At 36.3% G+C, this 72,089-nt stretch overlaps 3 protein-coding genes across 3 annotated transcripts; all 3 read right to left on the bottom strand.

Annotated features, from left to right (window-relative positions):
- Positions 1-27,577: 27,577 nt before the first annotated feature.
- Positions 27,578-34,729, bottom strand: PMP2 (peripheral myelin protein 2). Its single transcript, XM_050802132.1, has 4 exons — positions 34,525-34,729; positions 32,045-32,217; positions 31,732-31,833; positions 27,578-30,685 (listed from the first exon to the last, which is right to left on the bottom strand). The coding sequence occupies exons 1-4, from the start codon at positions 34,595-34,597 to the stop codon at positions 30,635-30,637; spliced, it is 399 nt and encodes a 132-aa protein (XP_050658089.1). The 5' UTR covers positions 34,598-34,729; the 3' UTR covers positions 27,578-30,634.
- Positions 34,730-45,441: 10,712 nt separating this feature from the next.
- FABP9 (fatty acid binding protein 9) lies at positions 45,442-48,758 on the bottom strand. The gene is made up of 4 exons (XM_050802130.1): positions 48,636-48,758; positions 46,350-46,522; positions 45,778-45,879; positions 45,442-45,622 (listed from the first exon to the last, which is right to left on the bottom strand). Exons 1-4 carry the CDS (start codon positions 48,709-48,711, stop codon positions 45,572-45,574), a joined length of 402 nt encoding a protein of 133 aa, XP_050658087.1. The 5' UTR covers positions 48,712-48,758; the 3' UTR covers positions 45,442-45,571.
- Positions 48,759-65,889: 17,131 nt separating this feature from the next.
- On the bottom strand, positions 65,890-70,425 carry FABP4 (fatty acid binding protein 4). The gene is made up of 4 exons (XM_050802131.1): positions 70,264-70,425; positions 67,621-67,793; positions 66,612-66,713; positions 65,890-66,113 (listed from the first exon to the last, which is right to left on the bottom strand). The coding sequence occupies exons 1-4, from the start codon at positions 70,334-70,336 to the stop codon at positions 66,063-66,065; spliced, it is 399 nt and encodes a 132-aa protein (XP_050658088.1). The 5' UTR covers positions 70,337-70,425; the 3' UTR covers positions 65,890-66,062.
- Positions 70,426-72,089: the final 1,664 nt, after the last annotated feature.

Raw genomic sequence — 72,089 nt, 5'->3', positions numbered from 1 at the left:
ACCAATCAAAAACAATAACTACAGTAGCTTTTCAAGACATAATACAATGAGATACAAATAGGAACAACAAAAGGTTAAAAAGTGGGCAGATGAAGTTAAGGTTTGGAGTTATTAGTTTTCTTCTTGCTTGCTTGTTTGCTTATGCAAATAGTACCAAAAAAAGTAGGAGTAGCTATAGTTATTTCAGAAAAAATAGACTTTAAGACAAAAAACTATAAGAAGGGATAGACTTTAAGACAAAAACTATAAGAAGGGGGTCAATTTAGTAAGAGGATATAACAATTGTAAATATATACGTACCCAACACTGAAACACCCAGATATTCAAAGAAAATAATGTTAGAGCTAGAGAGAGAGAGACCGGGGGTGGGGGCGCCCACTATGATAAGAGCTGGGGACTTCAACACCTCACTTTCAGCATTGGACAGATCTTTCAAACAGAAAATCAACAAAGAAACAGACTTAATCTGCACTATAAACCAAATGGAACTAATGAATATTTACAGAACATTTCATCCAATGGGTGCAGAATACACATTCTTCCTCAGCTCATGGATCATTCTCAAGGATAGACCGTATGTTAGGTTACAGAATAAGTCTCAGAACATTCAAAAAATTGAAATAATATCAAGCATCTTCTCTGACCACAATGGAATAAAGCTAGAAATGAATATTGAGGAATTTTGAAAACTACATAAATACATGGAAATTAAACAATATGCTCCGGAATGACCAATGAGTCAATAAAGAAATTAAGAAGAAAATTGAAAAATTTATTGAAACAAATGATAATGGAAACACAATATACCAAATCCTATGGGATATAGGAAAAGCAGTACTAAGAGAAGAGGCTATAAGTGTCTACATCAAAAAAGAAGAAAAACTTCAAATAAACCTAACAATGCATCTTAAAGAACTAGAAATGCAAGAGCAAATCAAAATCATAATTAGTAGAAGAAAAGAAATAATAAAGATCAGAGCAGAAATAAATGAATTTAAAATGACTAAAACAATACAAAATATCAATGAAACAAAAATTTGGTTTTTTGAAAAGTTAAACAAAATTGGCAAACCTTTAGTCAGGCTAACTAAGAAAAAATGACAGAAGACCCAAATAAATAAAATCAGGGATGAAAAAAAGACATTACAACTAATTCTGCAGAAATTCAAAGGATTATTAATGGCTACTATAAGCAACTATATGCCAATAAATTGGAAAACCTAGAAGAAATGGAGAACTTCTTAGATACGTACAACCTGCTAAGACTGAACCATAAAGAAATTCGAAACCTGAACAGACCAATAATAAGTAATGAGATAGGAGCCATAATAAAAAGTCTTCCAGCCAGCAAAAAAAGTGTGGGACTCAGTGACTTCACTGCTGAATTCTATCAAACATTAAAAAAAAAAAAAAAGTAACACTAATCCTACTTAAACCATTCTGAAAATTGGAGGAGGAGGAAATACTTCCAAATTAATTCTACAAGTCCAATATTACCCTGATACCAAAGCCAGACAAATGCACATCCAAAAAGACAAATAAAAAAACCATAGGCCAATATCTCTAATGAACATTGATGCAAAAATCCTCAACAAAATACTAGCAAACAAAATTCAACAACACTTAAAATGATCATTCATCAACACTTAAAAAGATCATTCACCATGACAAGTGGGATTTATCCCTGAGATGCAAGAATGGTTCAACATAGCCATAACAACCAATATGACACATCATATCAACAGAGTGAAAGACAAAAACCATATGATCATTTTAATTGATGCTGAAAAACATTTGATAACATTCAACATCCCTTCGTAATAAAAACCCTGAAAAAACTGGGTATAGAAGGAACATACCTCAACATAATAAAAACCATATACCACAGATGCACAACTATTATCATACTGAATGGGGAAAACCTGAAAACCTTTCCTCTAAGACCTGGAACATGGAAAGGATGTCCATTGACACCACTGCTATTCAAACATAGTACTGGAGGATCCATCTAGAACAATCAGACAAGGGAAAGAAATAAAGGACATCCAAATTGGAAAGGAAGAAGCCAAATTTTCCTTGTTTGCAGACAATATAATCTTATATTTGGAAAAACCTGAAGTCCTTACCAGAAAACTATTAGAACTGAATAAACAAACTCAGTAAAGTTTCAGGATACAAAATCAACATACAAAAATTAGTGGCATTTCTATATGCCAACTGTGAACAATCCAGAAAAGAAATCAAGAAAGTAATTTCATTTACAATAGCTACAAATAAAATATCTAGAAATTAACAAAAAAGTGAAAGACCTCTACAATGAAAACTATAAAACATTGATGCAAGAAATTGAAAAGAACATAAAAAATGGAAAGATATTCTATGCTCATGGATTGGAAGAATCAATATTGTTAAAATGCTCATACTACCCAAAGCAATCTACAGGTTTAATGCAATCTCTATCAAAATACCAATGATATTCTTCACAAAATACCAATGATATTCTTCACAGAAATAGAAAAAATAATCCTCAAATTTATATGGAATGAAAAAGAACTGGAATAGCCAAAGCTATCCTAAGCAAAAAGAACAAAACTGGAGGAATCACATTACTTGACTTTAAATTATACTATAGAGCTATAGTTACAAAACAGTATGGTACCGGTATAAAAACAGACATATAGATTAATGGACCAGAATAGAGAACCCAGAAATAAATCCATACATCTAGAGTGAACTCATCTTTGACAAACATTCCAAGAACATACACTGGGGAAAGGACAGTCTCTTTAATAAATTGTGCTAAGAAAACTGGATATACATATGCAGAAGAATGAAACTAGACCCCTATCCCTCACTGTATACAAAAATCCAATAAAAATATATTAAAGACTTAAATCTAAAACCTCAAACTAGGAAACTAGTAAAAAAAAAAAAAAAAAAACTTTGGGGAAGCTCTTTAGGACATTGGAGTAGGCAAAGACTTCTTGAGCAATACCCACAGGCACAGGCAACCAAAGCAAAAGTCAACAAATGAAATCACATCAAGTTAAAAAGCTTCTACACAGCAAAGGACACAATCAAGAAAATGAAGATACAACCCACAGAATGGGAGAAAATATTTGCAAACTACCAATCTGACAAGGGATTAATAACTAGAAGAGAGTTCTGGGCCAAGATGGTCAACTAGAAGCAGCTATGGTGAGTGGCTCTCATGGAGAGGAATGAAAGGGGTGGGTAAATACAGCACTTTCAACTGAAACATCCAGGTACTCACATTCAGACTGATCAGAGAAACAGCTTGACCCATGGAGAATGGGAAAAGTAGGGCAGGGCAATGGCCCACCTGGAAGTGAAATGGAGCCAAGGGATCCTCCCCCTGCCCAGGGAAGTCGTGAGTGAATATGCGACCCTGGGAAACCATGCTTCTCCTGTGGATCTTTGCAACCCTCAGTCCAGGAGATCCCCTCATAAGCCCACTCCACTAAGGCCTTCCATCTGACACACAAAGGTGCTTGCAGTCTTGGCAGAGCAGTTGCTCAGGTATGCACAGGGACCCAGGAGCTTTACATACTCTGGCTCTGAACTCCCCAGCAAAGGTGACTGCAACTCAGCAAGGTGGGAAATTGGACTTCTGTACATACCCCTAGGAAGGGGGCTGAATCCAGGGGGCCAAGCAGTGATGGCCTCTGGGCCCCGCTTCTATGGCACTTCACAGGATAAGACCCACTGGCTTGTAATTTCAGTCAACCACCAGCAACAGTGTTGCACCTACCTGGAATTAGATAGATTTCCTGGAGTGAGGAGTGGGCCAGCATCTTTGGGGTTTGGGTGACTCAGCTTTTCCAGCCTGTGGGCTTTGGAGGGTCCAAACTGACTGGGGGCAGAAGGGATCCCCCAGTACAGCGTAGCTGCTTTACCAAAACATGGCCAGATTGCTTCCTTAAGAGGGTCCCTGATCCATTCCTCTTCACTGGGTAAGACCTCCCAACTAGAGCCGACAGCCAGTCCTGCTGATGTTTTCTGGCCAATAAAGATTTGAAACCTTCCTGGGACAAAGCTCCTAGAAGGAGGGGTAGGCTACCATCTTTGCTATTTGAGCAACTTAGCCATCCCAACCTCCAGACTTTGGAAAGCCCAAGCCAACCAGGGGTGGAAGTGGTACCCCAGCACAGCACAGTTGCTCTACAAAAGCTTGTCTAGACTACTTCTTTAAGTGAGTCCCCAATCCCATTTCTGCTGACTGGGTGACACCTCACATCTAGGGTTTCCAGCCACCTCCTACATTTGGGCCAGCAACCACTTTGTACCCCACTGGGATAGAACTCCCAGAGGAAGAGGTGTGCTGCCATCTTTGCTGTTTCCCAGCCTTGACTAGTGATACCTCCAGGTACGGGAAAATCCAAGATGACTAGGGACTGGAGTAGACCCTCAGCAAACCACAGCAGTCCTATGGAAAAGAGGTCAGACTGTTAAAAAAAAAATCCAAAGTTCAACAGCCTCAAATATTGAAGGTGGATCATCTCACAAAGATGAAAAATAGTAAGTGCAAGAATGCTGAAAACTCAAAGAGCCAGAGTGCCCTCCTTCCTCCAAATGAGCATCACCTCTCCAGCAAGGGTTAAAACTGGGCTGAGGCTGACAGGGCTGAAATAACAGAAGTAGAATTCAGAATGTGGGTAAAAACGAACTTCACTGAGCTCAAGGAGCACATTGTACTGCAATGCAAGAAACTAAAAATCATGATAAAACATTGCAGGTCCTGACAGACAAAAAAGGCAGTATAGATAAGAATGTAACCAATCTGATAGAGCTGAAGAACACACTACAGGAATTTCATAATGCAGTTGCAGGTATTAATAGCAGAAAAGACCAAGTGGAGGAAATAATCTGAGCACTTGAAGACTGTCTTTCTGATATGAGACAAGCAGACAAGAATAGAGAAAAAAGAATGACAAAGAATAAACAAAACCTCCAAGAAATATGAAATTATGTAAAAAGACTGAATTTATGACTGATTAATGTGTCTGAAAGAGATGGGGAGAATAAGACCAATTTGAAAAACATATTTTAGGATATCATCCATGAGGAGTCCCCAGCCTAGCTAGACAGGTCAACAAGAAATTAAAAATACCTAGTAAGATATTCCATGAGAAGATCATCCCCAAGACACATAATCATCAGATTCCCCAAAGTTGAAATGAAAGAAAAAAATGCTAAGGGCAGCCAGAGAGAAAGGGCAGGTTACCTACAATGGGAAGCCCATCATACTAACAGCAAACCTCTCAGTGGAAACCATATAAGTCAAAGAGATTGAAAGCCAATATTCAACATTCTTAAAGAAAAGAAATTCCAACCCCGAATTTCACATCTGGCTAAACTAAGCTTCATAAGCAAAAGAGAAATAAGACTCTTTCCAGACAAGCAAATGCTGAGGCAATACATTACCACCAGACCTGTCTTACAAGAGCTCCTGAAGGAAGCACTAAGTATGGAAAGGAAAAACAATTACCAGCCACTACAAAAACACACTGAACTACACACACCAGTGACACTGTAAAGCAACCACATAAACAAGTCTGCAAAATAACCAGCTAGTATCATGATGACAGGATCAAATCCACACATAACAATACTAAACTTAAGTGTAAATTGGCTAAATGCCCCAATTGAAAGACACAGCATGGCAAGCTGGATAAAAAATCAAGACCCATTGGTAGGCTGTCTTCAAGAGACCCATCTCACATGCAGTGACACAGATAGGCTCAAAATAAAGGAATGGCAGGAAATTTACTGAGCAAATATTAATCAGAAAAAGAAAGCAGGGGTTGCAATCCTAGTTTCTGAAAAAACAGACTTTAAACCAACAAACAGCAAAAAAGACAAAGAAGGGCATTACATAATGGTAAAGGGTTCAATTCAACAAGAAGAGCTAACTATCTTAAATATACATGCACCCAACACAGGAGCACCCAGATTCATAAAACAAGTTCTTGGAGACCTACAAAGAGACCGAGATTCCCACAAAATAATGGTGGGAGACTTTAACATTCCGCTAACAATATTAGACAGATTATCAAGGCAGAAAATTGACAAAGATATTCAGGACCTAAACTCAGCATTGGACCAAGTGGATGTGATAGACTTTACAGAATTCTCCACCCAAAAACAATAGAACATACAGTCTTCTCATTGCCACATGGCACATACTCTAAAATTAACCACATAATTGGACATAAAACAATCCTCAACAAATGTAAAAAAACAAAATTATACCAAACACACTCTCAGACCACAGTGCAATAAAAATAGAAGTAAGCATATTAAAAATCATTCAAAACCATACAATTACATGGAAATTAAATAGCATGCTTCTGTACGACTTTTGGGTAAATAATGAAATTAATGAAGACATCAAGAAGTTCTTTGAAAATAATGAGAACAAAGATAAAATATACCAGAATCTCTGGGACACAGCTAAGGAAATGTTATGAGGAAAACTCATAGCACTAAATGCCCACCTCAAAAACTTAGGAATATCTCAAATTAACAACCTAACTTCACAACTGAAAGAATTCAAGAAACAAGAACAAATCAACCCCAAAGCTATCAGAAGACAAGAAACAACAAAAATCAGAGCTGAACTGAGGGAAATTGAGACACACACACACACACACAAACATTCAAAACATCAGTGAATCCAGGAATTAGTTTTTTGAAAAAAATAATAAGATAGACCACTAGCTATACTAATTAAGAAGGAAAGAGAAAAACATAAAAAACACAATTATAAATGGCGAAGGGAATGTTACAACTGACCCCACAGAAATAAAAACAACCATTAGAAACTACTACAAACACCTGTATGCACACAAACTAGAAAACCTAGAAGAGATGGGTAAATTCCTGGACACACACACCCTCCCAAGACTCAGCCAATAACAAACTCCAAAATTGAATCAGTAATAAATAGCCTACCAATCAACCAACCAAACAAAAACAAAACAAAACAAAAACAAAAACCCAGGACCTGATGGATTCATAGGCAAATTCTACCAGATGTACAAAGAAGAGCTGGTACCATTCCTACAGAAATTATTCCAGAAAACTGAAGAGGAGAGCCTTCTCGCCAACTCCTTCTATGAGGCCAGCATCATCTTGATACCAAAACCTGGCAGAGACTTCACGCCGTTATCCTTGATGAACATCAGTGCAAAAATCCTCAACAAAATGCTTGCAAACTGAATCTAGCAGCACAACAAAAAGCTAATCCACCATGATCGAGTAGGTTTCATCCCTGGGATGCAAGGTTGATTCAACATATGCAAATCAATAAATGTGATTCATCATAAACAGAACTAAAGACAAAAACCACATGATTATCTCAATAAATGCAGAAAAAGCTTTTGATAAAATTCAACATCCCCCTATGTTAAAAACTCTCAATAAACTTAGTAGTAAAGGAGCATACCTCAAAATATAAAAGCCATCTATTACAAACCCATAGCCAATATTATACTGAATGGGCAAAAGCTGGAAGCATTCCCCTTGAAAGCTGGCACAAGACAAGAATGCCCTCTCTCACCACTTCTATTCAACATAGTATTGGAAGTCCTAGTCAGAGCAATCAGGCAAGAGAAAGAAGGAAAGGGCATCCAAACAGGAAGGAAGGAAGTCAAACTATCTCTGTTCACAGATCACATAATTCTATATCTAGAAAACCCCACAGTCTCACCCCAAAAGCTCTTTCAGCTGATAAACAACTTCAGCAAATTTGCGGGATACAAAATTAATGTACAAAAATCACTAGCATTCCTAAACACCAACAACCAGAGAGCCAAATCAGAAAGGCAACCCCATTCACAACTGCCATTAAAAAAATAGCTAGGAATACAGCTAACAAGGGAGGTGAAAGAGCTGTACAATGAGAATTACAAAACACTGTTCAAAGAAATCAGAGGTGACACAAACAAGTGGAAAAAACATTCCATGCTCATGGATAGGAAGAATCAATATAGTTAAAATGGCCATACTGCCCAAAGCAACTTATAGAGTCCATGCTATTCCCATTAAGTTACCATTGACATTCCTCACAGAATTAGAGAAAACTATTTTAAAATTCATATGGAACCAAAAATGAGCCTGAATAGCCAAGGCAATTCTAAGCCAAAAAACACAAAGCTATAGGCATCGCACTACCCAATTTCAAATTATACTATAGGGTTACAGTAACCAAACAGCATGGTACTGATACAGCAACAGACACATAGACTAATGGAACAGAATAGAGAACCCAGAAATAAGACCACACACCTACAACTATTTGATCGTTGACAAAGCTGAGAAAAACAAGCAATAGGAAAAGGATTTTCTATTCAATAAATGGTGCTGGGATAACTGGCTAGCCATATGCAGAAAATTGAAACTGGAACCCCTCCTTACTCCATATACAAAAGTTAAGTCAAGATGGATTAAACACTCAAATGTAAGACCCAAAACTACAGAAAGCCTGGAAGACAACCTAGGCAATATCATTCAGGACAGGTATGGACAACGGTTTCATGATGAAGATACCAAAAACAATTGTAACAAAAAGAAAAATTGACAAAGAGGATCTAATTAAACTTAAGAGCTTCTGTACAGCAAAAAACTATCAACAGAGGAAACAGACAACCTACAGAATGAGAGAAAATATTTGCAAATTATGTACTTGACAAAGGTCTCATATCCAGAATCTATGAGGAACTTAAATTTACAAGAAACAAATAACCCTATTAAAAAGTGGGCAAAGGATATGAACAGACACTTCTGAAGAAAAGACATACACGTGACTAAGAATCATATGAAAAAAACCTCAGCATCACTGATTATTAGAGAAATGCAAATCAAAACCACAGTGAGATACCATTTCACACCAGTCAGGATGGCTATCACTAAAAAGTCAAAAAATAGCAAATGCTAGCAAGGTTGAGAAGAAAAGGGAATGCTTATACACTCTTGGTGGGAGTGTAAATTAGCTCAACCATTGTGGAAGATCATGTGGCAATTTCTCAGAGACCTAAAGACAGAAATACCATTTGACCCAGGAAGCCCATTACTGGGTATATACCCAGAGGAATATAAATTGTTCTATTATAAAGACACTTGCATGCATATGTTCGTTGCAGCACTACTCACAATAGCAAAGAAAGGGAATCAACTTAAATGCCCATCAATGATAGACTGGATAAAGCAAATGTGGTACCTATACACCAAAAAATACTATGCAGCCATGAAAAAGAATGAGATCCTGTCCTCTGCAAGGACATGGGTGGACTGGAAGCCATTATCCTTAACAAACTAATGCAGGAACAGAAAACCAAATATGGCATATTCTCACTTATAAATGGAAATTAAATGATGAGAACACATGAACACATAGAGGGGAACAACACACACTGGGGCCTATTGGAGGGTGGAAGGTGGAAGGAGAGAGAGGATCAGGAAAAATAACTAATGGATACTAGGCTTACTACCTAAGTGATGAAATAATCTGTACAACAAAACCCCATGACATACATTTACTTATGTGACAAACCTACACATCCTGCACAGGTACCCCTGAACTTAAAATAGAAGGTTAAAAATTAAATAAATATAAAACAACTAGATTATATACAAGGAGCTCAAACAATTCTATAGGAAAAAAATCTAATAATTCAATTAAAATATGGGCAAAACCTCTCAATGGACATTTCTCAGAAGAAGACATACAATTGGCAAACAGGTATATGAAAAGATGCTCAACGTTATTGATTTTTAGAGAAATGCAAATCAAAACTACATTGAGATATCATCTCACCTCAGTTAGAATTGCTTTTATCTGAAAGTTAAGCAATAACAAATACTGGCTAAGATGTGGAGAAAAGGGAACCCTTGTACACTGTTGATGAGAATGTAAATTAGTACAACCACTATGGAGAACAGTTTGCAGGCTCCTCAAAAAACTAAAAATAGAGGTACCTTATAATCCAGCAATGCCATTCCTAGGTATACACCCAAAAGAAAGGAAATCACTATGTCAAAGAGATACCTGCACTGCCATGTTTATGGCAGCACTATTCACAATAGCCAAAATGGGGGACAACTTAAGTGCCGATCAATAGACGAATGGATAAAGAAAATGTGGTACATATACAGAAAGGAGTACCATTCATTCAGCCATGAAAAAGAATGAGATTCTGTCATTTGAAATGACATGGAGGGAACTAGAGGTCTTTATGTTAAATGAAATAAGCCAGGCACAGTGTATTAGTCCGTTCTCATGCTGCTATAAGGACATACCCGAGACTGGGTAATTTATAAAGGAAAGAGGTTTAACTGACTCACAGTTCTGCAGGGCTGGGGAAGCCTCAGGAAATTACAGTCATGGTGGATGGGGAAACAAACATATCCTTCTTAACATGGCAGCAGCAAGAAGAAGTGCAGAGCAAAGGTGGGTAAAAACCCTTATAAAACCATCAGATCTCATGAGAACATACTGACCATCACAAGAACAGCATGGAGGTAACCACCCCCATGATTCAATTACCTCCTGCTGGGTTCCTCCCACATGTGGGGATTATGGGAACTATAGTTCAAGATGAGATTTGGGTGGGGACACAGCCAAACCATATCACACAAAAAGACAAACATCACATGTTCTCACTTATCTGTGGGTGCTCAAAGTTAAAACAATTGAACTCATGGAGATAGAGAGTAGAAAGGTGGTTACCTGAGGCTGGGAAGGGTAGTGGGGGTAGGAGGTTAGGAAGGATGATTAATGAGTCCAAAATTAGTTAGAATAAATAAGACCTAGTATTTGCTAGCACAACAGGGTGACTATAGTAAAAAATAATTTAAATGTGCATTTAAAAATAATTAAAAGGGTATAATTGGATTGTTTGAAACACAAAGGATAAATGCTTGAGGTGATGGATACCCCATTTACTCTGATGTAATTATTACACATCTCATGCCTGTATCAAAATATCTCATGAAACTCATACTATATGTCTACTATGTACCCACAAAAACAATGCAAATGCAATTAATAAAAAATAAAGAAGCTGATTAAAAATGCAGTTTAATAATCGTATTTGATAGGCAAATGAAAAAAACTTGGTATTTGATTGTAGCTGTAAGTAGTTGTAAGCATCAGCTTTCAGGAAGCTTATCAAATTCAAATTCAAGACTCACTATTTACTAGTTGTGTGACCTTGAACAAGTTTTTAACCACTCTGTGCCTCAGTTTCCCTATCTGTAAAATACAAATAAAAAATCGACTTTCTAGGTTATTTTAGTAATTAAATAAGTAATACAAATAAAACACTAAGAATGGTGTCTAGCTTATAGTAAAAGCTCAGTAAATATTGTTTAACTTTTTTATATATAGGAAAGTGACATAGTAGAGAGTAATTGTCAACTGAAATGGAACTTCATGTAACTTAGAAGTAATATAAATTTTCACAACTTTCCCCCAAAGAACTATTAAAAAACATTTCAATCCATTAAAATTTTTTTTTCTCTCTCTTTCATGACATATATGCTGATATAGAATCACTTTGTCGGGCAATAGAGGACCAAATCATCTGAGTTAAACAGCTGCCCGAGCTGCTGCTTCCCAGGGTGCTATGAATTCTGTCAAGTTACTTGCACTTAATTGCTTTAAACTCTAAGGCACTAACAGAAATCTTTATTTTGCTTTATCCAATGCTTGACAATAGGATATAAAAGAAAATAATATAGTCATACATCGCTTAATGATGTCCCTTAGCATTACTTACCTACACGATGTTTTGAGACATGTCTTGTTCGGTGATTTTGTCGTTGTGTGAACATCAGAGAGTGTACTTATGCAAATCCAGATGGTATGGCTTACTACACACCTAGGCTATTTGGTATAGCCTATTACTCCAAGGCCTCAAATCTGTACAGCATGTTACTGTACTGAATACTGTAGGCGACTGAAACATAACGGTAAGTATTTGTGCATCTAAACATAGAAAAGGTATGGTAAAAATGTCATATAAAAGATGGTACATCTGTACAGGGCAACTCTCTTATAATCTTTTGGAACCACTGTCATATATGGGGGCTGATGCTGACCAAAATGTTTTGCAGGGCATGGCTGTATTTTTAAAACATTGAAAAACACCAACTAAAACAACTTATTTTATATTGTTCTGTAAAACAACTTTAGTTCATTTCCAGAACTTACCCTATGAATAAGGTATGGTGTTACCAAGGGATGTAGTTAATGTAGGTGTAGGTTTAAATTAAATTCTTTGGAAATTTTTAAAATATATTTTGCGATTTGGTTCAGCCTTCTTCAGACTCTCTCAATTCATGTCTTCCACTAGTCATGTGGACTATTACAAAAGAAGAAGCAGAATTTGACCTTTGTGTTTACATGGCTTTCCAGACAAAAGTAATTTGCTAGAAACAGCTAAGACCCGTACTGAATGTCATGAGAGCTTTTAGTTCACCACAAAATGGGAACTGCCAGATGTCCTCTTTTAACACATGAAGATTTTCTCATGTACCTTGTATAGCCTTTACCTTGCTGGACTTGTTTGATTATGATTGGCTACAACTGCCAACATAGTAAGTAAGAGATAATTGTGAGCATTAAGTCCCTGGTGCATGCTAGGCTGTGGCTGTGAGCACGGGGCAGGAAATTTGCACTGCTTATCAGACCTGCCTGGGCTACACCACACTTGCAGTCATAAGGGAAAGTTGATTTAAGGGGTATTATGGATGCTCAGGCTGTGGAAACGCCAATGATATAACTTATAGGAAGTCTTCCTTTGCCCTTTAGGTTAAATTCTTAGTGACAGACAGTGGATAATATAGCATAGAACCACTGCATATCCATGCCTGAGATCATATCCAGTGCCTTCCTTAAATCCACCGTCAAAGAACAGCACCAAATTCATCATATATATATATATACATATATATACATATGTTGTTGTTGTTGTTCACAGCATGTTTCTGTTCTCCACCTCTGATCTGGTCCCCCCACTTCATGGCAGGACCTCTTTTCACTCATCTATCTTTCTTAGTAATATTTATTCAGTGAAAGTCTCTGCCCATTGAATTAGGACTGTGATTTGCCAAGCAAGTTACTTGTTTAAAGTGATGTTTAACATGCTTTTTAAAAATTATTTTTAACAATTACTGTGTAGTAGAAATAGTGTGTTGTTTCCCACTCTATTGGGATCAAGAAAGCGGGTGGCAGGGGAGTACAGCAGACCCAACTGATAGCAATAATTTAAGTATGCCCCAAGAATGCAGATGCACCTGATCCGTATTAACTTTATGCTTTTTACAAGTGGGAGTGGCTCTCCTGTCAAGCCCACTGCCACTGGACCGTCTCTATGTCTCACTCGTTGCATCTGGGTCTCTTCTTTGGCCTCCTGGACATGGTGCCATCCCTACTGAAGTCTATAGGGATTTCTCAGGACAACTGGTGAGCCAGGCAGGAGGTGGAGAAAACTGCAAGAGTGCAGAGATGACAGGATTAGGGAAGGGGTAATCCCTGGGGAAAATCCGGGGTAGCTGTCCACTTCAATGTGGGGCCTGATAGCCACTATCCCTGATGGATGGGGCCTACCATGTGAGTACAGGGACACCTGAACATGCTGGAGTCTGGAAGAGCTGTTACAGGGGACAGATCTAACCGAGCGAAGGTCACATTCCGAGTTGACTGGTCGCTCCTGACTGTGCTGCAAGCTAAGGCTAAGCTCACAGTGCAGGCAAGAGTTTGTCAATTACAAGATGAGCTTTGACAAGATAGAGGTGCCAGATTAGTTCAGGCTGTCACATTGGAGATGTTACTGTCCTGCCTGAGGGAACAGGATGGCAAAATGGAGACCCTGGCTTATTGGCTAGCCTGTTTGAAGGGTCACCAAATCCCATGCCGACAGGATGGGGCTATGATGACTTAAATCGTCCTGGGACCCTAAGTCCTGGGACCCAATGGAGACCTCTAGTGGGGAGGAGAGTGAAGACTGGGAGGTGCCTATAGAGGTTCCTATTCTCTCTGCCCACCCATGGTCACTACTGGCATGGAGGCAGGCTGGCCACACCTACAGGAAATAGACCAGTAACACTTGCCCCATCCTGGAAAGACTACACTGCTGTGGAGCTGGTGGAGGTAAGAAGTGGGTTCAGGCAGTGGAGGAGGGTGTTGATCGCAGCGTGGCTTCTCCATCTGTGGGACATGGGGCCATAGGGTAGTGTACTCTCTTGATTTGAGATGAGTAAAATGGCATCTATCATAGATCACTTGGTCCTGAGGCAGGGCCTCTATAGTGCTGAAAATGAGAATCGGGCCATCCCCTTCCTCAGCTGGGTAGTTGTGGGTTACAAGGCAACCTGGCCAAGTGAGGGGGACGTCCCCACATCTCCTTTGCTATGGCAGACTATGGAGGAATTGCAGTATATCACCTAGGAATTAGTAGGGGAAGCATATTATCTATGCTGACCATTGCTGAGGTCCCGACAATGAGATTTTCACTGCCAGCGTGAAAGAGCCATCTTAAAGTCAGCACCCAACCAATGGTATGGTGCGTGGGTACCCAACATGAGCCCCTTGGTAGGACAATCAGTGTCTCGAGCAGCCCTAGCGGCCTCTGACTTAGGAGAGATGGAGAAACTCTATGGGCAAAGGGTGCTTTTGCATCTGGTTGCAAGGCTTCTCTGCATACCTGGCCCCAGGGAAATTGCAGAAGAATGAGTGAGAGGAATGTGAGGGCCATTCAAGGGTATGCTGGGATGGAGTGTCTGGCAGATGCACTTGACAGCAATAGCTTAGCTTAAGCATACCCCGATAGTGCAGATGCACCTGATCTGTATAAATCACAAGCTTTTTACAAATGGGAGCAGTTCTCCTGTTCAGCTCACAACCACTGGGCCGTCCCTGTATGTAAGTCCTCAGTAAACCCTATGTGTTGTTTGCTGACTCTGGGTCTCTTTTACAGCCTCTTGGATCTGGTGCCATTTCTGTTGAAGTTTATAGGGGTCCAGCAGGACAGTGGTATTATTTAGTGTTCCTGTGGCTTTGAACCATAATTTTACTTTCTGGAGTAATGTCACAAGTAGTGATAGCCCTGATTTAATATTTGATGGTATTGCCTTCTTTCTACTTTCTCCAGGGAGGAGAACTTTTCATGAGGATAGATTTACATTCCTTTCTGGTCACCTAGAAGTTATTTCAGTTTCTACCTGGGAATTATTTCAAATACTTTCCCTTATTTCTCACCCACTGCCATGCTGATGACCAGATCATTTTGGCCGAAAGCAGGCAAATGTGCTTTAATGTAGGCATTTGCTGACTGTAGAATGGTCTGAAAGTGATCTCACATTTCTACCAGCTGAATCTGCAAAGCGGATATAAATCAGCAGGAAGGCTGTGTGGATCTCTGATGGACCCCACAGGAATTCTGGGATTCAATGAGCTATAAAGACGGTTCACAAAAACACAGAACCAAAGGAGTTTTCTACCATGCTTTTCTAATAATTCCCTGTGTCCTCCCCACCCAAATGTTTTTGCACTCCCATGAACATTTCAAAAATCTAAAACCAACATGAATTCTATGCAAGATAAATACAGAGCTTACAATTGGAAATGATCTCAGAACTGCTGTAATCTATTTTGTTCGAGCAGAAATAAATCTTAATCATACTACTATTTCACAGACTCATTCATTCATCTGTCTTTCACGATTTTTAAATAAGAAAATCCCTGGCTTTCCTGTGGAATTATTTTAGGTACAATCTCTGGGCTATGCATGTGACTTACCAGAGAAACAGAGAAGCAGACAGATTTCCTGTTTATAGTTTAACATTTCAGGCCTAACCATTTCAAAAGGAAAGAAGGGGAAATTTAGACATGACAGCATACTATAATGGCCTTTCATTGTTCCTCTTTGTCTGAAATTCCAAGGAAAAGAATTTACCTTGACTAACCTTTGGGAAATTTATCCATCTGTTTGTTTTCCGACTCGGCACGGATGGGCCCTCTGTGTATAGGACGCTGTGGCCAGAATTGGTGAACTGGTACTCATTCATGCATTCCTTTACTCAGCAAATGTTTACAAAGACTCTTCTGTAAATCAAACACTGTAGGCTGGAAATTTTTTAAATTTACAATTTAAATTTTTTTCAGTTGAGCTCTCATTCTAGTATTAGAGGTTTAAATAAATTGTTATATTGCAGTGCTAACAAAGTGAAGAGAATTATTAAATGCACCTCCTTCCGTGCAGGTCAGAGAAGTCAGAGATGGAATTTTTGTCTGTTGAAGAATGATGATCTATGGGATGGGAAAGAAGGTGGGGTGTGAAAGGAAATATGTGAAATGCGTATCTCTGTTCACATAGAACTTCTGGAAGTGTTGGAAAGCAGACAGCTATTAATCAGAAAAGTTCACAAAATAATGTTATTTCAATGTCAAATAGCCAATTACATTAGATGCAACAGTATGTAACTTATAACTAATTAGGCTCTATCCAGATTAGCCCCTCCTTTAAAGATGGAGAATCTGGGGCTATGCAATGATGGAGTGAGCTGCATGAGGTCACCTGACTGGCGGGAAGCAGGAGCGGGTAATAGAACTAAGGTCCAAGTCTGTGATTTCAGATACTGAATAAAACTCGATTTAACAGCATCTTATCTAATCTGTTTCCCTTTATTAGTTAGAACAAATCAAGGCTGTGTAATATATTTAATTTTATTCACTCTGTGTTTTACAACCAATTCAGGAACCTGATAGACAGAAAACACTCTATATACAATCATTATTTGGAGCACTCATACAAGAAAGCCACTCAAAACAAAAAATCTCCACGCTGAATAAAAGGGTTTGTATTCATGTGTGCTTAGAAACACAGGAGTAATAATATTTTATGTACGAATAACATCTTACACTTTACAAAGTGCTTTCACAAGCATCATATATTTTTCTTCCATATCAACTGTGTGGGGTAGCTATTATGGCCCCATTGTACAAATTAGGAAATTGCAAGTTAGAGTTTGTGACTTAATGCCACACAGGTAATAAGTGGCAAAGCCAGAGTTCAAATCCTTGTTTTCCCACTATACTTTCAGTATTCTTGCTTCTCTAATACACAGAATAGGCAATAGATGCCATGCACCTTCCTGTGTCAGCCTGATATTTCAGTAATACTTGCGGTGACCTAGACTTTACTGGGAGTTTTCATGGACACAAAGCAGTTTAGGTAGCTGTGTTCCACCTTCAACAGCACACAATCTATCTGAGGAAGATGTGACTGAAATGAATAAAATAAGGCATAATACAAGATAGTTTTCAATAAAAATCTAAATTTGTGCTGGCTTTAAGGGCAAGCGTTCCCCAGATGCCAAATTACGTTAAGAAATAAAAGTCTCTTGGTGATTTATTTTGGAAACCACCAAACTGAACCATCATCAATTTACACTATACTACTTAATTTATTTAATGCAATTTATATGCATGAATGATGCACTAATAATCTGGAAAAATGTAATTATAGAAGATCAAGAATAATAGTACTATAATGCCAAATGCCAGGCTGTGCAAAAAAATTTACGTCTGTCTTAAATTCCAACAAGGGAATAATACTATCTAGTTTTCTTAATGGATGAAAAACAACCTTGTCACAGATGGAGTTTTCAAAACCCTTTCCCGGTAGAAACATCAATCCTTTGGTGATACTAGGAAATTCACTCTGTACCACTAGGCCAATTAAAACAGTTAGCTGCAGGGAGGATCTCATGCTCCAGAAAGACTGCCAATATTCCAACCCAGATAACTGGGACCTGAAAACTTTGCATTCCATTATTGATGTTTTTTAAGTAGATAGCAAAATGTGGGAAATGCCTTTTAAATAATTAGTTCCATACTCCTCTTTTTTTTGAGTAATTTGACCTTTTAAAATTCTGCTGAAAGATGATTTATATTTTACAAAGGTGTATCATTATTTTATAGATCTGTTTTCCTGGTTGATCCACATTTTGTTATTTTTAAACCTTCACTTTTCCATATGCTTTGTCATGAGCAATTGTGTGGCTGCCTGTGGAAATAACAAAGAAATAACAAAGATAATTGTGTGGCTGCCTGTGGAAATAACAAAGATAAGACGCAAACAGTTGCTTCCTTAACAAAGGACTTGATTACATCTAAATTGCTTTTAAGGTAGTATTTTCACGATCTACTATTATTAATATCACATTGGAAACCCTTGGTACTCCTGACTTTGATAACATTTTACTCCATTTTATTGATAGCAACACAATAGACTGTGTTAAATTTCTAACTACGGAAGACTTCGGCACAATGGTGCTTACACTGGTCACACATTGTAATCACCTGGGAGATTAAGAAAAATAGTGTCAAAAAAAGTAATTAGGAGGTTATTAGGCTGAGTGCTTTGGGTTCCTACCTATGCAAACCAAAACAAATTTGGCGTAAACAATAAAATGAACCTTAAGCTTCTCCAATCAGAACTGCCAATTAACATCTAACTAGAGAATCTACCAATCAGAAACCACGAAACCACAAACCAACCTCTAACTAGAAATTTTACCAATAAGAAACTGCCAGCTAATCTCCAACTGGGGATGTTCTACTTTAACCAATTCAATATTTTCTGTCTTACTTCTGGAAATACCTTGTAAAAATTTTCCCCGATTCCTACCTGGTTAGAGCCCACACGACTTGTGGTTCGGGGCTGCCTGATTTATGAACCACTGTTGGCTCAAATAAACTCTTTAAAATTTTTGTGTGCCTAAGTTTACCTTTTAACAATATTGGTGCCTGGGTCTCAACCATCACCCATAATTTGTAATTCAGTGGATCTGGGATGCAATCTTGGTATTCATATGTTTAAAAACTTCCAGGGGATTCTAACGTGCAGCTACGCTTAGGGAGTTACAACTTGGACTAGAGGAAATCACTCTAAAAGCTAAGCAGAAGTGACTTTTTTCTTAGACAGAAGGTCTCACTCTGTCACCCAGGCTGTAGTGCCGTGACATAGCCATAGCTCACTGTGACTTCAAATACCTGGGCTCAAGCGATCCTCCAACCTCAGCCTCCCAAAGTGCTGGGCTTATCGGCAGGAGCCACCATGTCCTACCAGAAGTGACTTTTTAAGAAATTGTAAATTAAATCTTTAGTTAAAAATTAATAATATTATGGCCAGCATGAAAATAGGACTCTTGTTAATGAAATCCAAGTATTATGCTACTTGTAGGTGGTGATGTGTTAGTAAATGTTTAAAACCAGCTCCGTAAGAAACAAAGCTATGTTTAGCTGTGTTTGTCTATTTCTCTGGTTCTGTTTGTCTGTTTCTCCCATCATAGCTGATTTCAAGCTACCAATGGTTTTACAACTGACTTGCCAAGTTTCTGAAAATTTAGCTCTTAAGCCAATTTTAGCCAGCTTCATTTTACTACCACATCTGAAAGAACTCGATCAGGCATGCCAATCATTACCTGATTAATATTATATAAGTTATTTATTTTTGGGGGATAAAATGCATTTATTTAGGCCTTATTTAGATTACAGAAGATAATAATCAATTCCCATTTTTTGAAGTTGCTTAGACTAGCAGTATTGTTGGTTTGTCTAGGATTCATTTTAACAAGTTTCTTAATTGTTTTTACCTCTGTGAAAATAATATTCTTAATAAATTTAGTCACTTGGTATGCAAATCACTTAAAACATCAACAGCTATGAAATCTTGTGATGTTCTCTTCATTTTGAGGTATAATAACATGTTCTACTTGAACATCATATATATTACTAGATAAACAATAACAACAAGACATTTCTATAATGCTTTTTCTGTGCCAAGAACTGTTCTAAGCACTTTACATATATTAACTTATATGTTAATATATGTTTAAGTTAACTTATAAGTTATTCACTCTGTATTTAACTTATATTTAACTTATAAGTTAATTTAAACATATGTTAGACATGTAAGTTAAATATGCCTAACTGATATTAAACATATAAGTTAAAATAAATATTAACTTTTTTTTTTTTACAGCTCTTTGAGTTATATTCTATTGTCCCCATTTTTACAGAGGAAGGAACTGGGAGTGAGAGAAGTTATGTAATTTTCCTAGTGACACACAGCTAGTAAGTAGCATATTAGAATTAGAACTAGACAGTCTGTGGGTTTTTTTTAATTAATTTTTTTATTTCAATAGGTTTTTGGGAACCAGTGGTGGTTTGGTTACATGAGTAAGTTTTTTAGTGGTGATTTCTGAGATTTTGGTGGACGTATCACCCTAGCTGTGTACACTGTACCCAACGTGTAGTCTTTTATTCCTCCCTATACCCCACCCTTTCTGCCAAATCCCCAAAGTCCAGTGTATCATTCTTATGCCTTTGCATCCTCATAGCTTAGATCCCACATACGAATGAGAACATACAATGTTTGGTTTTCCATTCCTGAATTACTTCACTTAGAACAATAGTCTCCAGTTCCATCCAGGTTGCTGTGAATGCCATTATTTCATTCCTTTTTATGGCTGAGTAGTATTCCATGGTGCATATATATATCTCATATTTTCTCTATCCACTCATTGATTGATGGGGATTAGGGCTGGTTCCATATTTTTGCAGTTGCAAATTGTGCTGGTATAAACATGTGTGTGCAAGTAGCTTTTTCGTATAATGACTTTTTTTTCCTTCTGGGTAGATACCTAGTAGCGGAATTGCTAAATCAAATGGTAGATCTACTTTTAGTTCTTAAAGGAATCTCCACACTGTTTTTCATAGTGGTTGTACTAGTTTACATTCCCACCAACAATGTAAAAGTGTTGCCTTTTCACTGCATCCATGCCAACATCTAATATTTTTTAAAATTTTTTGATTATGGTCATTCTTATGGAAGATCTAGGATTCAAGGGCTGCTGTTCTTGCAGGAGTGAGGTAGTATTGCACTGTGGTTTTAATTTGCATTTCCCCAATAATTAGTGATGTTGAGCATTTTTCCATATGCTTGTTGGCCATTTGTATATCTTCTTTTGAGAATTGTCTATTCATGTCCTTAGCTCACTTTTTGATGGGATTGTTTTTTACTTGCTGATTTGTTTGATTTCTTTGTAGATTCTGGACATTAGTCCTTTGTCAGATGTACAGACTGTGAAGATTTTCTTCCACTCTGTGGGTTGTCTGTTAACTCTGCTGATTGTTTCTTTTGCTGTGCAGAAGCTTTTCATTTCATCAAGTCCCATCTATTTGTCTTTGTTTTTGTTGCATTTGCTTTTGAGTTCTTGGTCATGAAGTCTTTGCCTAAGCAAATATCTGGAATGGGTTTTCCAATGTTGTCTTCTAGAGTCTTTATGGTTTCAGGTCTTAGATTTTTAAGTCTTTGATCCATGTTAAGTTGATTTTTTTGTATAAGGTGAGAGATGAGGATCCAGTTTCATTCTTTTACGTATGGCTTTCCAATTGTCTCAGCACCGTTGGTTGAATCGAGTGTCCTTTCTCCACTTCATGTTTTTGTTTGCTTTGTTAAAAATCAGTTGGCTGTAGGTATTTGGTTTTATTTCTGAGTTCTCTATTCTGTTCCATTGGTCTATGTGCCTATTTTTATACCAGCACCATGTTGTTTTGGTGACTATGGCCTTATAGTTTGAAGTGGAGTAATGTGGTGTCTCCAGATTTGTTCCTTTTGCTTAGTCTTGCTTTCATGTGTGGGCTCTTTTTTGGTTCCATATGAATTTTAGGATTTTTTTTCTAGTTCTGTGAAGACTGATGGTGGTATTTGGATGGGAATTACATTGAATTTGTAGATTGCTTTTGTCAGTATTGTCATATTCACAATATTGATTATACCCATCCATGACCATGGGATGTGTTTCCATTTGTTTTTGTCATCTATGATTTCTTTCAGCAGTGTTTTATAGTTTTCTCTGTGGAGGTCTTTCACATCCTTAGTTAGGTATATTCCCAAATGTTTTATTTATTTTGCAGCTACTGTTAGAGGGGTTGAGTTCTTGATTTGGTTCTCAACTTGGTTGCTGTTGCTGTATAGCAGGGCTACTGATTTTTTACATTAGTTTTATATCCTGAAACTTTGCTGAATTAATTTACCAGTTCTAGGAGCATTTTGGATGAGTCTTTAGGGTTTTCTAGGTATATAATCATATCGTCGGCAAACAATGAAAGTTTGACTTCCTCTTTACCAATTTGGATTCCCTTTATTTCTTTCTCATTGCTCTAGCTAGGACTTCCAGTACTATGTTGAACAGAAGTGGCGAAAGTGGGCATCCTTGTCTTATTCCAGTTCTCAGGGGGAATGCTTTCAACTTTTCCCCATTCAGTATAATATAGACTGTGGGTTTCTCATAGATGACTTTTATTACCTTAAGGTATCCCCCATGTATGCCAATTTTGCTGAGAGTTTTATCATAAAGGAATGCTGGATTTTGTTAAATGCTTTGTCTGGGTCTGTTGAGATAATCAGGTAATTTTTGTTTTTAACTTTTTTTTATGTGAGGTATTACATTTATTGACTTACATATGTTAAACTATCCCTGCCTCCTTGGTTTGAAACCCACTTGATCATGGTAGATTAGGTTTTTGATATGCTGTTGGATTTGGTTTGGTAGTATTTTGTTAAGGATTTTTGCATCAGTGTTCATCAGGGATATTGGTCTGTAGTTTTCTTTTTTTGTTATGTCTTTCCCTGGTTTTGATACTACGGTAATACTGGCTTCATAGAATGATTTAGGAAGGATTCCCCCTGTCTCTATCTTTTGGAACAGTGTCAATAGGATTGGTACCAATTCTTCTTTGAATGTTTAATAGAATTTAGCTGTGAATCCATCTGGTCCTGGTCTTTTGTTTGTTTGTTTGTTTTGTTTTTGAGATCTGTTGCCCAAGCTGGAATGCAGTGGCACGATCTCAGCTCACTACAACCTCTGCTTCCGAGGTTCAAGCGATTCTCCTGCCTCAGACTCCCGAGTAGCTGGGACTACAGGCACCCACCACCACGCCCGGCTAATTTTTTGTATTTTTAGTAGAGATGGGGTTTCACCATGTTGGCCAAGCTGGTCTTGAACTCTTGACTTCAGGTAATCCACTTGCCTTGGCCTCCTAAAGTGCTGGGATTACAGGCGCGCGCCACCGTGCCCGGCCGGTCCTGGCCTTTTTTTTTGTTGGCAATTATTTTATTACCATTTTAATCTCACTGCTTGTTATTGGTCTGTTTAGAGTTTCTAAGTCAGCCTGGTTTAATCTAGGAGGGTTGTATATTTCCAGGAATTTATCCATCTCCTCTAGGTTTTCTAGTTTATGTGCACAAAGGTTTTCATAGTAGCCTTTAATAATCTTTTGTATTTACGTGGTATCAGTTATTATCTCCTGTTTCATTTCTAATTGAGCTTATTTGGATCTTTGCTCTTCTTTTCTTGGTTAATCTCACTAATGGTCTATCAATTTTATTTATCTTTTCAAAGAATCAGCTTTTTGTTTAATTTGTCTTTTATATTTCTTGTTTCAATTTCATTTAGTTCTGATCTAATCTTCATTATTTCCTTTCTGCTCTGTTTGAGTTTGGATTGTTCTTGTTTCTTCTTCAATTCTGTGAGATGTGACCTTAAATTGTCTATTTGTACTCTTTCAGAGTTTTCGATGTAGGCATTTAATGCAATGAACTTTCCTTTTAGCACCGCTTTTACTGTATACCAGAGGTTTTGATGGGTTGTGTCACTATTATCATTCAGTTCAAAGAATTTTTAAATTCCATCTTGATTTCATTGTTGACCCAATGATCATTAAGAAGCCCGTTATTTAATTTCCACGTATTTGCATGGTTTTGGGGTTTCCTTTTGGACTTGATTTCCAATTTGATTCCACTATGATCTGAGAGAGTACTTGATATAATTTTGATTTTTTAAAATTTACTGAGACTTGTTTTGTAGTCTATCATATGGGCTGTCTTGGAGAATGTTCATGTGCATATGAATAGAATGTATATTCTGCAGTTGTTGGGTAGAATGTTCTGTAAATATCTGTTACGTCCATTTGTTGTCGGGTGTAGTTTAGGTCCATTGTTTCTTTGTTGACTTTCTGTCTTGATAAGCTGTCTAGTGCTGTCAGTGGAGTATTAAAATCCCCTACTATTATTGTGTTGCTGTCTATCTCATTACTTAGGTATAGTAGTAATTGTTTTATAAATTTGGGAGCTCCAGTGTTAGATGTATATATTTTTAGAATTGAGTTATTTCCCTGTTGGACTAGTCCTTTTATCATTTTATAATCTCCCTCTTTGTCTTTTTTAACTGCTGTTGCTTCGAAGTTTGTTTAGTTTGATATAAGAATAGCTACTCCTGCTCTCTTTTGGTGTCCATTTGCATGGAATATCTTTTAGCACCTCTTTATCTGAAGTTTATGTGAGTCCTTATATATTAGGTGAGTCTCCTGAAGACAGCAGAAACTTGGTTGGTGAATTTCTTTTTTTTTTTTTTTTTTTTTTTCTGAGATGGAGTCTTGCTCTGTCACTCAGGCTGGAATGCAGTGGCATAATCTCAGTTCACTGCAACCTCTGCCTCCTGGGTTCAAGCAATCCTCCTGTCTCAGTCTCCTGAGTAGGTGGTACCACAGGCACATGCCACCACACCCAGCCAAATTTTGTACTTTTAATAGAGATGGGGTTTTGCCATGTTCCCTATGCTAGTCTCGAACTCCTGACCTCAGGGGATCCACCCATCTAGGCCTCCCAAGTGCTGGATTACAGGCAAGAATCACTGTGCTCGGCCAGGTTGGCAAATCTTACCCATTCTACCATTCTGTATCTTTTAAGTGGAGTATTTAGGCCATTTATATTCAATGTTAGTACTGAGATATGAGGCACTTTTCTATTCATCATGCTATTTGTTACCTGAATACTTTGGTTTTTTTCATTGTGTTATTATTATATGTCTTGTGAGATCTGTGTTTTAATGAAATTCTATTTTGGTGTATTTCAAGGATTTGTTTCAAGATTGAGAGCTCCTTTTAGCAGTTCTTGTAGTGCTAGCTTGGTAGTGGTGAATTCTCTCAGCATTTGTTTGTCTGGAAATATTGTTATCTTTCCTTCATTTATGAAGCTTAGTTTTGCTGGATACAAAATTCTTGTCTGATAATTGTTTTTGTTTAAGGAGACTAAAAATAGGACCCCAATTGCTTCTAGCTTATAGGGTTTCTGCTGAGAAATCTGCTGTTAATCTGATAGGTTTTCCTTTACAAGTTACCTAATGCTTTTGCATCACAGTTCTTAAGATTCTTTTTGCCTTGACTTTATATAACCTGGTGATTATCTTTTTGTGATGAATTTCCCAGATGTTCTTTGAGCTTCTTGTATGTGGATGTCTAGATCTCTAGCAAGGCCAGGGAAGTTTTCCTCAATTATTTCCCAAAATATGTTTTCCAAAGTTTCTCTTCTTCCTTGGAAACACCAATTATTCTTAGGTTTAGTCCCAAACTTCTTGGAGGCTCTTTTCATTTTTTTAAAATTCTTTTTTCTTTGTCTTTGATGGATTAGGTTAATTCAAAAGCCTTGTCTTCACGTTCTGATCTTCTTTCTTCTGCTTGTTTGATTCTATTGCTGAGAGTTTCCAGTGCATTTTGCATTTCTCTAAGTGTGTCCTTTATTTCCAGAAGATGTGATTTTTAAAATTTATGCTATCTATTTCAAAGAAGAATTTTCCTTTCATATCCTGTATCATGTTTTTGATTTCTTTAAGTTGGACTTCACGTTTCTCTTGTGCTTCCTTGATTAGCTTAAGAATCGACCTTCTGAATTCTTTTTCTGGCAATTCAGAGATTTCATCTTGACTTGAATCCATTGCTGGTGAGCTGGTATGATCTTTCGAGAATGTTAAAGAAACGTGTTTTGTCATATTACCAGAATTGTTTTTCTGGCTCCCTCTTATTTGGGTGGACTATGTCAGAGGGAAGGTCTAGGATTGAAGGAATGAGCATATTCTTTTGTCCCAGGGGGTGCTCCCTTGATGTGATGTTCCCTCACTTCCCCTAGAAGTGGAGCTTCCTGAGAAGCAACCTGTAGTGATTGTTTTTGCTCTTCTGGGTCTAGCCACCCAGTGGAGCTACTGGGTTCTGGGCTGGTACTAGGGAGTGTCTGCAAAGAGTCCTGTGATGTGATCTGTCTTCAGGTCTTGCAGTTGTGAATACCAGCACCTGTTCTGGGGGAAGGTAGAAAGGAAGTAAAGTGGACTCTGTGCTTTTGTTTTTGTTTATTGTGCTGGTTTTGTGTTGGTTGGCTTCCAGCCAGGAGGTGGTGCTTTTGAAAGGGAGGATGCAAACTTGCTCTAGGAACCCCTGGTTAAGGGTTCAGGTTTCCCAGGTGGTGGGCGGGGACATAGAGCTCTTCAAAGATTATGACCTTTGTTTTGGACTACCAGGGTAGGTAGAGAAAGACCACCAGGTAGATAGTGATAGGTGTGTCTGAGCTCAGACTCTTCTTGGGTGGGACTTGCTGTGGCTGCTGTGGGGCATGGGTGTGTGATTCCCAGGCCAATGAAGTTATATTTCCAGGGAGATTATGGCTGCCTCTGCTGAGTCATACAGGTCACCAAGGAAGTGGGGGAAAGTTGTCAGTCACAGGCCTCACCCTGTTCACATGCAGTCCACAGTCCCAAAGGCCAACCTCATTCCCCCTTTAGCCTTCCAGTAGCACCAAGTGTATTTCCAGGAAACCTGTGACCAGGGCTGAGAAGTTTCCCCAGACCACGAGCCACTCCATTGAGAAAGCAAGTAGACTCACAGTTTTTGGCATCTCAGGGAGCCTGCAGTGGTGATCCAGTTCCTTCAAAGGGTCTGTGGATTCTCTCAGCTTTCCTAGTGTGTTCCTGTGGTAGTTCTTGAAGCAAAAGTCTTAATGCTGCTCTGTCCATTGGAGCAGGGCTGCAAGCTAGTCCTGCCTCTAACTGTGTTCTTAACCATCGTGTTATATTAAAAAAGAATTAGAGAATGAAAATTATATTCTGATTCTATTTTTGAATATTACAGAACTCAAGTACTATGGTCTGAATGTTTGTGTACCTCTAAATTTATATGCTGAAATCCTAACTCCCAAGTCGATGGTATTAAGAGGCGGGACCTTTAGAGAGGTGATTAGGTAATGAGAGTAGAGCCCTCATGAATGGGACTAAGGTCCTTATAAAAGAAGCCAAAGAAATCTCATTTTCCCCTTCTACCAAGTGAGGATGCAGCCAGAACGTGCTATCTATGGACCAGGAAACCAGGCCTCACTAGACACTTAATCTACTACACCTTGATCTTAGACTTCCCAGCCTCTAGAACTGTGAGAAACAAATTTCTGTTGTTTATTAGCTATTCAGTTTATTTTTGCTTTGCTGTAGCAGCAGCCCAAATTTACTAAAACTTCAAGTTTTGTTTTATTTTTCCCCTCTTATGGTTGTTTTAAAATCTTTTTCAAATCTAACAAATATACTGTTAGCTGAAATGATTATTTTGCCTCCCTTCTTATCAGTGCAGTTTGACATTTTCTGTTATGAAAATAAAAAGCACTCATAATTTTTGCATAATAGAGAAATTATCTTTATTGAGGAATGCATTTTATAACAAGTTGTATTATCACAAATCTCTAAAAATAACAATGCAATTTTTAAACTCTTATTTTTTGAGTTGGAGCCTGAGGACAAAACAATAATAACAGCAAACAACAACAATAAACAAAAAACCACTTAACACAGACATTTCTAGGCTGAAAAAGAGATGAAGTTGCCAAGGGCAAGGTTTTTTTTTTTTCCAATCGTGTTTGGAAGTAAATTCCAACTCACAGAAAAAGTTGCAAAAATCAGACTATCTCAAAGAAAACACACATACCTTTTACTCAGATTACTCAATTGTTAAATTTTATTTCATTTGCTCTATCAATTGCTCTCTTTCTCTATTTATGTGTATCATATTATTGTTAAATTTTACCTCATTTGTTTATCAATTGTTCTCTTTATGTATGTTTGTGTATACTGTTGCACACACAAATGCACGCAAATATATGTTTCTGAATTTTGTGAGAGTACATTGCATACATTATGGCCCGTTACCTCAAAATACTTTATTGTGTATTTTCCAAGAATAGGAATATTCTTTTACTTAATCAAAGTATACTTGTTATCTGATTGACTGTCTATATTAAAATTTGCCAATTGACCTAACATTGTCCTTTGGAGCATTTATGTTACCTCTAGTATAGGATCCAGTCTAGTATCACTTACTATGTTTAGTTCTCAGGTGTTTCTAATATAATTTAATCTGAAACATTTCCACAACTTTTCTTTGTCTTCTATGATATTGACATTTTTAAAGAATTCAGTCAAAACCCCCTGTCTTTTTCTGTTGTTTTTGTTAAAGTGATGTTGTTTCCTTCCCAGTGTGTCACATTTGAAGGCACATGTTGAACATCCACAGTTTATTGGTGAGGTTAATTTTGATAACCCAGTCAAGAGGTTGTCCATTTTTTTTTCCGTTGCATAGTTACTGTTCTTTCCCCAGAAACTAACAAGCAATCTGTGAGGAGATACTTTAAGCCCAGAATAATATCCTGCTCCTAATCAAAATTTCCCCCTAGCTTTAGCATTGATTGATAATTCTTGCCTGAGCCATATTTACTGTGATGGTTGAAAAATCATGGTTTTCCAATTCCAGAACTCCTTTCATCCACATTTACCAGCTGGCCCGTGACATTCTGTTGTAAAGGAGACACCTTCTCATTTGTCTGTCTATCTATCTATCTATCTATCTATCTATCTATCTATCTATCTATCTTCTATTAGTCATCTATCTATCTACCTATCTATTAATTATGTATCATTATATCAGTATGGATTCATGGATTTCTATTTTTTCCCAATGGTTTATAATTTATTATTTTTCTCAACTATTTTGCTCTCAAATTGGCTCAAGTTTGGCCAATGGGAGCCCCTTCAAGCAGGCTCTATTTTTTGGCAGTATACCTATTATTTTTTTGAACATTACTTTCTGGCACAACAAGATATTTCAGGCTCATCTTGTTTCTACCTTGCCCTTGCTTTGGAATCAGCCATTTTTCCAGGTAGCCCTGGTTCCTTTTAGTGGCAAATTATATTAGACACGAAGATCTGAGTGCTAGGTGTATTCATTTCTGCTGAGGTGTTTTTGTGTCTAAGCCCTTTTGGCAGATAGAATTAGTAAATATATGCATGTGTATACACACACACACATATACACACACATATAGATGCATGTCTAATATCACACACATATATGCATGCAGGCATGTGTATGCAATTATAATACATATAAATGTACATATACATGGTTTAGAAATTATGAATTTATATCAATTCTATTCCATTTCCACATGGTTCTTTCTTGCCTTCCCTGATTTCATATTTGTATGTTCATTTTTCCACAGTGGACATCCTGACTCCCATCAACATCAACATCAACATCAACATGTTTTCTCATTTGCTCAATCATATAATACATCTGAAATAGTTTTATTATTACTTGGGCACAATGAATTGTCCCCCATTCCTGCCTGTCACAAATTACTGGACCTAGTGATTATATGACTAGTTATTTATTTAAAATAAAGGAACTCCTATGTTTACAAAAACTCTTGTACAAAAATGTTTGTAGCAGCTTTATTCATAGCAGCCAAAAATTAGAAATAGCCCAATTGTCTTAATAGTAGAATGGATAAACTGTGATATATTCATACAATGAAATAGTACTTGGTAATAAAAAGAAACAAACTACAGCTGCATGCAACAATATGGATGTATCTCAAATACATTATGGTGAATTTTAAAAAGGCAAACAAAAAAGAATCAATGATGTGTAATTCCCTTTATATGAACAGACAAAATGAATCTATGTGATAGAAACCAAACCACTACTTGCTTTTGGTAGGGATGGAACAGAAAAGGACACTGATTGGGAAGGGGCAGAAAAAAATGTACTAGGATTAAGAAAATGTTTTGTATCTTGATTGGGATGTGAGTTATATGGGTGCATGCATTTGTCACAGTGGACTGAACTCTATATTTAATATCTGTGCATTTAACTGTCTATAAATTATGCATTAATTTTAAAATGTTGGCTGGAGTAGAGGCTACCCCTTTTAGCTGAGACTACAATTCTTTACATTAAAATAGCTCATTCTCCTAGCTTGCCTCATTTCTGATGCTCCTTCCCCATAACTCCCCAGCCCCTGTCAGCATTTGAGTTTGCTACTATGATCAATACCTTGATTTCCTTTTACTAACAAATTATACCCTTTTTATTATAATTTCAAGTATACAAAGTTCAACATAGGTTAGAATTTTGTAGTTAGTTAAATGACATCATCAACTGATCGTGTCTGGCCAATATATATGCTTTAATGTAGTAATAACATGCATGCACATTAAAACTGTTTAAATAACACTGACTTCTAGATTAGTTCTCAGTTTAGGCCTTTGCCTATCTGATATATTAAGACAAAAGCAAAAACAAACATTTGCAGTGTATTCAGGTTTTGTCAATGGAAGCAATTGATTTCCATCATTAAATGATCGAAAGCCACTTCAATGAGGAAACGATTTTTCAGACCTTCTCATAGATTCTGGTGCACACCACGCCCTTCATTTTACATTCCTTAAAAAAGAGAGAGGTTAATTGAGTATCTCAAGTTCAAACCAGAGAACAGAAAATGTGTAATAAAAATAGAAATTCAAAATAAATTCATAAGATTAGTTTAGAAAGGAATAAAATATCAGTTTGTCAGTCTCCAGTAATTCAGAATTATGACCATTGAAATAGAAGAAACAATTTAGAAGTTGATCTATGGCACTGTAAAGGAATTTTTTTAAGTGGCAAGTTTTTATGTATAATTCACTTGCATTTAAATCCAATAATACAGTGATTTTAAAAAATATCTACATATTTGTGTTACCTGGGGAACATTTAAATATAGTGATGGCTCCTCCTCCCCCAAGAGATGTACATTCAGTTATCTGTTTGGGGGCCTCCATATTGGTATTTACTCCCCATGTAAATCTGTTGTGCAGCAAGGGGTAAGAACCACTGTACTAAAGAAAGAAACATCCGGAAGAGTACACGAATCTATTTACATTCAATGTATGTGTTAATTAGTGAACATAAAGCCTTAACCCTTAAAAAAATGGTCAAAGGTCATCACATAAAACCTTTGTCATTATTTTCATCTGCCAACTAGAAGTCTCCAATAAGCTCAGCTTGCTTTATTGACATGATTGATTCTAAGTTAGTATTGGCTCTTGAATGAAAAATGGTGGGATATCTGCAAATAGTCTACAAATGACTTTACAAATAGTCTACAAAATACACCTTGCAGAGTGTATTTTGCTTTTAAAATTTAGACTTGCCTTCTTCTTTGTGAGTCCAAACTGGTAAGATTTACCTAACTTTCTCTAACCTTACTACCATTTTTAGGTATTTTTATTTGTAAAATAACAAATGGCCTATTTTATTTCTAAAATCTTGGGTCAGTACTTGAAGATGAGTCTGTAATAGCTTGAATATCACTTAAGCATCAACTATTACTTTATTCTTAGTCATTTTTATCCATTCATATTCCAAAGAACAAATAATGTTTTGAAAATAATATAATCAAATTATTTATATAGCATTATTTCTCTATTTAGAAGTAAAAATACTCTTACCACTACCATTTTCCCATTCACCAGCTTTCTCTTTATGGTTGTCTCTTTGCCATCCCATCTCTGCACTTGATTCAGTGATCCTCTCTGTAGGGTTACGATGCTCTGCAAAGACAAGGTCATGCAATTGACTTGCCTGAAATTTGTTGATCAAAGAAGCAGTTCTTTCAGTACTGAACCATTTTCATAATAGATGTCTTAGGAGATACACTGCTTTTCAACAGAATGGAGTTTATCCTTTTAAGCACTGGCAGGAATATTCCTCTCTCTCAAGCAGCCCACTGGGCCAAGTTTGAAGAGAAACATTAAAGATTACCTTGGCCTTTCTATTGTCAGCTGTGGTTTCTTCAAATTCCTGGCCTAGCTTGAAGGAGATCTCTGTATTTTTAAAGGTGCTTTCAGTTCGTATAGTTATAATATCTCCTTTCTTGCTGATGATCACAGTGGGTTTGGCCAAATTTCCCAGTTTTCTGGTGGCTAACCCCACACCTGAAAATTAAGATAGTGTTAGAATTATGGTGACCAAGAGAGCATAGCCAAACAGGCTGTGGTGGCCACATCCTTTGCTCAGTGGTGCCCCAGGTGTGTCGATGGCAGGTAATATCACTTACTACTAAGTGTCTCCTCCCATGTTTCACTCCCAATGGAAATACATGCCCAGGACTCACACGTTTTAGGTTTTGTTGTTCCAAAAGTAATGTCTGCAGATTTTCTTTTCTTTTCTTTTTCTTTTTTTTTTAAGGTGGAGTCTCACTCTGTGGCCCAGGTTGGAGTGCAGTGGTGCATCTCGGCTCACTGCAAACTCTGCCTCCCGGGTTCACTCCATTCTCCTGCCTCAGCCTCCCGAGTAGCTGGGACTACAGGTGCCCGCCACCATGCCCTGCTAATTTTTTGTATTTTTTAGTAGAGACAGGGTTTCACCGTGTTAGCCAGGATGATCTTGATCTCCTGACCTCGTGATCTGCCTGCCTCGGCCTCCCAAAGGGCTGGGATTACAGGCGTGAGCCACTGCACCTGGCCAATGTCTGCAGATTTTCAAGAGTTAAAGTTTCCAGCTGAAATAGCTAGTGCAAGTCATCTATTTTTATCACATCCAATCCTATTCCCCATTGAAAATTACTAATTATAGATTTGCATAAATCACTTTAGAGATTTTAGTTTGCATGTACAAATACTATAGATATATTTTTTAAATGAGACTATAGCATATACATATTGTTCCACGATATTTTCCCTCAATACCATATTATGGATATGGAGAAGTATTCCCCTCATATTTTTGATAGAATCTCACTTCTGAAATTTTGTGACTTCTCTATCTAGCTGGTAGGAAAACAACTATCCATCTACCTTTGAGATCTATACTATTATAAATGATCATAGAGAGATAAAATTTTTTTTAAAAAACTCTTCTACATTTCAAAAATGAAACACAATTAGACTCTTAAGTTTACTACCATTATTACCAAGACTATAAAATAGATGGAAAAAGGAAAACGTCAAATAGAAAAATATGAAAGAAAAACTAGTTTTCCAGGAAGCCTCAATGCTTGGATATACTTTTTCCGGTTAAAACGATCTCAAATTTTTATATACTGAATAAGAAGTTAAGAGTTATAGCCAATAAACTATAAACTATATTCTTTCTTCAAATTCTGATTAATCTTTTGTTATTTTATACAGTTTAGGACAATGTTTTTCAAGTTAAATCGTAATCTCTGGGACCGAGCCTGAGAATTTATATTTACCAAATCCCAAGGTGTTATTTTGCACACTAAACTGGAAAACAATGAAATTAGAGAATCCTTCACGGACACTTTCTTTTATTTGGCTTCTTCCTCAGCTGTAAAGTGAAGTCTTTAAATCTAACCGGTCTCACAGTATGAATTCATCCTAGTGTTCCAGGCAACAATGACATGACTTTGCTCATTTTATCTAAAATAGAACATTTTATACAAGCTTTCTGAACAGTTAAGTAAAGCTGTAGGCACTTTGACAAGCACAGCAACCTCAGGTCACTGGCATCACTCTTTGTTATATTCATATAGTTCTGAAAATTCCCAAAGACTCTTCATATCTATTGTGTTTATATCGATGGGACATACTCTAGAAATAGTATAAAATAAAGTTGTTGTAACTAATGACTCGGTTTTCCATCTCCATTCACTGCTCCAACTCCAGAAACGTCTGATGATAGTGAAATTGAGTTTGAGTTTACTGCCACAACTCCAGTTCTTTTTCTCTCAGTAACTTCCCTAGGCTATGAACATAGTATTTTAGGAAGTATTTTTGTTTTTCAAACTCTCTGTATCTACATGATTGTGTAATAAAGGACAACCTAGAGGTAGAGAGAAAAAACTGTTAGTTTAGCTAAAAATTAAAATTTTAAATTAAGGTTTTCTAGGATTTGCATTATATTCAATTCCTTATTTTATGAACACTTTAGTTGCTATGAACGTAGCTCTCAGAAAAGCCAGAAAATGGGTTGACTATGCTTTTAAGCTTTCTTTCCTCTGGATCTGCAACCAAAATTCTCTTGGTATGAAATTGCCCTTGAAATCAGTGGGAGTTTCATGCATTTAAGCAGCTCTCTCATTTAAGTTAAAGTCTATTAAAAGTTACCACAAATAAAATTCAAATAAATTGTCTGAATGACACAAAAAAGATTAATCCTAAAAGAGGAATTACTGCGGCCTGTGCAAACCCCCCGTCTCCTGTTAAAGGTGTTAGATGAAAATGTCATGTAGCTTTCTTAAAAAGGAGCTTTTCAGCAGAACAACAAAAAGCATTTCTTACCCAGAGCTTTCATGTAATCGTCAAAGTTCTCACTCGAGACAAGTTTCCAGGTGCCCAGGAATTTGTTGCTCATCGTGATGGGTGAGAGCTCAACACAGTTCTAAGTGGGATTCAGGAGACTCAGATAAGATGCTGAGGCCTGAGAAGATTCTTTTCAAGGACGCACAAAGCATGTGACTCTTACAGAGAGCCAATGGGGAAAGGCAGTGTCGGGACTAAGCAATGAATGGCTCTTCAATGGCCAGCTGCCCGCCCAATAGGATAAAAGAAAACCCCACATAATACTCCCTTTTGTCTCCAAAAAAATTTATAAAATGAATGAGATTACTATTTGAATCTTCAAAAATTTTTTGATCGATCTTACATTTATAAGAAGGCTTAGGCTCTTCATGCTTTGGAAAAGACTGCATGAATTATGTGATCGTGAATGAATGTGTGTGTGTTTAGGCATGTCGGTCACTCTCAATCCTGAGTCTGCACAATTAAGAATTCTTATTGAAAGGGAAGAAAAAGAGGAAAATGTCTGTAAGTATTATGATAACAGTCACAAATATGTTGTGGGAGAGAAATGTAGGGGAGCAGTGTGAGGAAGTATTCATAGGTAAGAAGGCTTGGCATAGTTCACATATCCCAGGCAGGCAGAGTAGGCAGACAAAGAAGTCAGTCTATTGCAGCAGAGCACAGAAATTGTATTCATGTGATGAAACAAGAAGTAGCACTATAACATGTTCTTTGAGCACAACAAAGATTTTCAGCTAAAAATACTTAAAATCTGAACTAAGCAGGTTCCTGGATACTATAACCATTTGTGTTTAAGTCATTTAAAATGAATCTACAATTTTATAAAGAGGATTTCCTATAGAAAGAGTACTAATGTATATTCAGAACTCGCTATGGGCCAGACACTGTGCTAAGTGCTTAATACTGGTGATCTCATTTAATTATATCACTGACTCCAAGAGTTAGGAACTATTATTACATCCATTTTACCAATGATAAAAATGAGCCTGGGGACATTAGGTAAATTACTTCCAAAAGTTGAATAAGAAGAGGACGGGTCTGAACCCAACATTACTGCCAGTGCCTGGGTTCTGAACCATGATCTTAACCTGCTTCTATTATACTATACCATACATGCTACATGCACAGAGGCCCTGGCCAGAGATCACCTGATGCTGATAGCACCATGATTGGCTAGAAACACTCTTGCTCTTCTCAAAAATCAAGTGGGGTAAAAAAATCAAAAGATCCAGCCTACTATATTACACCAAAGCCCCAGTCTTTGGCCAAGGGGAACAAATGTAAATCCACTTAGAATGTAAGTGTTGCTCTTGAGAATCTCTAATTACTGCTATATCTTTCCTAGCAGGTTTTTTTTTTTTTTTTTTTTTAACCTTAGCATGAATTCTGACTGTGAAACAACTGATTTTACCAAGTTTTATACATTTGGTAAACAGGTTGGCACTGTTTACAACAACAACAACAAAAAACACAAAAATATGATGAATTTGGTCATAACAGGTAGAAACATTGGCAACAAGGGCTCAGGAAACCCAGTCCCATAGCTGTGACATAACTATTGCAGTTATGTAGTTAGAGTTCAAGCTGAACAAAACATGTGAAATCATACACAGTGAGCTGAAGTTTCATTTACATTCCCAGTGCCTGAATAGCTCAAGGTGGGAAAGAAATAGTGAATAGCAAAATTCCTCAACTAACCAACTAACCCAAATCTAAACCCAAGAGAGTGTAATTGGAGGGAGTACATTGTACTGGGATAGAAAAAACAACTATGAAATAAAGAGCTTTTGATTAGTGGATATGTTATTTGATTTTCCAAAACACTTTACAAAAATAATGATATCATTTGTACCTTCAAAACTTTTCTTTTTTTGTCAGCTGTACACTATTAAGGAGTACAGCATTCCGCATTTAGGTTTTCTGCCTAAATAAATGAAGGACCCTCAATCCCTCACCCTCACACTACAGCCGAGACCTTGTATTGAGTGGGACTGCTACAAGAAAGCTGTGTGAATTTTAAGCTGACTCTGTATTGCACATAGGAACAGCAGTGGAGTTTAAAATGTAAACATTGAACCATATGTTTCCAAGACAGAAAACTTATACCTTTGAAGCAATATTAGACCAAGAAAAAAATTTTCTACTTAAGGCTTATCAGCAATTGTACCTGACTGCTATTAATGGAACTGACCAGACGAGTTTGGACCATGATGAGATTCTGAGGCCAGTACATGGGCCAAAGGCACAGATTAAAGCAATGAGAGAAGACACAGACTGAACCAGGCCTGACACATTATATCACTCCTAGCTAAGAAAGTCATCAGTGTCCTAACAAGGAAGAGTGCACAGAACCACATTATAACTAGATGTATATATTTAGACTGGACTACATGTTTGTAAAATACATATAGTCTCTCTATGATGTGTATTCAGTTCTTCTCTCTTCACCAATTTATTGTCCATGTAAATTCTCAAGATACGGCAAGTTATTTGAATCATATACTGAAAGGAAGATCCAAAGGTCAAAACAAAATAAATAAGGAAATCTTACTCTATATAACATACCATGTAAGTGCTCCTTATAGATTGTCTTCAAGCTAAATCCAATCATATATTTGAAAAAGAAATAAGATAATCAATCATTACATAGCAAATGAACAAAGAATTCCTGACCCTCCACTTGGATGCCAAAGATCCAACTCAATTTTTGTTGTTTACTCAATTGCAAACATATTTGTTGAGAGCTTATTAAGTGCCAAGCACCGTTGAAAGTGCTGATTAAACGTTACTGAATCGAATTCCTTGCCTTCATGGAACTTACATTCTATTCATGATTTGATAAAGGCTTGAAGCAAGAAGTTTTAATGGTAACGAATTTGAAATTATTTGTAAAGTAGAACTATTCTGATAATAATTGATGACAGGAGAAGCATACCATAGAATACCAAGATAAATAATCAACTTAAAAGGGTCACTTAAAACATTGTGGGTTCATAGTAGGTATATGTATTTATGGGGTACATGAGATGTTTTGGTACAGGCATGCAGAGCGTAATAACCACATCATGGAAGATAGGGTATCCACTCCCTCACACATTTATCCTTTGTGTTACAAATAATCCAGTTTTACTCTTGCTTATTTCTAAATGTACAATTAAATTATTATTGACTGTTCTGCTATCAAATACTAGGTCTTATTTATTCAATTTTTTTGTAACCATTAACCATCTCCACCTCCCTCCTACTCCCCCACAACTCCTGTACTACCTTTCCTAGCCTCTTGTAATCATCCTTCTGTTCTCTATCTCCATGGGTTCAAATGTTTTGATTTTTAGATAAGTGAGAACATGTGATATTTCTTTCTTTGTGTCTGGCTTATTTCACTTAACATGTGCTCCAGTTCCGTCCATGTTGTTGCCAATGACTGAATCTCATTCTAAAAAGTGTCGTTTTTAAATAAACAGTTGGGAAGAAAAAAATAGACCTTAGAACTTTCACTTCCGGTCATGATAGATGAGGAAATTAACCCAACTTTTCATCTGTAAAAAGATGAACAAAATTAGAAAAAAAAATCTTCAAGGCATCAGAGATAAAAAGGCAGAGAAAAACTAAGAGCTTAGGACTTGGGAAAGAAAGGCAAATCCAGAGAGACAAATCCAATATTTGGAGCTTCTGCTCCACTAGGGATCTATGAATTCTGCAAGAGGCAGGTTAGAGGTAAAAAATCCAAGGAACATTTGTGACAATGCTACAGAGTTAGGGGAAAAGTGAAGAAGAATCTGGTTGATCATTACACTTTGTCTTGGGACTCTCTTGCAACACAGGAGTAAGGATAAGCTTGAAATATACCTGTGCTAATATAAAGTCAATTCTTAAAATTAGATTAATGTTATCTGGGATAGCTAGTGAACCAAGCTACTAGTCAGAAATGAGCATAAACCCTCTTCAGAGAAAGAAGATAATGTCACCTGAGATCTAAATTTATATATATAATTTATATATATATAGCTAATCAAAAATAAATAGAACAAAAAGAGGAAATATGCTTAAAAGATAAAAGAAACAATGGACAATAGAAATAGATAATTCATAGAGCAGATAATAAAAACAAACATGATAGAAAATATCAACAGACCCAAAAGCATTTTAATGACTAGTAAGATTGATAAACTCTTAGGAATATGGATTAAAAATAGAGAAGACAAAATTATTGAATGCAGGAATGAAAAAAAGCATATTAATATATCCCACAGATATTAAAAAGATCATAAAAATATAAACTATTTCATGTCAACAAATTAAAATTTGTTAAATAAAAAAATTTAAAAGAGACTTACAGGCTTCTTAGAAAACACAGTTTATGAAAAACAATGCAAGAGAAAGTAAAAATCCTGAATACTCCCAAATCTATTAGCATGAAATCCATATTTAAAATCCATCTCATGAAGATACCCTATGCCCATAGGCTTCACCAATGAATTCTTACAAATATTTGAGGAAAAAATAATACCAATGTTACACAAACTCTTCTAGAGAATAAAAAAGGTCCCAGGTTCCAGCCTTCACCAAGATCTCTGTACGTGTCACTCTTTTCCTGCAATACCTCCCTTCATCTCTTTCCCTGTAATGCGTAATCACTCCCATATGTTTAATCCTTAATTCTCAGCTCAATCATCCTTTCGGACCTTTAGAGTGACTTTCTCTTGATATTAACTCAACCATCTTTCCTAATAGTTTCTTTACCATGTATATCATCATTTAACAGTTACTGCAATGACGATGTTTATAAATTTTGAATATAACTTGATAAATAGCTTAACTGATATCTTGATTCCATGTGATCAGGGACAATGTGTGATTTTGCTCATGTAGTATCCCAAGTGCAAAACACCATGCATACACACAGTAGGTAATGAATAAACATTTGTTGACTGACTGAAGAAAATAAAACATTTTGTAGTTTTTGTTTGCATCATATCAGATAATAAATGTTATGAAAGCATCAAAAACTAGTGCTTATGATCAGTAGTAGTATTCTTCTAAACTTCTTTCTCCCCTCTCTCTCCCCTGCCTTCTCTTTCTTTTCTTTTTCTGGAGATACAGAAAGAGCAAGACTTGGGAGATAACTAAGTGACACTCATTCCTTCATTTGGTCTTTCCTTTAGTCAGCAGTAAAAGCAGGCAATTGTTTCCATGTTCAGTACGACATAATCTTATTATGATACTAGGAAAGTGCATGTAAGATGATTCTAAGATTCACTGTACATTATCTCACAAGCATAAACGCAGACAATTATTCAACATGTATTTCTTGAACTGTGATAGTACTAGAGATAACATGATGAGTGAAATAGCAACAACTCCTTCCCTCATGAACTTTATACTCTAGTTAGGAAGACAGACATTAAGTAAACAATCAAGACACATGATATCCAATTATTATTTTTTGTCATTTGCAGATGGAGACTGTGAAAATGCCATTAAGAGCCCATTGACCATTACTGCCTAGGAAGATACCTTATGAAATTTTGTAGACACCATCGTGAGACTAATGATCTGATTTATCTTCAGAAGTCAGTTACTAGAGTAGCCAGTACCTTTCCCAGACAGCTATTTAGCATAAGGTGACGATGGCACTTCCGGGCTGATAACCTCCTCTTCCGTGTTTCAAATAAGTGTTTTACTCTAAGTTTAATAACTTCAAGATTAAAATTGCTTTCTTAATGCAAACCATTTCATGCAACTTTCTCGTCTCCCAGTGGATATTTGGTCTTTTGGTTACTATGGTGACAATTGCATTTATGCAGCCCCAAAGGTAGTTAATAGTTTTTCTTTTTTGTTGAATGGCAATAAAGAGAGGAAAGAAGTGTTTGTGATTCCTCTAAACAATTCAATTAGCGGTGTTTGTTTGTTTGTTTGTTGCTAGAATCTAACACACCGTGGCCTCTTTTCCAAAGGCTAGTCTAAGATTTCACATCATTACTGCTAATGGAAGACCTGAGAATTGGAGTTACTAACACAGCAGGGAGTAAATAAAAGACAAGATTTGTGCATCTCTTTCTCTGGTCATGATAACATATACTGAGCTTTCCCCATTTTTCTACTTATTTGCATTTTGTCTTAGAGAAAAGGTGATATTAACACTTTCCAGATACAGGACATCCAAGTAGATTGTACTATTAGCACAAAGAGCTGTAGGAGACACTTTTTAGGATTTAGCCATTTGCTCCATATTGCTATGAAAAAAAGGAATCCCTTAAAAATAATTCACTTGCAAAACATAGTGAAAAATGTGTCTGTGCCAGGCACGGTGGCTCACACCTGTAATTCCAGCACTTTGGGAGGCCGAGGCGGATGGATCACAAGGTCAGGCGATCGAGACCATCCTGGCTAACACAGTGAAGCCCCAACTCTACTAAAAATACAAAAAATTAGCCAGGTGTGGTGGCGGGCGCCTGTAGTCCCAGCTACTTGGGAGGCTGAGGTAAGAGAATGGCATGAACTCGGGAGGTGGAGCTTGCAGTGAGCCGAGATGGTGCCATTGCACTCCAGCCTGGGTAACAGAGCAAGACTCCATCTGAAAAAAAAAAAAAAAAAAAAAGAAAAGAAAAATATGTATGTGCCTAGCTTTATTTCATCAGGAGAAAATACAAACTCAAAAATTCAGGTGATTTTCTAATCATGTGGTATCCAGGTAGCCTATTTTGTGTTCTACTTTATTTCTTTGATTGTGTCTTACAATTTTTTTAAACAATTAAGATGGTATGATGGCTTGAAAGTATAATGTACAATATGAACTTTTTACATCTCTATATATATTTCAGACTAAGTAAAGTTAGATCAGAGAATCAATTAAATTCATGTTTAAACAGTGGTTTTTTTTTTTTTTTTAATTCATGCCAGTCCATTCCTTATTTCCTCAAATAGCTGAAAACTAGTTTTTTTTTTAGTTAAATTCCAGCTTATAACATGTTCATGACTGGAGATAAACTGTAAAAATTAAATCTCTTAAATTTCACACTTATTCGGAGCAATATTAGCTGCTGTAATACACTCCAGGATTTCAGTGGCTTATCCTGGAAGTTTATTTCTTGCTTGATGTCCAGTCCAGTATAAGTCCTCCTGGTCTATGGGGAGCTTTTCTCCATGAAGTGACTCAGAGGTCTTGGATCCATTCATCCTGTGCCTACACCATGACCTCAGGTATTCAGAGACCTCTCCTCCAAGCAGGCAGGCACAGATTTCCTTGACCCAGAAGTGGCACATATCACTTCTACTCAGTTTCTAATGCAAAATTGTCCTAAGGCCCCAGGGAGGCAGGGGAGGGACTGGGCAATGCAGTGCCTGGCTGGCAGACTCTTTCTAGCAACAATGCTATAATATGGAAGCGTAACCCCAGATTTATACTGGGTAATTAACCATCTCTGTCACAGTGGCTTTCAAATTGTGGTACATCGTGTTCTGATATTATTCCTTAATTTAGGAAGATAGAATGTGATAGTGAATTTGGAGTAAGTTCTCATTTAGCTTTATCACTTACTCTAATACATGGATTTCATTTGGGCTGAAGTTTTATTGTCTGTAAAATATTGATTATTTTGAGGATCAAGAAAGATAACTTTTGGGAAATTGCTTTGTAACTTATGTATTGAAAGATATTATTTTTAATAAGCATCTACTCATATTCGAACTCTGTTTTACAAAGTAAACTAGAATCCATATTCCCTGCTCATTTTTCTCAATTAGTTGCTCTAAGCTTACCTCTGCTGAGACCCTCTTGATCTCTTTTTCTGCTCACTGTTTTAGTGCACATGTTCAACAATTACATTGTTCCTATTCTTTGCATTCTAATTTCCTTATAAACTCAGAAGGGGATCTGGAAAAAATGAGAAGACCTGAGGAATTTTCTGTGTCAGTCCTTATTATAAGCCTTCATTTACCCTCACAATCCTGAGAAGTAGATAAGTCTCCATTTTGCAAAGGAGAAAATTTAAGTGATTAAGCAGCTCGTGCATGCTCATGTAGCTGCCAATGGCAGAAGCAGTATTCCAGTCCCGGTCTGACTGGTCTTCCAACCCCATTCCATTCACTGCATGCATCTTTGGGTCAACAGGTGAGTTCTGTTCTATCAGTGGGGCTGGTAATTAGATGGTTGATCCTCACCTTCGTGGGAAAAGGCACACAAGGGCCTGGATACCAAACTCCAAAATGAATAGATATATTTTTGGCCTAAATACTCAGGATAGAAATCATAAGAGTGTATGTTTTGGACTAGACTATGTCCTGATACTTCATCCTAATGTTTCATCTACTTTTGGTTACTATCTTTGGGATAGTCCATTGTCTTTTTATAGCCAGTGAAGAAAAGTATGTCCATTATGTTTATTGCATTTTTGCACAAAAAATATAAAAATTAAATATTACTAAAAGTGCTTAAAACAAATTATTTTAATTTTAATAATAAATTATATTAATGATTTATTATATTATTATATTAATATGTAGCATAATATGATACATAATTAACAATATAAATGTTTGTTATATTAATATATAATATAATTAACATAATATATAATTATATTGTATATTAGTATAATTAATTCCTTTTAATTACTTAATTTTAATAATTATTATTCAGTAATTTATTAATAGTGTTAAATAGCAAGGAAAATATGGTGAACAATTCTTGACTCATATATTAATGATGGCATCAGCATGATTGGTCTTTAAATAATTAATACTTTCCTACAAACCAGTGTGGATTTGATGTACAATAATATAAGTATTCAGAATAAAATATATTTATAAATTATATTATAAAACTATTCTGAATATTTATTATTTATATTTTATTCTTAATATTTTTATGTGAGAGAATAAAAACTTCTCTCACTTGTTTTATTTTAAACCTGCTTAGAAAGTAAACAAATAATGACTTTACATTGATTAACTCACTATAATGAAAAGTCCCTCTATTATCTTTCTTCCATAATAAATCTAATACAAGATAACAAATATCATGTTGTCATTTACTTAGAGATAGATGGTAATTTTTGAAGGCAGGTCAGATGTACCAAGAGACTGATTATGTGAGTTCTTAATAAAGATCAATGATCCTAAGTATATCTTTTAATGTATTTTTAAAAGAAAATTTTCACATGATTTGACTGAAATTAAAAGGAGTCATGTTTCAAGATGACTCTGCTACATCAAATATAAAAGGGAAGTTGTGAACACCATACCTAAGTCTGATGTTTTCTAGTCCCTGAGACAGCATCAGATGCACAGTGATCACCGAGAAGAACTTGTTGGATGAATGAATGAATGATTTCCTCAGGAGTAGTATCTTTGACTCCACCTACTAAAATACTCAACATAGGGGTTTTGTTTCTCATTTGGGCTCATTGTGCTTTGAGCTGTGACATATATAAAAAGAGAAATATCTTGAAAATTAGGAACAGCATTATTATTTTCTTAATCGTGCCTGTGTGAACTCAAAGATTTAAGTGAGTAAATGCTTAGTGCTTTTTAGCATAATTTCTTCTTCCTAACAGTTGTGGAAAACTCTCTGACCCTGCTCTGAGACGTCACTAAAGCAGCTGTCATTTCCAGCTCCCTTGCAGAGGCTGATTAAGGAGGAATTGGTCCATGTTCCCCTTTGTGCAAGACATCACTTCAGGGGCTGAACACCATCTTGACTTCTGGAACATAGGCATGTTTACATTTTGTACATACTCAAATCATGAGGAAGGAGGAGGATATGGCATGCTGGGATGACAGTCATTGTCCACATCCAGCAGCTGCATAGCCAGCACCAAGCCCATCACTTCCAGCCACAGTTGAAATCTCAGGGGTCTTCAGGGTTTAATGTGACAACCCTAGTTTCTTTCCTCGGCCAGGGATTCAGTTCATGTGTCAACCGCACGTTGTAGTCCTTTTGTTCATTACCCTTCAGTTTCACCCTTACTAAGGTGCCAGTAACCCCCAGTTTGCCTCCAGTAGCCCCAGGTTGTGCCTACTCTCCAAGTGTAATTGTTAATAGTGCCCCTTTTCAATTTTAATTTCTCGTCCAATTTGGATGACAAATTACATGGTCATTCTACTCTAGTGAATAGGCATGACTCTAAGGACTTACATTTGACCAAATACTATCTATGTTTAAATTTAAGGCAAAAAATGATTATTTATAAAATACTCCCTCTTTCTTTCTTCTTTTTCCACTGCCGTAGGTACACACAGCATTTTAGGCTTTGTCCTTTAATTTTACCTCCATTAGGCTGTTTTACCCTAAGCCATGAGAACATGAATTTCTACCAACAGCCTTTGGTGAAACTATTAAGGGACTCTGTGCAGCTCTAACAATTATATTCTTACTAGGCATTTAGAAATTCAGGACTGGCATGTAATAAAATGTCATTCTGCAAAGGCCAAGTTGTAAACAGTTGTGACAGATGCACCAGCCTGATTATTTTAAATGGATTTATGGAGAAATGAGATGACTGTTTTAAATACTCTTTTAGAGCAACTTATCCATAGTGTACAACACCCAGTCTCTATTTAATGCTATCTATCTGTCTATATCACCATCATTTAATCTATGTATCTGCTTTAAGAGGGATAGACTTCTGAAAAAATAAAAAGTCAGCAATGTTGGTTTTTAGAATCTGTGCTACCTAGCAGGTCACCTGAATTTCCACATGGCTTTGATAGAATGCCTTAACCTAAACGGAGTGGGTCCTTCAGTGAGAGCTCAAGGACTGTGGAAGTCAGGTGGGCAGAGGACAGAGGGGACTCTGGTGCTGTTACAATCACACCACAGGCAAGTAGCTTCTTGCCTCATCAATTCATTGGTCTGTTCCTAATCCTCATTATCAAATAGCTTCAAAACTCTGATTAATTTGATGTTTTTATTGAGCAAATTTATATTGAGACATTTTTTAAAAAGTCACTAGCCCTGAGGCATATCTTCTTCAAGTACCAGTTCCCTGTCAGTGAACAAGTTTCCATTGCTGTGGACCTTTCTTCACACCTTTTCGTAGATTCTGGTGCTGACAATATTATTCATTTTACATTCCTAAAAGCAAAGAGGAATCTATTAGAGTTGGTAGATAACAGGCTAAACTCGCCCTGCCCCTTTCTCCTCAGACCAAACCCTTAATTCAGGATGCAAAAACAATTGCGTAACTTGAAAGGCATGTATCAGATCAGAACAATTTAAAGAAAACTTACCACTACCATTTTTTCACCCACAATTTTTCTTTTGATTGTTGTCTCTTTGCCAAGCCATTTTTGGACATGAATCATTGAGCCATTCTCTAATGTTATGGTGCTCTATAAATGCATAAAGAAATCAGTTAGAAGTAGCAAGTCACTACCTTCTAACCTACGTGAGACCAGATATCTACTTTTTAATTTCAATTCTGAAATTCTTTCCTTAAAATCCTCACTTTGGTTGTTGTGATTTAGTACTATCCAACTAGAAGAAGTCTCAAGAGGTTATTCAATTAGTGCTCGTTCTTAGGCAAACAATGCATTAGCTATTTGTGTTTGTTTCTTTCTATGTGCTCTTTCATAGAATGACAAAGAGATAAGAAAAAATGAAGCAAAAACAATTTGAATTTTTTTAACCCTATTGTTAACCATCAAAATAATTAGCAAAAGGATTAACTTTAGAGATGTGAGAATATCAACGGAACAAGCCCAGATGGACTTGGTGATAAATCAAGTTACAGAGTAAACCATGCCTAACCACCTTCTAGCTTTTTCCTGATTGTTGAACACCAGGAAGAATTAGTTCTGACCTTTACTTTCCGGTTGTCTGCTGTGGTTTCGTCAAATTCTTCCCCCAGCTTGAAGGAGATCTTAGTGTTCTGGAAAGAACTTTCCGTTCTTATGGTCATCGTTTTCCCATCAACACTAATAGTTACTGTCGGCTTCACTAACCCTGCCATGCTCCGGGCTGCAAAATTCACTCCTGTAAGACAGAGATAACCTTGGACCTTATGAAGACATTGTTAACAATCACTTTGGAAGTCAATTTTCAAAGAATGCTTACTTTACCTATTTTGAAATTTTGGATAATATACAGTAACTTATTTTATGTTCTGTGTGATATCTGGGTTGAGCTAGATACTCCCAGTCATAAGGTGTATATGTGACATTTTGAAAAGCTAAATTCACTCTCTGAGACTATTACACTTCCTCTACAATGTAAATTTGTGTGGTGCCTTTCAAGAGATCAAATGCTTGCACTTCACCTTGTGGAGTGTTACAACAACCGTGTGGGTGCGGGACGAGTTTGACTTGGAGCCTGGCCCTGTTGTTCTGGTTGGGAATTTCTCATTGTCAAACTTGACTCCTGCAGTTGGTGGGCAGAAGAGCTGACTCCCTCTCTGTCCTGATATCAAGCTCCATTTCACATTTAGATTCAGGAACTGATATGACACATCTCGCTGCAGAGAAGCAGTATTAGACATTTGCATCACAAAGAAGAGTGAGATGGTTAAAACCCAGGTTCTAACTTAGCCACTTGCTAGCTTGGCATATTATTTACCTCTCCTAACGTTTAGTTTTCTCAATAGTAAAGTGTGGATAACTGTATGCTTAACCTTGCAGGGTTTTTTTGTTTGTTTGTTTGTTTGTTTTTTGTTTTGAGACAAAGTCTCACTCTGTTGCCCAGGCTGGAGTGTAGCAGCATGATCTCGGCTCACTGCAACCTCTGCCTCCCAGGTTCAAGCGATTCTCCTGCCTCAGCCCCCCGAGTAGCTGGGATTACAGGCACATGCCACCATGCCCAGCTAATTTTTGTAGTTTTAGTAGAGAGGGGGTTTCATCATGTTGGCCAGGCTGATCTCGAACTCCTGACCTCAGGTGATCCGCCTGCCTTGGCCTCCCAAAGTGCTGGGATTATAGGCATGAACCACTGTACCCGGCCAGCAGATGTTTTAAAAGGTTAAATGAAAGGGCTTAGCGTGGTACTGTCATATAGAAACTGCTCAGCTGTTATTCCTGCTTGTATTATGCCTAAGCCCAGCTCCCAGTCAATGCAAGTGCTATTCTGGCCATAAGGCCCTAGTTTTTTATATACCCCCCGCAATTTTAATTCAAAACAAGTGAGTCTATAAAACTATGAAGAGATAGAAAAACTTGTTTCTTATGACCCTCTGAGAAAGTTAATATTGACTACGTCAGAGGAACAATATTACATTTATAAGCACATTGACTTATTATGGGGATAAGGCATTGTTATTTCATTGTCTAGAATAAGTAAACATAATTAATAATTGTAAGCATCCATTGAGCGTTTTAAGTAAGTTAAAAAAAAAAGTAAAGATAAGAAAGTCCTTGGCTTTGCATACAGTTTACTATTGCAAGGGAAGTTTCTCTTAATTAAATGTGAAAAATATTAAATAATTGCTGTTCTTCTATTAGTAAAGAACAGTTTAGTTATTATACACCCAAGTCATTATAATTAATGTGTAACTATATGACTTGAGTTAGAGATTAAAGGACAGGTAGGGTTTATAATTCTGAGGAATATCAGGGTGAGACATTCAATAAGTAAAAATGTTCTGTTTCTTCAGATTTGTAATTCTTCAAAATCATGTTTGTAAAATATCTCTCACATGTATGAGAACCAGCTAGAAATTTTGTTTGTTGATACTGCTGTTTTAAAGCTATAACTTAAAGCAAACCTTGAAACAAATTTAATTGATCGATTTAATTGTAGGTAGTGATTACTATCTATAAATTTGAAACTGGGAAAAATGTTATTAAATGAAATGACCAAGCTAAAATGAAATTCTATCTAGAAGTTAGGATGAAGTATTTTCAAAAAGGATAAATGGGCTTAAATATATGGATTATGACGGGACAGAGGTGTCTGTGGGCCTAGTCTCCCAAAAAGAGACAATTATTACTAGTAATTTAAAAAAGCAAAAGTAGATGCAGAAATTATATTAGTCTATAGGAATATACCCTAGGATCACATAAGAAAGATAATTGTAGGAAAATTCATGGTAAAGTACAAACCCAACCACATTACAAAATGCTTTGCCAATTTCCAAATTTGTAATGGTATTTCTCACCCAGTTCTTTCATGTAATCCTCAAAGTTTTCACTGGAGACCAGCTTCCAGGTTCCCAAGAAGGGCTCGACCATCATGGAACGCTTGCTGAGAAGAGCCACTCGTAATTGAAAACTAAAAAAAGACAGGCATTAAGGTGCTGCCAGTAGCTTAGTTTAAAGAGCATCTTCATCACATGACTCTTCTGAAATGGCCAATGGGCAATAGCAGAAGACTAAAGGTTCTAGGTACCAGCATTTGACTCATTTTATTTACCTCCAAATTAAGAGACAGAAAATTAGCATGTAAAATTAAATTCTGGTCAATGATTTTAGCTTCTAGCAAAAAGATTTACACCCGAGTCACCTGATAAATATTACTTGTGGAACGATGACAATTTTCAATAGACATCAACTTTTTGAACAATGAATGCTGAGTCAACCCTGAAGGAATATCCTAACAAATTGATAAACACCTGGCTGAGATGTTTTCCCACCTAAGACAAGAAATCCTTTCTTGATCCACCTCAGCTGTTTTTTGTTTGGGTAAGTCACAGTGCTCAAACATCCTCTTCATTAAAATAATATCTTCCCTTCCCTTCCTTACAGGGTTGATGGGTTGATATTAGTTAATGTAATTGAAACACCTACAATTGCTTGGAGGGAAGTGGAGGGTATTATTAACATATTATCATTGTTGTTAATCAAAGGTAATTGAGGACAGGAAAGAAAGGTGACAATTATCATTGAATAATGGTGTGTGATTTAAGCTCTAAAAAGGAAGCAGAGCTAATGCCTAGAAAATTTGTCTTTCAGGCTTACAAAGTAAACTCTACATTAAAAGATATTTTAAATTATAAGAAAAAATTTTGGGAAGTTTCATGTAGAAAAAGATGTTTGGAATTTGCATTCTAAAAGAAAGACAAAGGCAGCAAATTATTTAAATCTCAGTGCAATTACTTCTGAAACCATCTTCTGTAACTCCAGTAATGGAAGTGGACTTTGCAGGTACTGAGTTTAGTAAGAAGGATTAGATTCAGTAGCTGTGGATTTACATTACAGTTTTGAACTTCAGTTAAATTTAGAAGATGTTGGAAAGTTAGTGTCAGGGACCAGAAGAACAATAGTTATATTTTTACCTGCTTTGTATGAACTATTTATTTAGTTCAGAAAAGATTTATTCAAACCATGTCTTTGTGAACAAAATAAACAAGAGGTTGATATTTTGGTACTGTAAAGCAATAACTTAAGTGGAATAAAGAATTACTTTTGATGAAAACATATAATGTGATATTTATAGATGGAACAATTATTAAATTATCTATAGTGCAAAACGGGTAAGTGAAAATCCTGGAGTTAATTTCAGGAAACTAAGACCCAAGCTCAAAAGAAGTGCCTCAGCAGTTGAAAGTGCAGTCAGACCTGATGTTCAAATATACAGCAAGTTGTTAAACATTTGCTTAACTGGTTCTAGATGTGTATTCACTCTCTGCTTTAAAGATAGCAAGCATACATTGCTATGCCTGTTGGCCAGCTGGGTCGTGTAGCAAAGGTCTCCCATCAGCATAACCTTCCTTGTTGTTTTGATTCTCCTGTCATAGAATGATATTCCCATAGTCCATTTTAGAACTCAGTTGGCCCATGAGACAAAAGCTAACATCAGATTTCTGGTTTCAATTATCCTCAGCAAATTAACACAGGAAGAGAAAACCAAACACCTCATGTTCTCACTTATAAGCGGGAGCTGAACAATGAGAACACATGGACACAAGGAGAACAATACACACTGGAGCCTGTTGGGGCCAGGGCTACAGGGGAAGGGAGAGCATCAGGATAAACAGCAAATGCATGTGGGGCTTAATACCTAGGTGATGGGTTGATAGGTACAGCAAACCACCATGGCACACATTTACCTATATAACAAACCTGTACATTCTGCACATGCATCCCAGAACTTAAAATAAAATAAAATAAAATAAAAATTCTGGCTTCTGTAAAATTCCCCACCCCAGGAGAGAACCAAAGGGAGAGACAGTCTCTCTTTTGCCTCTACACATTTTTCTATCGCACGTGAGATTTACAACTGCTGCATCCATGTGTTACCTCCTCAAAGATGGGGCCAGAACTGAGGATAGCACAGCAGAAACGTGGAAGGAACCGAAGGCCACTTTATTTCAAAAATTCATATTATGTTGGTTAATAAATTCCATTCTTATAAAGAATTTTGTCTCTGAGCTCTTGTTACTTGCAGAACAAGTCTTCATAATTACTATGCCTTTGTAAATAGCTTCACCAAATGGTGAATTTGGACCTTCACAACAACCAGTTGCATGAATCACATGGAGCTGGCCTCATGACAGCATACACCCATCTTCCCAAACCAACTCAAACATCTCTTTCTCTGAGAGACTGGTTCAGAGCTAGATAGTCCCCATGGTGTGAAGATAGAAATAAATGTTTAACAGAAGTATATTAGACAGCTTATTTCATAGTACGGTAAATTGCTATTTCCCAGCTGTCTCCTGAGCTGTTCTATGATTGTATCAAAAAAAGAAAATATTTTCCACTCACTTCTGTATCCTTAAGACACTATCTGGCATATCATAAGTGTTCAATAAATGTTTTATGGATGAGTGACCAAAGAAATAAATAGTATTTTTTTAACTGGCAATTCTCATTAGTGTTCTTTATCTCTCTAACAGTGACTGAAGACAGGGTTTTAGTACATTATCCTCTCCTGACCTGGTCCTGTGACAGGCGTTTTATTCTGGTCATTATCAGATGGTGGAGGGATGCTCAGACTCTCTTCATCTTTCTCAGTTACATAGCACAAGTCTCCCTTCTCAACTAAGAAAGTTCTCTGCTATTTCTGTTGCTACCACCGCTAGCCTTTGGCACTTTGGTTTGATCATAAAAAGAAAAGTGAGCACCATTTCCTCAAGTAGAAAAAAAATTAAAATTAGATTGTTTCTAATGTTAATCCTAGTAAAGGAACTAGAATACTGTAATTTGTTATAGAATAGTTACATGTCTTGTTTTTATGACACTTTCAAGACTTATTTCTCCAATATGTCATTTTTCTATGATCCTTCAACATCTCATTTTCTATACTGACTTTCTTGTGACATTTTAAGACATCAAGTAATTTTTAATAATTTTTAATTTTGAGATGCTACGGTTGCCACTGATGATGGATACTGGTAAAGTTAAACATATACTGGAAGCTACATAAGTATTCAGAAATATGTCTGATAATTTATTGCTGCACAGATAGTACTTTAGCTGGATTTGATAAAGCATCTTAAGATTTTTATTTCCACATGCAGTGACACCTCTAAGTATCACATTCCTTACTGTGTTCATCATTCAATTTCAATTTTTATAATAACTTTTCAAAGTGTACATTTAATCTAGGAATCTGAAAAGTAATTCAGTATTTAAAATTTTTCTTTTTAAGATGATATTATATTATCCAATAAGGAAAACAAGTATTTTGAAATTAACTTTGGTTAATAAATAGTCTGAATGTGATATTTACCATTGAAACAGTCCTCCATTTGCTAGTATTTTCTACACTAGAGAAACTGATGTTATAATTTCAAGAGACAATTTGCTTAACATAAATGATATATTTTTAAAAACATCACTTTTTCCAATAAGTTTTTATATATGGGGATTTCAAGAGAATTTTTACATTGTTTTTACTCCTGGATCACTTCACTTATAATAAAAATTTTACTTAAAACAACCATACCAAATTAACTCTGAGCAAATAATTTTTTTTAATATGACAACTTCCAGTTTATTTTTACTAGTTACAAAATAAGTCCATTTCTTATCTATTATTTACTGCTTAATAAGTATATATATAAAAATGGCAATTTCTTTCTTTTGTTTTTGGTGAAGGTTATTTATGTGAAGTGCTCACTATTTAAGAACATGTGGAGGCGGCTGACCACCTTGAAAATTCACGTGTAGTAGGACTGTTCTTTTTTATTTTTATTTTTACTTTAAGTTCTGGGATGCATGCGCAGAAAGTGCAGGTTTGTTACATATGTATGCATGTGCCATGGTGGTTTGCTGCACCCATCAACCTGTCATCTAGGTTTTAATCCCTGCATGCATTAGGTATTTGTCCTGATGCTCTCCCTCCCCTTGGCCCCCACCCCCTGATAGGCCCCAGTGTGTGATGTTCCCCTCCCTGTGTCTATGTGTTCTCATTGTTCAACTCTCACTTATGAGTGAGAACATGCAGTGTTTGGTTTTCTGTTCCTGTGTTGGCTGAGAATGATGGCTTCCAGTTTCACCCGTGTCCTTGCAAAGGGCATGAACTCGTTCTTTTTTAAGGCTGCATAGTATTCCAAGGTGTATATGTGCCACATTTTCTTTATCCAGTCTATCATTGATGGGCATTTGGGTTGGATCCAAGTCTTTGCTAAAAAATAGCAATTTCTTTCTAAGGAGTTATGCATATCATATTTATTAACATGTAAAGAATTTTTAGGCAAATTCATTTTTTGGCAATTGATACTTTCTCTTGTTTCATGCCACCTCCTTCCCCAGACTTTATTCTATTTTGTTGTTGTTGTTTTTTTTTTGGTTACCTTTTAATTTTGAAACAATTACAAAAACACTTCCCGAACAACACAGAAAACTCCCATATATACTGTTTGCTCAGATTCCATAATTGTCAACATTCTGACACTTTTGTCCCCATCTCTCTCTCTCTTTCTCCCTCCCTCTCTCTCTTCATAAGAAGCAAGCTGTTTGTTGCTCAGTCATTGAGAATAAGTTGAGAAATGTTGCCCCACTCCTTTCCAAACAAGGATGTCTCCTAAATTGCCCATCAAAATCAGGAAATCAACACTGATGACAATACTGCTATCTAACGCACAGACCCCACTCAAACCTTACCAATTGTCCTGGCAGTTTTTCCTTTCCTACTGAAAAAAAGGGGGGAAAAACCCAGCCTTTCTGACCCAGAATCCTATCCATGGTCATGCGTTGCTTTCAGCCATCATGTCTCTTTTCTCTTTAGTCTCCTTTAATCAGGAACAGATCTTTAGTCGTTCCTCGTCTTTTAGTACTGGAGACACTGGGAAAAAATTCACTGTTCTAAGCAAGAGGCTGGGTCATCTGCTGAAAGCTGACAAGTAATTTTCATATGAAAACTGAGGTCAGTAATGCTTCAGACTTTGAAAGGAGTATTTCTAAATCAGAAATTGTAGCCCTATGATGGCTACAGTGGGAATTAGGGAAGAGGGGATAGCCAGCTCATTACTTAACTTGATCCTGTGTTTCTAAAGAGGAAGTGGCTGGTTTTTTGGATTATTCATATCTGCTTCAAAATATAGATGGACTCTACGACCACACTGTGTTTTGGAGAGATACCCACTTAATCCTGCCTCTCTTCCTTTCATAGTACAGTGTCCTCTATGTCTCTATGTATGTATTGATAGAAACAATGTCAAAAAGTGGAAAATTATATGAGCTTCACAGAGATACCAGGCAAGATAAATGGGATAAATTGGGAAGCTGTTACTTGAAGATCTTTCTTGGATGTATCTATGGACTTAGTTTTATGGTGAAAATATAGGAACGTGAATTTGACTTATCTATCAAATTTATATTGAACTGGATCTTCTTACTCTATGATTCCACACCAATTGAAAAATAATAATTAGACTCGAAGACTCCATTTTCAAAAATAACTAAATTCACAAATATACCTACATAAACGGACTTTGCAAAGGATTAGCACAGAGGCACCATTAGGGATGAGGAAGGCTCGAGAAGAAGGGAGTGGGAAAAAATGAATTCTGCCCAGGAAGAAGCAGAATGTAAAGTACAAAACAAACAGAAACCTCGAGGCAAAAAGAAGATGCAAATTGGTATGATGAAAGCAAGAAATGTGAAGAGAACAGAGACTTGATAAAACTGGAGAGTTAGATAAGGAAAGGCAAGCATAAGACAGTTTCCACATGCCATGCTAACGGGATTGGACCTTTTCTGCCTACAGTGAGAGTCACTAAAAGGTTTTAATCAGTGAGTGTCCCAGTCAGATTTCTGTTATTTAATCATTCATAACATCTACAGGGCTTGGAAAGACCGGAGGTGATACAGACCTAAAGAGAGAACTCTGAAGTAATTAAAGAAAAAATTACGGTAATATTGGCGGTGGGAAGAAGAAAAGCAAACATAGTAAATAAGTTTGAAGTTAATATAATCAATATTTTAAAAAATAAAATAAATGTTATGGAGTGAGGAAAGAGGATTATTCAAGAATGATTTTCAGATTTTTGAAATGAAAAATAAGATGGAACATTCTGACATTGCTGAGATGTGGAAAAGAGGGTGAGGAGCAAGTTTAAGGGAGAGGGTGGAAGGAAGTGCTCATGATACATTTACATTTGGGTTTAAGGGCCCGGGACATCCACTTGTACATCTTCAACTCTTTTTTTAATTCTCCCTTCTCCTTTGGTAATATTATCACCTTTTTTTGGTGTGAGAGTTATTGTGGTAAAATACACAAAATATGTACTATCTTAACCATTTTAAGCATGCATCTCAATGGTGTTAAGTACATTCACATTGTTGTGCAACCATCACCACCAACCATCTCCAGAACTCTTTTCATCTCGCAAAACTGAAACTCTATGCCTATTAAATAGTTAACTTTCTATTCCCCTTTTCCCACAGACCCTGGAAACCATGGTTCTATTAATACTTTCTATCTGTGATTTTGACTACTCTAGGTACCTCATGTAAGCGAAAAAATACAGTATTTGCCCTTTCATCACTGGCTTATTTTACTTACCATCATGTCCTCAAGGTTCATCTGTGTTGTAGCATATGTCAGAATTTCCTTCTTTTTAAAACTGAGTAATAATTCATTGTGTCTATATACTACATTTTGCTTTCTATACATCTGTCCACGGATGCTTGAGTTGCTTCCATGTTTTAACTATTGCAAATAACCTGCTGTAAACATGGGTGTACAAATATCTCTTTAAGACCCTGCTTTCAGTTTTGGGGGTATACATGCAGACGTAGAATTGCTGGATCACACGGTAATTCTATTTTTCAATTTTTGAGGAACTGCCATACTGTGTTTTACAGTGGCTGTACCATTTTACATTTCTACCAACAGCATACAAGGGTTCCAATTTCTCTCCATCGTTGCTAACCCTTGTTATTTTCCAATTTTTAGTAATAGTAGTTATTCTGACAGGTGTGAGAAGGTATCTCATTGTGGTTTTGATTTGCATTTCCCTAATAATTAGTGATTCTGAGTGGAAAAAACACAAACTATTTTTCCTCTGCTCTTATACTACAACAATCAACATTGAAAACTTCTGTGACCAAATATGTAGGGATTTCTCCCCACCAATAAGCTAGTAATAGGTTCTACAGCAGACACCAGCTGAGTGTCCTCTAATTCAATTCAATTCTGACACAATCTCCCTGGAGGTAAGATCAATCCCACAAGACTGCCCCCAACTTCAGACACCAGTAGCAATCCAGGCCGCTGGAACTTCTGACCAATGAGCTTCAAGTTGGGGTTTCCATGACCGCCTCCTGGGGTTTGATTAATTTACCAGAGCAGCTCACAGAATTTAAGGAAACACTATGTTTACTGGTTTATTATAAAGGATATTACAAAGGATACAGATGAAGAGATGCATAGGGTGAGGTATGGGGTCAGGAGCATGAAGCCTCCCCAGCTACTCCACCCTCCAGAAACCTCCTGTGTTCAGCTACTGGAAGCCCTCTGTAACCCATCTCTTCAGACTTTATGGAGATGTCATTGGGTAGTCATGATTGAAACATAGACAACAATGTGGAAATGTAATTGGACCAAAAAAGTATGATTATAATACAAAAGACTGAGTGAGGAAACCCAGTAAGGCCTACCTGTTTAGTTCTTCTTGGTTTCCCTGTGCAGATTTCCTTCCTCCAGGGTGTGGAGCAGGACCCCTTTCTCGTAGTGTCTCTGCCTGACCTTACTATCAGGATAATATTGGCCTAGTAGAATGAATTAAAAAGGGTTTCCTTCTCTCCAACACTTTGGAAAAATATGAGAAGGATTGGTGTAGTTCTTTAAATGTGTGGTAAAATTCACCTGTGAAGCCAAGTGGTCCAGAGATTATCTTTGTTGTGAGATCTTTTATTATGATGACCTACAATCAGACAAGGTAAGTCAGAGCATTTTTTCATGGCCAGCTCCAACACAGAGTGGTAGGGTAAGAGGAGAGTAAATTTTTAGCTTTTATGACCTGCCTTGGGGAGAAAAAAATGTTCCTGGACCAAACTGAAGGTTGAGCCGCCGTTTCTTATGGCCCAATAACAAGATGCAGAAGTGGGGAGGAAGAAAGTTTTTATTTCTGTAACTGGTTACAGGGAGAAGGCCTGGAAATTATCACCAGACCAACTCCAAATTACAAATCTTTCCAGAGCTTCTATACCTTCTGAGCTATATGTCTATGTGTAAGTGTGCATTCATCTAAAGACATAAGTGATCAACTTCTTTTAATCTGTATCTAAGGTCTGAGTCCTGAAGACCTTCTTCTGGAGCTTCAGTAAGTTTACTTAATCTAAATGGGTCTAGGTGCTGGGGTGATTACCTTTATCTTGTCTCCTGCTAAATCATAAAGGTTTGGGGAGTTCCTTTAGACACCAATAAACTTGTTTGTGGAGGCCTGGGGAGTTTCTTCAGACCCCCAGTGAAACTTATTAAATCCTAAAAGAGTCCTATTAATAATTCCTTCGTTATCTTGTCATGCTTCAAGGCGCAGGAAAAGACTAGGCAAAACTTCTTGGTGGGCTCGTTGTTGCACTCCAGCCTTTGTATAAGGGCACTGGCTCAGTCATCTTTTAATGTTTAACCTTGTTACTCAGTCAGTGCTGGGACAGTTGTAATGGAGGCCCCCATTAGTGAGACCTACCTAGCCTATCACAAAAGGAGCAGATGAAAGGCGGGCAAGAGAAAGTCAGAGGGAGAGACAGTGATTCTGTTTTCTGAGGCCAATATTATAACAAAAGGCTGTCCTTCACATTTATTGCTCTGACACTTTTCTGAAGCTGCTTCAGGGATCAAAGACAGAAGGCTGAATACCTAGCTACTTATGAAATAATAAGGCTATGGGAGTCCTGAGCTAAGAACCATGGATAAAAATAAATTTTTATATACATATATATCATTTTATTCATAGAGTCACAGGGATGTTGAGCATCTCTTCATGTGCTTATTGGACATATATATATCTTCTTCTTCTTTTTTTTTTTTTTGAGACAGAATCTCTCTGTCACTCAGGCTGGAGTACAGTGGCATGACCTCAGCTCAGTGCAACCTCCGCCTCCCAGGCTCAAAAGATTCTCATGCCTCAGCTTCCTGAGCAGCTGTAACTACAGGCATGCACCACCGTGCCCAGCTAATTTTTTTGTATTTTTTGTAGAGATGGGGTTTCACTATGTTGGCCAGGCTGGTCTCAAACTCATGGCCTCAAAGGATCTGCCCTCTTCAGCCTCCCAAAGTGCTGGGATTATAGGTGTGAGTCATCACACCCTACCTTATATATCTTCGTTGGAGAAATGTCTATTCAAGTTCTTGGCCCATTTTGTAAATCAAATTGTTTGTTTCTTCTTGTTGAGTTTTACAGGTTCTCTAGATGTTCTTTTTTTTTTTTTTTTTTCCTTAGTGATGAGATCTCACTCTGTTGCCCAGGCTGGAATACAGTGGTGGAATTATAGCTCACTGCCCCCTCTAAGTGAGTAACTGGGATTATAGGCATGAGCCAGTGTGCATCGCTATTCTGGGTATTAATCCCTTCTCAGAGATATGATTCACAAGTATTTTCTCCAGGTCTACAGATGGGTTACCTTTCCACACTGTTGATAGTGTCTTTTGATGTACAAAATGTTTAACTTTCATAAAGTACAGCTTGACTATTTTTTCTTTTGTTGCCTGTCCCTTTTGTGTCATATTCAGGAAATCACTGCCAAATCCAATGGCATGAATATTTTGCTCTATGTTTTCTTCTTTACTATGGTCTAAATGCTTGTGTGCCCCCAAAATTCATATGTTGAAATCTTAACCTCCAAAGTGATGGTATTAGGAGGAAAAGGCTTTTGGAGTTGATTATATCATGAGAGTGAAACCCTCTTGATTGAGATTCAAGCCCTTATAAAGGAAACCCCAGAGAAGTAGCTTATCACTTCCACCAGGTGAAGACACAATGAGAAGGCAGTAAGTGGACCCTTCCCAGACATTGATTAACACTTTAATCTTAGACTTCCCAGCTTCAAGAACTGTGGTAAATAAATTTCTATTATGTGTAGCTACCCAGTTTGTGTTGATTTATTATAGCCTAAATGGACCAAGATAGTCTTTGTGTCTACCTTTCTGCCAAGACCACACTGTTTTGATTATTAAAGCTTTGAAATAAGTTTTGACAGCAGGGAGTTTGATACCTCCAAACACGTTCTTTTTCAAGATCATTTTGGCCATTTGGGGTCCTTTGAAATTTTATGAATTTTAGTATAGATTTTTCTATTTCTGTGAAAAATGTCATTGAAATTTTGAAAAGGATTACATTAAATCTGTAGATTGCTTTGGGTAGTATTAACATCTTACCAGTATTGAGTCTTCCAATTCATAATCATGGGATGTCTTTCCATTTATTTATGTCTTAATTTATTTCAGCAAAATTTTGCAGTTTTCATTGTACAAGTTTTTCGTCACATTGAATAATTCCCAAATATTTTATTATTTTTGATGATATTGTAAATGAAATTCTTTTCATAATTTCCTTTATGTTGCTTATTGTTAGTGTATAGGATTATAACTGATTTTTATGTTAATTTTATACCTGAAACTTTGCTATTCTTTCTAATAGTATTTTGTGTGGAATCTTTAGGGTTTTTACACATAAGATCAGATCATATGCAGAGACAATTTTACTTCTTTCTTTCCAGCTTGGATCACTTATATTTATTTTTCTTGACTAATTGCTCTAACTAAGACTTCCAGTACTATGCTGAACAGAAGTGGTGAAAGCTGGCAGGCTTGCCTTGATCCTGATCTGAAAGAAAAAGCCTTCAGGTATTTCACCATTATGTATGATGTTTGCTATGGGCTTGTCATAATTGGCCTTTATTATGTTGAAGTAGTTTCCTTTCATTCTTAGTTTTTTGAGAATTTTTTTTTTTAATCATGAAAGGGTGTTGAATTTTGTGAAATGCTTTTTCTGCATCAATTGAAATGACTGTGTTTTTTGGTCCTTCACTGTATTAATAGAATGTATTATGTCAATCAATTGTTATATTTCAATTGTTATATTTTGAGCCATCCTTGAATTCCAGGAATAAATCCTGCTTAGTTGTGTTGCTGGTACTTTCTTGAAGATTTTGCATCAATGTTCCTAAGGGATATTACTCTGTAGTTTTATTTTCTTGTAGTGTCTCCATCTAGATTTGGTATCAGGATAATGCTGGTTTCATATAATGAGTTAGAAAGTGTCTCCTTCTCTTCAATAGTTTGAAAAACCTTTGAGAAGAATTGATGTTAGTTATTCTTTAAATAGTTGGCAAAATTCACCTGTGAAGCCAGGAGGTCGAGGGATTTTCTTTATTGAAAGATTTTTTGATTTAATTTCCTTGCTAGCTATGGGTCTGTTCAGATTTTTAAATTTATTTCTTTATAATTTAATCTTGATAAGTTTTGTGTTTCTCAAAATCTGTCCATTTCATAAGGTTATTTCATTTGTGTGCAATTTTTCAGAGTTCTCTCTTCTAATTATTTTTATTTCTGTAGAATTGGTAGTAATATGCTAACTTCCATTTCTGATTTTAATAATTTGAGTTTTCCCTCTTTTTTATTCTTAGTCCATTTATCTAAAAATCTGCCAATTTTTTTTTTTTTTTTTTTTTGAGATGGAGTCTCACTGTCACACAGCCTGGAGTGCAATGGTGTAACCTTGGGTCACTGCAACCTCAGCCTCCCAGGTTCAAGCGATTGTCCAGCCTTAGCCTCCCGAGTAGCTGGGACTACAGGTGTGTGCCTCCACACACATAGTAAAGATGGCATTTCACCATGTTGGCCAGGCTGGTCTTGAACTCCTGACCTCAAGTGATCTGCCCACCTTGGCCTCCCAAAGTGCTGAGATTACATGCGTGAGCCACTGCACCTGGCTCTGTCAATTTTTTTTTAATCTTTTCAAAGAACTAACTTGGTTTCATTGATTTTTTCCTACTGTTTTCTATATCTCTATTTTGTATATCTCTGCTCCAATTTTTATTATTTTCTGACTTCTGCTAGCTTTGAGTTTATTTTGTTCTTTCTCAGTTCATTAAGTTGTAAAGTTACATTTTTTGTTTGAGATCTTTCTTGTTTGCTAATTTAAGTATTTATAGCTCTACATTTCCTCCAGAGCACTACTTTCACTGTACCCCATAAGTTTTGGTATGTTGTGTTTTCATTTTTATTCAATTCTAAGTCTTTTCACACTTCCCTTTTGATTAATTCTTTGATTCACATATTAAAAGTGTGTTGCACATGGACACATATAGGGGAACAATGCACACTGGGGCCTTTCAGAGGGTGGAGGGTGAGAGAAGAAAGAAGATCAGGAAAAATAACTAATGAGTACTAGGCGTAATATCTAGCTAATGAAATAATCTGTTCAACAAACCCCAATAACACAAGTTTACTGATGTAACAAACTTGAACTTGTACCCTTGATCTTAAAAGTTTTTTTTAAGAGTATTGCTTAATTTGCACAATTTTGTGAATTTTTTAGTTTTACTTGTTATTGACTTCATGAAGATACTGTGCATATTATCTATCCTGTAACATCTATTGAGACTTAGTTTGTGGCCTAACATATGGTCTATCTTGGGAAACTTTTCATTTACAGTTAAGAAGAATGTGTATGCTGCTGTTATTTGGTGGAGCGTTCTATATATGTCTGTTGTATCTAGTTGGTTTACTGTGTTGTTTAAATCCTCTATTTATTTACTTGTCTTCTGTCTGGTTGTTGTATCCATGGGGGTTGGAGGAAGAGGGTATTACTGAAATCTCCAACTATTACTGTAGAAATGTTTGTTTTTCTGTTTGGTTTTTATTGTCATTAGGTGAGTAAATATTTATAATTGTTATACCTTCTAGATGTACCGAAACTTTCCTTGATATATATAGCCCTTCTTTGTCTCTTGTGTGTAATTTTTTTTAATTTGAAGTCTATTTCTTCTGATATTAGTATACCAATCCCTGTTCTCTTTTGGTTACCATTTGCATGAAATTTATTTTTCCATTCTTTTATTATCAATCTATTTTTGTCTTTGGGTCTAAAATAAGTCTTTTGTAGACAGTGTACAGTTGGATCATTTTTTAAAACTTTATTCTGACAATCTCTACCTTTTGATTGGAGAGTTTAATCCATTCACTTACTTCTGTCATTTGCTGTTTGTTTACTATATGCATTATAACTTTTTGCATTTCGTCTTCTGCATTACTGTCTTATTTTGTGTTTACTTGGTTGTTTTATATGAACACTTTAATTTGCTTCTTATTCCTTTTTGTGTATATTCTATAGCTATATTTTTCTGGTTACCATGGGGATTATATTTAACACCCTAAAGTTATAACACTCTAATTTGAATTTATACCAATTTAACTTCAGTAACATATAAACATTCTGCTTATTTACAATTCTCTCCTATCTGGTTCAATTATTCATGTCACAAAATTACAGTTTCATACATTGTGTGTCCAAAGACAAAAACCATAATGTTAAAAATGCACCAGTTTCTTTATGTAAAAAACAAAATATAGAGTCACAAACCAAAGCTAAAATAATGTTAGTTTTTAGACTAAAAGTCTAAATATTTTCAGTTTTAGACTAAAAATGTATAGTCTTTTAAATAATGTAGAAAATAAAAAGTGGAGTTACAAACTGTTGTTACTACAATACTAGATTTTAGAATTGCTCACATATTTACCTTTATCAAGATCTTTATTTCTTCATATGGCTTTAAGTTACTATGGAGTGTTCTTTCATTTCAACCTGCAGGACTTCCTTTCGCATTTGTAGGGCATCTTGTAGGGTAGGTCTAAGAGTAACAAACTCCTTCAGCTTTTTTTTTCTGGGGAAGTCTTAATTGTACCTTCACTTTGAAAGATGGTTTTGCCTAATACAGGATTCTTGGTTGACAGGTTTCTTTTATTTTAGCATTTTGAATATATTATCAGCCTAATGCCTTCTGACATCCAAAGTTTCCAATAAAAAAATCTGCTGATAATCTTATTAAGAATCCCTTGAATATGGTGAGTTGCTTCTCTCTTGCTGCTTTCAAGATTCTCTCATCTTTGGCTTTTTGTTTGATTAGAATGTATCTCAATATGGGTCTCTTTGAGTTCATTCTAGTTGAAATTTGTTGAGCCTCTTTGATGTTTATAGTCATGCCTTTCACCAAATTTGGGAAGTTTTTGGTCATTATTTCTTATTCTCTCTGCCTCTTTCTCTCTCTTATCCTTCTGAGACTCTCTCAATGCATATATTGGTCTGTTTGATGGTGTCCCACATGTTCCTTAGGCTCTGTTCATTTTTCTTGATTTTTTAAAAAAAAGTTCCTCAAACTCAGTAATTTTCATTGCCCTGTCTTCAATGGCACTGATTCTTTTTGCTATCTGCTCAAATATGTCTTTGAATCCTGCTAGTGGATTTTTTATTTCCATTGTTGTACTTTTCAGCTCTAGATTTTCCATTGGTTTACTCTTTGGTTTTCTATTTATTTACTGATAATTTATTTTGTCTATTCCTCATTTTCTTGACTTTCTCTACATCATCCTTTAATTCTTTGAGCATATTTAAGGAAGTAATTTTAAAGTCTTTGTCTAATAGGTTACCATCTGGTCTTTCTCAAGAAGAGTTTTTGTTGGTGTATTAATTTACTTTTTGAATGGGCCATACTTTCCCGTTACTTTATATGTCTTGTGATTTTTTTTTGTTGAAAACTGAATATCTGAATCTAATATTGTGATAACTCTGGTAATCAGATTCTTCCCCACTTGAGGAACTGCTGTTTTTGTTTTGTTTAATTTTTTATTGTTGTAGGCTATCTATCTTCAGAGTTAGCCTAAGGAATAAACTTAAGGTCTTCTCAGGTTTTTTCTGAGCCTGTGACTTCCTTACGTATGCATACTGACTTTTTAATTTTCGTCGCATATGTGGTTGCTTTAATGTCCTAGTCTTTAATGTCTGGAGCTTAAAAGGAAAAAAGAAAAACATATATGATGTGGGATGTAGGGAAGGAGCTGACTTTTTAAATACACTGGAAGCTACTTCAGCCCAAGAAGAAATGACTTACAACAATAAGGGGTGTTGTGTGTGTGTGTGTGTGTGTGTGTGTGCGCGCAACAATAGCTGCTGGCCAATGTGTCTGCACTTCTGTGATGAGAAGCAGCAATCATTAATCAAAACACAGATCCATAACATTTGGAAAACTTGGTTCTTACTTCCCATCCTAGTTCCTGCAAGATGACTGCAAGCTGCTCCAGGGACATGTGCACAGCTGTCTCCTATGAGGGTTGTGGGTGGGTGTGAGTATCTGCAACTGGATTAAGAGCTGAAATTGACCAAAATTAACTGCAACTTACCATCCAAAACTTCCCCTGAATATTACAAGGATTCAATAGATTTCAGAGTTTCAAAATAGATGCATTAGACAGATTCTGCCTGTGCATTTTTTGTCTAGGTAGGAAGACATATTCCTGCTCATCCTACTCTGCCATCTTCCAGAATCCTCTTCAGATTCACTTTATGACATTTTCTGACTGAAGTTACCACTTGGACACTTATGGCTTCCAGGTCTATATTCAAGACAGGATAGCTCTCTTGAATTTCAGATTCTTATATCTATTTCTTACTTGGTTTTATGATGTTAAGCTCTGTGCCTCAATTTCTTTATCTGTAAACAGAAATCCAAATCCTCCCATCAGATTATTTTGATGACAAATGATTTAAAGCTTGCCAAGTGCCTGGCGCCATCATTAGTGCTTAATAAATATTTGTTTACCAAGAATTGTCCTAACATATGCTTATACATCTTCTCTATTTAAGTTTCCTCAAACCCAAAGTGAGAGTCTAACTCTATGTTCTTATAGAAAAATAAATGCTTATAGTCAGGGAACTAGTCCACCTCTTCTGGCCTCTCCATATCGTAGTGTTATGTATAGGATAAGTATGCAGAAAATGAAAACCTTTGGACTTATTTTTAAAGAGAGAATCACAAACAGAATTATATTAACAGCAACATATACTTCGGCAGATTTTGTCTTACTATTAAATGTAAGCATGTGATTTGTAAATTTCAGTCTATGTACAGGAAATCTCAATAATCTGGAAAGGTGCTTTGTAACTTCTACAAGAGGTGGGAAAAACATACAGATGACACATACACAGACATGCACATTCATACACACAGTACCTTGGGAAACTCATTATCACTTTTGTGTATTTTATAAGCTGAAATCCCTTGGATATTTTATTTGAATCAAAAATTTTACTGGTGAGAAAAAGAAAAGTTTGGAAACCATGGCAATAAAATTTGAATCTACTCATGTACAAGACTATTGTCACTTTTCTGAAATGAATATGATGGAATTATTTGCACTGAATTCTGGAGAGATATTCAAAATATTTTGAGAGAGAGAGAGAAAGAGAGATCACATACACATAACTTTCATTATAGTATATTGTTATAACTGTTCTGTTTTATTAGTTATGGTGCCTAATTTAAAAATTAAACTTTATTGTAGGTATATATGTATAGAAAAAAAACATAGTATATATAGGATTTGGTACTATCTGTGGTTTCAGTCACCCACTGGGGGTCTTGGAATATAACCCTGTGGATAAGGGGGAACTACTGTATATACTCCTCTCTTGCAATGCACTAAGACAGAGCAGGTATAAAACGTGAGCACTTGGGCCAGCTGGCTGTGGACAATTTCACTACATGTAAAACTACCATAGGTTTCTGAGATACACCTACTTAACTATAGCTATGATAAAGAAAGATTTAATATTTAGTAATGGTACATACTTGTTATCTCCTACCTAGGGAAATTCATAGATATCCCCCTTTACCTTGAATTATTATGAAAGATTTTATTATTTATATCAGAACAAAACAATAATGCAAATTTCCCATTTCCTTCACTCAATTATGACTAAGAATATATCATAAGCACAATGAATACATCATTATATCACCTTCTAAATCTACAAAAAGTTTATTTAACTAGCATAACCATATTGAATAAAATCAGCTTGGGAGCAAATTAGTTGCTTGCTAAATCATGGAAAACAACAACATCTTTTTGAACAATATATCCAACAGAATGTTGTAGAGTTCAATGCAAACTTCAGTCCAGGTCAACGCCTCTTGGCTTATGCTCTCTCATAAACTCTGGTGGAAGTGACGCCTTTCATGATGCATTCCTAGACACAGAAAACAATTCTTGGTCAATCACCGGGACTAAACTATGGATTTATTTATTGTATCTCTCAATGTTGGGAATAAAACAATATTCATTCAAAAGATATTCATTTCTGGACTCCTATGTAGGTACCCATATGTTGTAATAAGATAGGGAGTTACAAAGACCAGGAAAATACAAGTTTTCCCCTCCAGGTGCCTTAAAATCTGTATGGTGAGTGAGAAACATAAGCAGAGATAGATAATATAGTGTGGTGGGGGCATCACTGGAGACAGCCTTCGGATGCCTGGAAGCAGGCAGAGAATGCTTCCTAGAAGACAGCATGCCCTTGTTGAGCTCAAAAGCATGAAGGGCAAATGACAGAGTGGAAGCATAATTCCAATACAATCATCTTTCTGTTTTAGATAATCAAAAGGAAAATCTGTTTCCTTAAGTGGAATAGTGATCATGAGATGACCTAGCAGTAAGATCCAGATTTAAGTAGCCAGAAGATACTCACGATCACCAGTTTGTCATCCTCTCGTTTTCTCTTTATGGTGGTTGATTTTCCATCCCATTTCTGCACATGTACCAGGACACCCCCATCTAAGGTTATGGTGCTCTGTAGGCATAAGAAAATGTGATTACAATTTGCATATGGAGGCAGAAAATAAAATTTAAAATACGGTGTCTTTGTTCAAAGGAATATTTTGAGGTAATTAGTAATTCTAAATGACAAGAATATATTGCAACAAGAAAAAAAATGAGTCTCAAAACCAACAACGTAACCACTTATAGATACGTTATGCCCAGAGTGTTATACAAATTACATAATTGGAAAAATACTGTGAAGGAATATAAAAAAGAAATTTACATTGAGATGATAGTAGTATGGGTGGTTTCTCTCTTTCTTCCATTTTTCTAAACATTCTCTTACATTATTGTAATATTTTAATTTACTTGAAATACTCTATGTATTGTATGACTCAAATAAATTATGTTAATCATTTTTTGTTAATATGGAGACAGGCCAGGTGTGGTGGCTCACAACTGTAATTCCAGCACTTAGAGAGGCCAAGGCAGGAGGATTGCTTGAGGCCAGGAGTTTGAGACCAGCCTGGGCAACATAGTAAAATTCTGTCTCTACAAAAAAATTAAAAAATTAGCTGGGTGTGATGGCACACAGCTGTGTTACCAGCTACTCCGGAGGCTGAAGTGGGAGAAACACCTGAGCCCAGGAATTCAAGGCTGTAGTGAGATATGATTGAGCCATGTCACTGCAGCCTGGTTGACAGAGTGAGACCCTGTCTCTAAAAATAATAATAATTTTTTAATATGAGGGCAACTTAAGAAAATGGGGAAAAATTCACCAACTCTATATGTAAGGAAACACGGTTTAGATGTAGGAGTTCAGGGATCTTTGGCTTATGATAGAATGGTTTTCCTCCTTTTATCATAAAATGATTTCTAATAAGCAGTGGTGATTTAGAAACCAGGCATGTACTCTGTGCCAGTTCCTTATTTCTCACCTTGACTTTCCTGTCATCTGCGGTGACTTCGTCAAATTCCTGACCCAGTTTGAAGGAAATCTCAGTATTTTTAAAGGTACTTTCGGATTTAATGGTGATCACATCCCCATTCACACTGATGATCATGTTAGGTTTGGCCATGCCTGCCACTTTCCTGGTGGCAAAGCCCACTCCTACAGTTAGGAAGAGAAAAGATGTCAGGTTGACATTTTCTGTCACATACTTAGCCAAGCCAGACAATGTGTGTCTGCCCACAGGTGCATGTGTAAGAGGAAAAAGACACAGTGAGTTTCTTAAAGGCCTTAATTTAAATAGCGCCTGCAGATAAAATCAGGTTAATACTTAAACACACACACACACACACACAAAACCACACACACACACACACACACACACACAACCTCTGAGAAACAATAGGTATAGGCCTATTCTTTAAATTTCCCTTTCTCTGGTCTGGATACACCTTCTCAGGAGACCCATTGTTTATTTTCAACAAAAATCTTTGGGAAGATATATATTTAAAATGTTAGCCACTATTGTTTTTCTCTCTTAATAAAATAGTTGACCATTCCATCTTAGATACTCAATATTACATTTAAGAAGGCACAAAGACAGAATTTTCAACAGAATTTTGGGGGTTAATGTAGAGTTATTTAGTTAAATGTTTGTCAGTTTTGAGTGTACAAAAGTCACATTTCATAGCATTTGTTGCCAAGTCTACTTTTCTGTGCTTCTTTCTCAAATTACTCCACCATGAGATGAAGATTTTGATGAATTTATACAAAAGGCAAAATGTTTCCTACATTTATAACATTTTAGAATGGTGATATCATTCCTAATAATTTATAGGGGATATTTAAAAAGGGACTAGTCATCAAATTGTGAAAACTTTAACATTTAAGAAATCAATGTTTCTTAGTTTAGAATAGGTTAGAAGCCAATACTTAGATTTCCAATCACCTAAGTTGTGAACTTTTCTTTCTTAAAAAGGAGAATATATTGTCTTGTGCAAGGTATGGAATGAATAATTTACAGCCAAACATAGCAGTAACTTGCTGTCACTGTGTATGTCATGCAGAATTTATTAGTCATAGATATGTTGAATTTTTTAAACATGTGCATGTAAATCTAAACTCTTTCTTTGACTAAAGGCAACCAAAGGTTAGAAATTGGGAAGAACTGGGAGAGACACATGGTGCAAAATAAGTAATTCTGAGGCTCTGATTTCACTGGCTGTCTGAAAAATGGCCACAGGTGTGTCTTCAAGTCCTGGCTCTGTTACAAAATATAACATTAAATGTATGGAGTGAGTCCGCTTCGTGAATGGAGGCAAAACTGAGTGTGATTCTAGAATGGCTGACCTTGGGAAAAACCATAGTCTCCATTTGCTTGATTTTGCTTTTATGTGACTGATGAAAACAATACCTGTTCACTCATCCTCAATTTCATGCAAAAGGTGTTTTATTGACTTTAATTATCATCAGTCCTTTATAATTTAAAAACACAGTGTTATTAGAAAATATAAATATTAAAAGTATAAAATTTTTCTAAAAATAAATAGTTAAATGACCCCAAATCCTGGCATTTCTGCATCCGTGCATATTAATTAGTTTATTGAATCACTCTAGTTTATCCTAGAAAGTCTCTCTCATGCTAAAGTCACCAATTTTCCTATCATCTAAAAACAAGAAACATAGTTACAGACAAGCAAAAAAGTATATACTGTATAATTTACAGGAGGGTTAAGTGTTTTGAGATTTAATAATTACGTTTTAAACCCTAAGATTGCATAAAATTCCTCCCCAGTTTGCTAACCCCAGTTCTGACTTTCATGGACTGTCATGCATGGGGTTGAGGGAGAAAGGCTTTCAAAGTAGAAACTGCCTGAGAGAGACGTTGTCTCTTCTACTTTACCTCCATTGTTATCTGAGAGGCGTTCATCCAATGACATGCTGACAATGTTAATAGCATCTAAAAAGTTAAACACCTCTACTATCAAAGAAGAGGTATGTTATGTACGTAACATTCTCCTTTTAAATTGGTTGATAATTCTATGGCATCCTATGTCATTTCTAGTCAAAGGAAGTATTTAAGTTGTTTAAGAAACATATTTCTGAAATTAAAATTTTTGTCTATCATAAAACAACCACATATTTTAATAGATTAACATTGAGACAAGAAAATAATTGGCTAACATACAGTTATTGAAAAAGAACATTGCATTAAGGGAACTAGAGTGCTTTCAGTTTCAAATGAAAATTATTGCATACTAACTTTTTTCCAAGTTATTGCTTATTTTATATGCAAAAGGGGATGAAAGAGAAATAGGCAAAGAGCTAAGTAAACCAAGGATACCCAAGTTTTGCAATTAAAGTCAAATTTTATCATTTTTAAAGGCCATAAACATTCAATTTAGACACTTTTTAATATTGGTACACCTTCAGGAAGCATTAGTTGTAGCTTTGGTTCAGAATTTCTCTATAAACAAATGATTATCACTTGCTATGTGTGCAGCCTTTCTATAGAAAGCAGCATTTTCATTTCTGGCCAGGGCTTCCAGACATTGCTATAAACACAGCTATAAACTCTTGTTCCCAAAAGAAAATATTATAAATCCAGTCATTCCACAATGCATTTCCTTACCTACTTCTTTCATATAATCATCAAAGTTTTCACTGGAGACAAGTTTCCAGGTACCTACAAAAGCATCACACATTTTGTAAGTTCTAGGATTATTCTTCAAGGTGAGAAGGAAGCTGCAGTTTTCAAGAGAGTGCTGTGACCCTCTGGAGTCCAGATAACTTCCTTTTAAAGGTGCTCAGAACATGTGATCTTAGGAATGACCAATTGGGAATGATAGCCAATCATTTCCTTCATTACCAGCCTGTGCATTTTTTTCTCTGAGTCATGTTTTTAATAGACATTTCTCAACTTTGGTTCTCCCTGGCAAATAGTCATTGGACTTAGAGTACAAATTATTTTTAAACCACTAACAGGATATTTTAAACATTCCTGTTTTGACAGCTTAATGCTCAGTGCACTGAATTTCCCCCTATTATTCCTATACATATTTATCGCAGTGTAGAGAGGGGAAATTATTTTGAGATAAACTTTGACCTTATTTTGGGGGAGGGTATTTAAATTGTAGTTATGTGGTTCTTTTGAATTGAGAAATTGCCATACATATTTTCTATTATTCCTATACATATTTGTCCCAGTGTAGAAAGGGGAAATTATTTTGAGATAAACTTTGACCTTATTTTGGGGGAGGAGGTATTTAAATTGCAGTTATGTGGTTCTTTTGAATTGCGGAACATAAGAACTGCCTCGGAGATTCTTACATAATTGCAAAGGCTCTTTGGGGCAGTACTGTCTCAGGAATTACCTGGCAATGAAAACAAAATAAGTAATGGGATTTAAAAGTACTCCAGATTTCTGATTTCAAATGCTTTATATGAATAAAAAAGTACTTTCAATTCATCCACCAGTAATCTGGACTGTAGATTTCATCAAAATGATAATGTAACCTCACTCTTTCCATCTCCTAAATGAGAGCATAGCATTGATTTCCACAGATCCTTTGAAAAATGGGCCTCATTCTAAAATACTTTCCTCATACTGAGAAAGTGCATTCAATTTCTGAACTGTGTCATAAGTTCCGAATTTATTCAGATCAGAAATGGTGTGGTCGCATGCTACCAAAACCAATATCCTTCTTTAATACAGTCACCAATTTGTGAAACTAGTTTTCTAAAGTAATCGTGGTTTTCAATTCCCTTTGCCCCATGCAAGAATGATGGAAGATGTTCGCGTGTGCTGCAAATTCCCACGAACTTACCCAGATTTAGGGGGAAAAAAAAGAAACTGAAATATTTCAGAGTGATGTATTGCCACACTGTGTATCCCACTGAACAGTACCTGCTGAGCATATGATTGATTCACAAGCCAGTGTAAGTATCCTGAGGGCTTCCCAAAAATGTTTGTGGCAGGAAATTCTGTAAGCAACAGGATTTTCTGTAGGAAAGCAAGTTGCTATGAAAGCCTGATAAAGTTAGGTTTTGCATTTGTTAATGGCACAGTAATAACGCTCATCTACTCTGGACTGTTGCATAGATACATAGACTGTGGTGATGTGCCATCAGGTAGGCTTGCTTTTAGTGATCCACCTGTTTCCCATTGAATAAGACCGTTCAGATGGAAAGTAACTAAAAGTGACAAATCTTAATAGAGGGATGTTTTTGATAATGTTTTAAATTAATTTTCTTCAGACAGGTTTTTAAATGATTGAATTTGAATACATACTTTGTGTATTGTAACACTGCAATTTGGTTTTTAAAAATTTTTGTTTCTATAGATTTAGGACTACATGTGCATTTTTGTTACCTATGTATATTGAGTAGTAATAAAGTCTGGACTTTTAGTGTAACCATCACCCAAATAGTGTATATTGTACCCAATTGGTAATTTCT

The sequence above is a fragment of the Macaca thibetana genome, chromosome 8, assembly GCF_024542745.1.
Source record: "Macaca thibetana thibetana isolate TM-01 chromosome 8, ASM2454274v1, whole genome shotgun sequence".
NCBI lineage: Eukaryota > Metazoa > Chordata > Mammalia > Primates > Cercopithecidae > Macaca > Macaca thibetana.
This window is presented reverse-complemented; position numbering and strand designations above follow the sequence as displayed.

Excerpts from the sequence above, each read along its gene's own strand:
- PMP2 (XM_050802132.1), bottom strand. The coding sequence starts at position 34,597 with ATGAGCAACAAATTCCTGGGCACCTGGAAACTTGTCTCGAGTGAGAAC. Across the intron at positions 31,834-32,044 it reads CTGACAATAGAAAGGCCAAG|AGCATCGTAACCCTACAGAG; the intron begins GTAATCTTTAAT and ends TTGTCTTTGCAG. Across the intron at positions 30,686-31,731 it reads TGAATGGGAAAATGGTAGTG|GAATGTAAAATGAAGGGCGT; the intron begins GTAAGAGTATTT and ends CTCTTTTTTAAG.
- FABP4 (XM_050802131.1), bottom strand. The coding sequence starts at position 70,336 with ATGTGTGATGCTTTTGTAGGTACCTGGAAACTTGTCTCCAGTGAAAAC. Across the intron at positions 66,714-67,620 it reads CAGATGACAGGAAAGTCAAG|AGCACCATAACCTTAGATGG; the intron begins GTGAGAAATAAG and ends TTATGCCTACAG. Across the intron at positions 66,114-66,611 it reads AGGATGACAAACTGGTGATC|GAATGCATCATGAAAGGCGT; the intron begins GTGAGTATCTTC and ends TTCTGTGTCTAG.
- FABP9 (XM_050802130.1), bottom strand. The coding sequence starts at position 48,711 with ATGATGGTCGAGCCCTTCTTGGGAACCTGGAAGCTGGTCTCCAGTGAA. Across the intron at positions 46,523-48,635 it reads GGATTACATGAAAGAACTGG|GAGTGAATTTTGCAGCCCGG; the intron begins GTGAGAAATACC and ends TCTGTCTTACAG. Across the intron at positions 45,880-46,349 it reads CAGACAACCGGAAAGTAAAG|AGCACCATAACATTAGAGAA; the intron begins GTCAGAACTAAT and ends ATGCATTTATAG.